The sequence below is a fragment of the Quercus robur genome, chromosome 10, assembly GCF_932294415.1.
Source record: "Quercus robur chromosome 10, dhQueRobu3.1, whole genome shotgun sequence".
Classification (NCBI taxonomy): Eukaryota; Viridiplantae; Streptophyta; class Magnoliopsida; order Fagales; family Fagaceae; genus Quercus; species Quercus robur.
The window spans coordinates 10,238,657-10,304,330 of NC_065543.1; the positions used below are offsets into that span (position 1 = coordinate 10,238,657).

The 65,674-nt window shown below is 33.5% G+C and overlaps 3 protein-coding genes, 1 long non-coding RNA gene and 1 pseudogene across 4 annotated transcripts; 2 read left to right on the forward strand and 3 right to left on the reverse strand.

Moving 5' to 3' along the window:
• Positions 1 to 8,729: 8,729 nt before the first annotated feature.
• LOC126703821 (thaumatin-like protein 1) lies at positions 8,730 to 17,735 on the forward strand (annotated as a pseudogene).
• A 3,129-nt stretch (positions 17,736 to 20,864) lies between these two features.
• Positions 20,865 to 21,895, reverse strand: LOC126703822 (uncharacterized protein At2g29880-like). The gene is made up of 2 exons (XM_050402892.1): positions 21,551 to 21,895; positions 20,865 to 21,386 (listed from the first exon to the last, which is right to left on the reverse strand). The coding sequence occupies exons 1-2, from the start codon at positions 21,893 to 21,895 to the stop codon at positions 20,865 to 20,867; spliced, it is 867 nt and encodes a 288-aa protein (XP_050258849.1).
• A 190-nt stretch (positions 21,896 to 22,085) lies between these two features.
• Positions 22,086 to 23,436, reverse strand: LOC126703823 (protein ALP1-like). The gene is made up of 3 exons (XM_050402893.1): positions 22,942 to 23,436; positions 22,629 to 22,854; positions 22,086 to 22,546 (listed from the first exon to the last, which is right to left on the reverse strand). The coding sequence occupies exons 1-3, from the start codon at positions 23,434 to 23,436 to the stop codon at positions 22,086 to 22,088; spliced, it is 1,182 nt and encodes a 393-aa protein (XP_050258850.1).
• Positions 23,437 to 30,081: 6,645 nt separating this feature from the next.
• Positions 30,082 to 30,749, forward strand: LOC126702501 (uncharacterized). The gene has a single exon (XM_050401205.1). It carries the CDS (start codon positions 30,199 to 30,201, stop codon positions 30,721 to 30,723), a length of 525 nt encoding a protein of 174 aa, XP_050257162.1. The 5' UTR covers positions 30,082 to 30,198; the 3' UTR covers positions 30,724 to 30,749.
• Positions 30,750 to 41,153: 10,404 nt separating this feature from the next.
• Positions 41,154 to 44,047, reverse strand: LOC126702679 (uncharacterized). Its single transcript, XR_007647816.1, has 3 exons — positions 43,714 to 44,047; positions 42,607 to 42,668; positions 41,154 to 41,364 (listed from the first exon to the last, which is right to left on the reverse strand). It is a non-coding gene; the product is annotated as an uncharacterized LOC126702679 (long non-coding RNA).
• Between the last annotated feature and the right edge of the window lie 21,627 nt (positions 44,048 to 65,674).

The following is a 65,674-nucleotide window of genomic DNA, read 5'->3' on the forward strand; positions in this document are numbered from 1 at the left end:
AATTGCATAAACATACATTTTTTATGTCTTTAAAAATGTCTACTAATTGTTTGGGTAAAGAACAGTGGAAAAAGAATATTTAATTGAAGGTGGATTCGTTAAAGAAGGAGAACATCAACTTAGCAGTTATTTAATTTTCAATGTAAACTTCTATTAAGTAAAGAAATTCAACCCTTTAATAATACAATATTTCTGATAAAATTTATGTACAGAAAGAAAAAACATTATTGTTTACACATTTACAAACAAAAATATTCGTACAAAGCACAGGTCAATTACTAGTATAATAATAAAGTTTGTAATTTTTATAATTACTCGTCATGTATTTAGTTCTTATAAAAAAATATATATATATAAGTAGTTGTGATCCTAACATTGTTTTCAAGCTTATACTAAGCAATGTAGTCAAGCAAAAGGGCCATTAACATTGCCAAATCACGTGTTGGTTGAAATGGCATGTGGGGTGTCTGAATTAGGCTTGTTCAAATTCTGCCCGCAACCGACAAAACCAGCTTGCACTGATCTAAACTGCACCCTACAGAGCTCCACTAGAGGTGTATGGTGTGGTGGTCGGAGGCAATTTCCAAGTATCGACGACAGACGGTGCGGCGAGTGGTTGTGAATTTCGCATTCCGATGAGTAACCGAACCAACCGCCCCATATATATATAATATTTAACATATACATATATGATAATTAAGTTTCAGTTTTAAGAAATTTCCAAAGAGAGAGAGAGAGAGAGAGAGAGAGAGAGAGAGAGAGAGAGAGAGAGAGAGAGAGAGAGAGAGAGAGAGAGAGAGAGAGAGAGAGAGAGAGAGAGAGAGAACATGTGCAATGTGATTGAGAAGGGAGGCATGAAAACAGAAACTCTGAAAGGGAGAGTGAGAGAGGTGTGAAAGGTGAAGGAAGAAGAAGAGGAGAAAATAGGGTTAAGTTAAGTGAGTCATAAAACGATGTAGTTTCTTTAATTTTTTAATTTTTTTTTCAAATTTGATACAAAACAAAAACGACGTCATTTTGGACATAATATTAATTTTGATTTCAACTTCAAAACGACGTCGTTTTAGTTGGAGACTAGGTTAAATTCTGAAATTTCTGTTATAGATTAATTGATTTCTCTCTCTCTCTCTCTGTCATTTGCCTCTCTCTCTCTCTCTCGCCGCCACCACTGTCTGTAGCTCACCGCCATTGCCGTTTGCAGCTCCCCACCACCGCCGTCAATTGCAACTTGATTCCATTGTTTTCTAAGTTTCCCTCTTTCCTATCTACTCTCTATCATGGTTATTATCTAGAAATTTTTAGAGAATGTTTTGATGCTTAATTGTCAATACCTGGTTACTATGCTTTCTACAAGTATGTGGAGTTATATAATGCTCAAGACCTAGGCTACTTATCTTCTCCTTGCTATGGTTTCTAGGAAGATTATAAATTTGTTTGAAAATTTTGTGTGGGTATTATGGAAATATTTTGAACATGTTTGTTTGTTAATATTTGAGTTTTTTATTTTTATTTTTTATATATATATTTCTGTGTGGGTTGTTTGATGATTCTGATGTGATTTGGTTTTTTTTTTTTTTTTTTTTTGGAACTGAACTAACCACACCACACTACTATGGTGAACTGAACCTGGTGTAGACCGATTACTACCATCCACATGTGAGGTGTAGTGAAGCATGAGGGGAAACCGCACCTTATAGGTGTGGTGCAAAAATTCTCCACATAACCGACCGCACTGCATTGTGTACAGGTCTAGTCTAAATTAAGCCCCTCGAAATCAGCACCAATGCCCATCTACATTGGCAACAAAATCTCAAGGCCCAAATTAATTAAGTTGTCCAATCAAGGCACACAAAAATTAGCAACAATCAGTGAAAATATATACAATTGGCTTGAAAAAACAAAACGAGTATAAAGAGAATGATCAATAAATTTATAAACAAGGGTAATTAAGTAAATTTAACTTCTTCTTAAACAATCAAATGAGATAAGTCAAAAGGGAAGAAACTCCATCGAGACTTCTTAAGGAAAAGAATTTCTTGCTCTCCTAACTAAAGCATGAGCTACAAAATTACCATGTCTCCTAGTTTAAGAAAAAGAGTGAGTTTGAAAGAAACTTAAAGTAGACTGAATGTCTTTTATGATATGCCCAATAGATGCAAGAGAATGATTCTAATTATTAAGAGCTTTGACCAATATCTCTGAATCCCCCTTAAAGATGGTTGACTGAAACCAAGATCTGCTACAAAAAGGATTGCCCTTCGAGCTACCAATGTTTCTAGCAAAACCATTGAATAAGGTAGAGGAATTTTTTCAGCTAAAGTTGCCATGACCTCTCCTTTGTCATTTCGGATTACAACTACCAACCCGACCTCATTTGAATCCCCAAACACTGCCCCGATCATAATTTATTTTAAACTCAGCACAATCTGGAGACTTCCACCTTATCTGCCTAGGACAATGAAGTGAGGGAGGAGTTGAAGTTCTTCTATGAAATTTTGTGAATTACGTGTTGCACCGAGGATGGCCTAGGGCAACAGTTTGGGCTCTTTGTGTCGGAGCTTATTCCTTCGAGTCTAGATGTACCAGGCTACTATTGCAAACAGCTCCAAATTCTGTGCTGCAATCCCACCAGATTAACTAGGTCTGTGAAACTACTGAAGCTTTGATAGTCTAGACGAATTCCATTGAATAGTGGACTCCAAATCTCATGAACTATCTCACATCCCAAAGAGCATGCAGCGTAGCTTCTTGATCTTTACCACACTGTGAACATTAGGAAACTTCTAAAAATTTTTTGCCCTAGAGATTTACAAGAGTTGGTAGCGACTCTAAGTAAGCACGCCAAAAGAAATTCTTTATTTTGTTTGGAATTCGAAGCTTCCATACACGGTTCCAGAAATTCCTTGTGGTAGATACATTAGAAACTGAAGTTTTCTCTATTTTCCTTCTCGCAAACTAGCTGATATCCTGATTTCACTAAGTAATTCTCATCATTTGTTCTTGACCAAATTAAGAAATCTTCTTGGTTTGTCCAGCGTAGTGGTATAGCTTTTAATCTTCTATGCTTCAAAGGGTAAGAAAAACTGATCAATTCTGGAATTGTGCCTGCCACCTGTATTAAAATCAAATAAGAAAGAAACAATTTTGTTAGTTAGAAAATTGTTTCTGGGAGATACTATTTAGCTGGGAAATTCCCTGGAATCCAATTCTCATCAAATATACGGACATATTTCTCATCAGCAATTCACCACATCATGCCATCAGCTATCATTGATCTCACCTTAAGAATGCTTTGCCACGCATATGATCCTGTTGAAACTTTAGGATCAAATACCAAACCAGTGGGAAAGAATTTTGTTTGAAGACTAGATAAAACATAGAGGACTAATCATGAACAAGTCTCCACACTTGTTTTGCTAGCATCACCTTGTTAAATATATGCAAATCCTTAAATCCTTTCCCTTCAGCATTTTTTGGTTGACACAATAAATCTCAGGTCTTCCAATTGATTTGCCACTGTTCACCCCGTTGCCCTCACCAAATTTCTAGATTAGCATTTCGATCTCATGACAAAGGCCAATGGGGAGTATGAAACAACTCATATCAAATGTTGGGATAGTTTGCACCATAGCTTTTAGCAAATATTCTCTACCTACTTGGGACAATAACTTTTCCTTCCAACTTTGCAATTTATTCCAAATTCGCTCCTTGATGTAGTTTCGGCTTGCTTTTCTATTTCTCCGTACTACTGCTGGTAAACCCAAGTATTTTTCATGTTCTATAATTTCTAGAACTCCCAACAGATTTTTTATTCCCTCCTTCCTTCCATTCGAGACACACTTGCTAAAGAATAATGTAGTCTTCTCTCTATTTATTTGTTGTTCTGAAGCTTTTTCGTACAAAGACAACAACCCCTGAAAAATATTCAATTCATCCAAGTTTGCACGACAAAATAATAAGCTATCATCAGCAAAAAAGAAATGAGTAATGCGAGGACCATTCTTACAAAGAGAGAACCTCTAATTGTTTCATCACCTACTACCTTTTGAATCAACCTGTTCAAGCCTTCAGAACAAAGAAAAAAAAAGATATGGAGATAAAGGATCCCTCTGTATCCCACAAGTTGGTTTAGAGTTTGTTTGGGATGTGATAAAAAGTTTAGCTTATTTTAGTTTTTAACTTACTTTTGATACTATTCATGGGTCTTATTGCATTTTTTGGTACTATTTATGGGTCTCATTGTATTATTCAACCAGCTTTTAACTTTTTTTCTACACTTTCAGGAAATTTTTTTTTTCAATTTCAGCTAAATAAGTTGTTCCCAAACAAACGCTTAATATCCCTTTTTGGCTCCCTGTTTACCAAAATTGAATAAGACACTGAACTAATACATTCAAAATATGGGACACCCACTTCTCACAAAAACTCATCTTCTCCATAGTTGTAATAAAAATTTCCACTCCACCCTATCATTTAAATTTCCACTTCTCATAAAAATCCATCTTCTCCAATCTCCATAATTGAATAAGACACTAAACTGATACATTCAAAAATAAGGGACACTGAACATAAATATGAATTCATTTAAATTTCTATCTATGTGTTGTCACCATGTTTAGCAGGCAAGAGCAAGAGAGTCAATTTCGTACTTGAAGCCGTTTTGATTTTGTCAAGGGAACGATATATTTCGGTATTGGTCAATACCAATGTACCTTTTAGAATTACCGTTATATATATATATATATATATAAAAATTAGACTAATTTGTAATCCTAAACCCAACCAAAGCCAAGCCCAAGCGATCTATATCTATGAAAAGAATTAAAAATCAATTTAAATTTAAAATACAAGACTACCTTTCACACGTGAACTAACTGATCGAGGGCTAAAATATATAAAAAAGTAGAGACATTTGAGAGGATTTTTGACCGTTTGTAGGGGCTAGAAACTAATAAAAATATGCAAAACACTAACATATAAAAGTTTCTTTTGACTTTAACCAAAACTTTTGCAAGCTGTAATATTTATTGGGTTTTTGAAAGAAGCTGAAATCCAGCTTCAAAGCTGTACGCAATCGATAAAGAGAGGAAAGAGAAAGTAAGTCTTAAAGAAAGAAAGAGAAAGTCTTTGGTTCTGCGTATTGTTCTGTCATGATCTGCAATTTGGGGAGGAGAGACCATGCAATATGAGGTTGAGAAAGTGAGAGTGACCCCGGTGAGTGGAGAGACCGAGAGGATGAGAACATTTTTTTTTCCTTTATTTTTCTTGTTTTAGACTGTATTCATTTATCAGCCGAAATACGGTATTTTATCCGGTATAGCCGAAACGATTCGGTATGGGCCAGTATTTAAATTGGAACGAAACAACCACGTTTCTGTATGGACGAAGGTGTCGGAATGGTAAATATCGGTTGTACTGACCGGTACGGTACGAAATCAACTTCCTTAGTCAAGAGTCTTGCAATTTAATTGGCACCTTTCGATATACAAAATGCTTTGGAATTTAGGAGGAAAGAGTTCTTAGAGAAGCCATTGTATTTTCTTATGGCGTTAGTGTAAGGGGGCAAATTGCCAAAATTGACAAATCCTTGACCATCTAAAGTACGTAGGGACTTCATAATTAAAAACAATAATAATAATAATACATAGGGGAAAACTTAATTAGAGAAGGGGGAAAAAATCAAATAGCTTCAATATATCTTGGCATGGGTCTTCTCAAAAAATAAACTAAAAAATCTTGGCATGGGAAATGCTACTCCTAGCCATATGATTGGAAATTAGGCCAACTATATGCGTGTCTGATTTATAGGATTGGATAAATTTAGTGTCTCTTCAAGATCCAAAAAAAGTAATATTTATCTCTTTAAATCTCATGGCCCAGATATATTGGCATAAATTATGAATAATAGTGGTGTGTCCTAAATCATCCATTATGACCAGAGGAGTCAATGTTTAACGTAATCAGCAGACCTGGCACGGGTTTTTATAGGTTAGGGTTGAGTCTTAGCAGGTTTGGATCATAAACGGGTCAACTTGAAAGCGACACAATAAGAAATGTGTCATAAGTGGGCCAACCCATGTGACCCGCAATATACACATTTGTTATGTCAATTTATTTGTGTCAACTTGAAATGACCCATTTAACACAACCCGTTTAACTCGTGTAATAAATAAAAATTCATTTTATTTTAGATTTGTCAAAGGTCAAAGTTTAGCTACAAAATTAGTTGTAGCCTAAGGCTACAACCTTACTCAGTATCTTTTTATTGGAGGTGAATTTTTACAAATTCATCATTGTATTACATTTTCTTTTTATATTCTCCATTCTTGCAAAATTTTTAAAAAATTAAAGAACAATAGTTGTCATCAATAAATTGTGCAAATTGCAAGTTTTTGTAGTTTAAAATTATGTATAAAATATAATCTTATAGATCATATAGTAAATAATATCCAATTAGCACAAAATTTAACATGTGTATTAAGAACATAAAGAACATGCAATCCAACGGTTAGATTTTCGAAATATATAGTAATGTTAATGATATTAAGTAAGGTTGTAGCCATAGGTTATAACTAATTTTGTAACTGAATTTTACTACAACAAAAGTGGGTTATAGTGACGAAATTTAGTGAGGATAAATAATTTCATCACCAAATGATAACATTTAGTGAGGAAAAGAAGAATTCGTCACCAAATATTATAAAAATTTTAAAATTGGTGATGAAATCAATATTTCGTCACCAAAGCTATACCAATTGGTGACGAAATCAATATTTCGTCACCAAAGATGTACAAATTGGTGACAAAATATTTATTTTGTCACTATAGGTCATGAAAAAAAGGCAAACCTAGGGTGACGAAATATTCGCGTCACCAAAGACTTACCAGAGGTGACAAAATTCTAAATTTGTCACCCAATATTAGGATGTATGTGTTTTTGGTGACGAAATAAATTTTCGTCACCTAGTGCTTAACCAATGACTAATCGGAGGTGATGAAATTCCAAATTCATCATCCAATATTAAGATGGAGGTGTTTTTGGTGACGAAATAAGTGTGCGTCACCTATTGTTTACAAATAATTAAGGATGGCCATGGGCAGGGTATACCCATATATACCCAACCCAATTAATTTATCCATGGATATCTGGTTATCTTACCCAATTAGTATCCATACCCAATTGTTACCTGGTCTGTTTATCCATAGATATCCATACCCTACCCAAAGCCGATTTTTATAAAATCACCAAATATGCTCAAAAACCACTAAAATGACCAATATATCCTCAAAATCTCTAAAATAAGCAAAATACCCATGAAAGCTTTAAAATGACCAAAATACTTCTACAATCTCTAAAATCACCAATTATGCTAGAAACCCACTAAAATGACCAAAATATTCCAAAATCTCTAAAATGAGCAAAATACCCATGAAAGAACCTCAAAAATGACCAAAATACCCCCAAAATCACCAAATATGCTCAAAAACCACTAAAAATTACCAAAATATCCCCTAAACCTAAAAAATGACCGAAACCCCCAAATCCTAAAAAATGACCAAAGTACACACGAACCTAAATAATGACCAAAATAACTCCTAAACCTAAAAAATAACCAAAATACCTCTGAAACCTAAAGACTTACCGAAATAGCCTTGATGCTTGAAAATTACCAAACTACCCCTAATCGTAAAAAAATGACCAAAATACTCCCCTAAAATCTAAAAAAATGACTAAAATACCCCTGAAACCTATAAAATGACAAAAATGACCCTAAAACCTATATGATGATAAAAATACACCCTAAACCTAAAAGATGATCGAAATACTCTCAAACCTAAAAATGACGAGGATACCCCTAAATGACCAAAATACTCATTTTTATAATTTATGGCTATTTTGGTCATTTTTTAGTTTTAGGGGGTATTTTGGTTTTTTTATAAGTTTCAAGGGTATTTTGGTCATTTTTTAGGTTTTGAGGGTATTTTCGGTTATTTTTTAGGTTTAGGGGGGTATTTTGGTAATTATCATATTTCGAGGGTATTTTGGTCATTTTTAGGTTTCATGGGTATTTTGGTAATTTTCAAGTTTTGGGGAGTTTTTCGGTCATTTCTTAGGTTTATGACGTATTTTTGTCATTTTTAAGTTTCGGTGGGTATTTTGAAGGTTCCGGGAGTATTTCGTTATTTTTTAGGTTTAAGGGGTATTTTGGTTTTTTTAAATTTTAGGGGTATTTTGGTAATTTTATGATTTTAAAGGTATTTCGGTCATTTTTTAGGTTTAGGGTGCATTTCGGCAATTTTAGAGGATTTTAGGAGTACTTTGGTTATTAGCAAGTTTTAGAGGCAATTTGGTAATTTTGATTATTGGGTAATTGGGTGGCATGCATGTTAAGAAAATATAGAACATGTAATCCAACGGTTGAATTTTCAAAATATGAATTCAATAATAAGTTATTGGGTGGCATAACATTTTTTAGAGTTATATCAGGTGTAACTTGAACCAAGCCCTTTTTTCTTAAGTCGATGTGAATTTTGAAAAATCTACCGTAAGATTACATTATCTTCATATGTTTTTCATGCTTACAAAATTTCAAGGTGATCAAAGATTAATAGGCATGTCATCAATCAATTGTCTAAATTCAAGTTTTTGTAGTTTAAAATAACTTATAAAAGATGAGTTTAAAGATCAAATGGTAAATTACACCCGACTGGCATGAAAATTGGCCTGCATGTTAAGAACATGTAGAACAAGTAATCCAACGGTTGGATTTTGAAAATATGAATTCAATAATAAGTTATTGGGTCTTGTAACATTTTTTAGAGTTACATCAGGTGTAACTTGAATCCAACCCTATATTTCTTAATTCGATGTGAATTTTGAAAAATTTAACGTTAGATTACATTATCTTCATATATTTTTCATGCTTACAAAATTTCAAGGTGATCAAAGATTAATAGGCATGTCATCAATCAATTGTTTACATTTAGGTTTTTGTAGTTAAAAATAACGCATAAAAGATGAGTTTAAAGATCAAATAGTAAATTACACCTGATTGGCATGAAAATTGGCATGCATGTTAATAACATATAGAACATGTAATCTAACGGTTGGATTTTTAAAATATGAATTCAATAATAAGTTATTCGGTCTTGTAACATTTTTTAGAGTTACATCAGATATAACTTGAATCCAGCCTTATATTTCTTAATTCGATTTGAATTTTGACAAATCTACCGCAAGATTACATTATCTTCATATGTTTTTCATGCTTACGAAATTTCAAGGTGATCAAAGATTAATAGGCATGTCATCAATCAATTGTTTAAATTCAAGTTTTTGTAGTTTAAAATAACGCATAAAAGATGAGTTTAAATATCAAATGGTAAATTACACCCGATTAGCATGCATGTTAATAACATATAGAACATGTAATCCAACGGTTGGATTTTTAAAATATGAATTCAATAATAAGTTATTAGGTCTTGTAACAATTTTTAGAGTTACATCAGGTGTAACTTGAACCCAGCCCTATATTTCTTAATTCGATGTGAATTTTGACAAATCTACCGTAAGATTACATTATCTTCACATGTTTTTCATGGTTACAAAATTTCAAGGTAATCAAAGATTAATAGGCATGTCATCAATCAATTGTTTAAATTCAAGTTTTTGTAGTTTAAAAGAATGGATAAAAGATGAGTTTAAAGATCTAATGGTAAATTACACCTAATTAGCATGAAAATTGGCATGCACATTAAGAACATATAGAGCATGTAATTCAACGGTTGGATTTTCAAAATATGAATTTAATAATAAGTTATTGGGTGGTGTAACATTTTTGAGAACCATGATAGTGCCTACCGTGGTTTTAAAAACCGATACAAACAAAGAACCAAAAAAGTGACTGGTTATCAGTTTTTTGATCTGGTTGGTGATGTCATAAATATTTATTTTATAATTATAAAATTAAAAATATAATGAGTTTTTTACTAATAATATTGAGGTAAAAATTTGCAAAAGATTTATGTGGGTTTTCACATCTTATATTTAGAAAATAAAAATAGCAAAATGTAAAAATGTAACATTTAGTGATACTTTCATTTAGATTTAATTATTTTTCTTCAAAATGGACCATCACATATGTTGAATTGTAATCTTAAAAATAAAATGTTTATTATTTGTTTATATGTGGCTCTCATTCATTCTATATTAAAAACTAAAAAACAAAGGTGTGGCTCTCTTTGATTTGTTTTGTATACAAATAGCACTACCAGACTAGCAAAGAAGTGAAGCACACACTCTGTAAACTAAAAGTAGAGGTTCAGTTTTTTCTTTTGAGTAGTGAACAGCACGTAGTGAATTTTTTTGATTTCTTTTTGCACGGTGACTAATTTTCAGGCGGGTTCTAAATTTTTTAGGTTTTTTTTTTCATTATTTTTTATTGGATAAAATTTATGTATAGTATTTTAGGTGCTGTTACTTAAATTTCTCTCTTAAGATGCTTCCATGTGGCTACTTAATTTTAAAAATACACTTCCATCATGAGAAAAAAGCCACGTTATAAAATCTTAAGAAAGAGATCTAAGTAATAGCATCTGAGTATTGTAGTTGAGTCTTACTTTTTTTGTTTTTTATTTTTTATTTTTTATTTATTTGTGTAAACAAAACACTGTTACTCTCTCTTTCTCCTCTCATAGAGAAACCTATGCGTAAACATAGGTTACATACTAGTATTAATTAATTTAAACTATAATTTGAATTTACTATTTTTGATATCATAACTATCAATTTTTGGAAAGCATATTAAAAAAAATGTGTTTGTGTGTTTTTTTTCTTTTTTTGCTTTTTAAAACTTATCTACCAGTGTTAGAATAGATTAATTTAGTTTCCACATACAAATAACATGTTGTTTAGTAGTCTACTGGTAGCACGTCTTCATGGAATAACACTCCCTCAAGGGTTCAATTCCCAGCGCCAACACAATTTTAGTCTAATTTTAATTTTCAGTACCATGCCCAATTTTCAGGGCCAATAATTTTAGCTTAAATTTTTTTTTTCAGCGCCTTGCCCAATTTTCAGCGCTAATAATTTTAGCTTTGAGGGTTCAATTCCCAGCGCCAACACAATTTTAGCCTTATTTTAATTTTCAGCGCCATGCCCAATTTTCAGTGCTAATTTTTTTTCATTTATTTTTTATTTGAAAAAACAAAACCCTAACTATCTTTCTCGCTCCTCTACTCACGCGTTTCTGCCTCCCACAGATTGGTAAGCTCTCTTCCATTGATCCTCTCTCTCTTACATTCACATTCACTTCTCATGTCTTACTGTATCTTTTCTGCGAATAGTGACTCTGGAGTTATTGTTTTGTGTTTCCATCTGATGCTCACTTAACCAAAAAAAAAAAAAAACTGAATATTTCTTACTGTTTGCTGCCAGAGTGGTTAAATGATGGACATAGACAATCCAAGAATTTTGTAATGCCAGGGTTTTGATTTGATTCCTATCTTGTTGAAGTTCATTAAAATTTGTGAGTTTCCTCCAATCTCATGTTCTTCCCTTCTTAACCTTCAGATTTCTCTATTTTGTGTGCTTGCTAGATTTCTTGAATTTATAAAAACTGTGATTACAATGCAATAGAACAAAATGACTGTGTTCTTGAAGATTATTGAATTTAATAAGTCAGACACCATCTTTTATCTTCTAATATTTCATTCTTCTTTGTTAGGTTCAAAATTTGTGGCAAATTGATGTCAGTCAGAGCTTGAGGACCTTGCACATGTTATGATTGTCATGAAGTTGGATTCTTGAAGGTTTTATTAATCTATCTTTTTCTATGCTGCTCATTTTTTTTTTCTTATGCATCTTTAATGCATTGGAATGAAATCATGCATCCTGGAGATTTTCTCTTTCACACATTTAAGACTATAGATGAGTTCAATGATAGATATTTGGAAAACTATAATGAATGTTTTATTATATCTACTTTTGGTTTATGTGCAGTTGTATTGTTGCTTTCATTAGGACTAAAGATCATTTCTGTTGAACAAGGCTAAATGCTTAGGGGTTTTAATTTTTAGCTTTTATATACAACTTTTTAAAATTTTACATTTTCAAAGTTTTTCAAAATATAAATATATTTTAACACAATTTCAATAAAAAATTTTGTACAAAAGGTTAGATAAACAGTTGAAACCAACACGCAGTTAGTTTTATTTTATCTAACTCTAATTGATAACTCTAATTTCACTTTTTAAAATTGTTCATGCAAGGGTAATATATTTTTGCCAATAAAAAAAAAAAAGTAAAGTAGTATGGCAATAAATAATAATCCTATGTTTTTGCCAATAAAAAAGAGTAAGTAGTTTGGGCGTAGTCCGTCAAAGATTATTTTTGCTAACTTATTTTACTATTCAGTTTATTTTTGTTACTATTTATAAGATTCATTGTATTTTTTGGTACTGTTCATGGGTCCTACTATACTATTTCAGCTAACATTTACCTTTATCTATCATACTTCAATAAAAAGTTTGCAGTTTTAGTAAAATAAACGGATTTTAAACGTAGCACCAAAACTTTTTTTTTATTTTAAAAATCCAATTTATTCCCTAACCACCCCTTTCTTTCTCCATCTTTTGATATAGAGTCAAAACAAGTTGGTGGAAGAAATTAAAAGAGTTAAAGAGAAGCAGGGAACTTTCAAGCAGTGTTAAGTGTTGTTTGTGCTTAGGGAGCAAATTAGATATTTTTGAGAAGTCTTAGCAGTACTTGGTATTAGCCCAAACTAAACTTACGGAAGTGTGAATATGCATTTTGAGATTTCGTCAAAGGAAATATATATAGTTTGGGACATGACAGAAGGAGTGTCAAGTTTCCTTAAGGAACTAATCTGGACTACATTTTACTTTGTATAGTATACATGTTTATTAATTTTCCATTTTCTATATTAGTTTATTATCACCCTCATCAAGTGTCCTTTTCTAGACTTTTTTAACGATAAATCCAATTATACTATAAATTAAAGTTGTTAGTGTTTATATATTATATATTCACAGAGTAGTTAAGGGTGTACCAAATACAGTGTACAGTGGCGTGTGTGATTGATTGACCGACGGGAATCCAGGAAATGTCTTTTTGTGGGGAGTTATGTTACAATTTATGCCACAACTTACTCATATGACGAATTATAATTGGTGAAGAAGTGTTCTCATATAAATCTACTATCACCTCTTCACATTGTAGGTCTATATGGAGACATTCTTTCACCAATCATAACTTACTACACGAGTAAATTATAGCACAAGTTGTGACACCTTCATTAATCAAAACTAGAAGTTGTCTTGGGAGTAAATTTTAACGATAAAGGTCAAAAGGAGGTTTAAAAAAATTACAAGAAAAAAGTGGCAATTTTGTTTGATTCCAAAATCTGATGAATTATCGTGTAATCTTATTGGGTTATAAAATCAATCAATCATTGGTGGTGAGTTTTTTTGTTTATTGTGATGGTTGAGTTTTTGGTTTATAGCAGTGGCTGAGTTTTTGAGTTAATGGTGGTGGCTGTATTTTTTGTTTAATGGTGATGGTGAGTTTTTTGTTTATGGTAGTGGCTAGGTTTTTGTGTTAATGGTGGTGGTTGTGTTTTTTGTTTAATGGTGATGGTTGGGTTTTTTGTTTATGATAGTGGCTGGGTTTTTGTGTTAATGGTGTTGGTTGTGTTTTTTGTTTAATAGTGGTGGTGGGTTTTTTGTTTATGGTGGTGGCTGAGTTTTTTGTTTATTGTGATGACTGAGTTTTTTGTTTAATGGTGGTGATGGGTTTTTTGTTTATAGTAGTGACTGTGGTTTTTGTTTAATGGTGGTGGCTAGTTTTATTTATTTATTTATTTTTAAATAGTGTTGGCTAGATTTTTTATTCTTTGTGGTGGTTGGGTTTGTGTTTATGATGGTGGCTGGGTTATTGTTTTGGATTTTACTTTATTTGTTTTGTTTTAAATTGGGATTTTTCTGCATTCTTTATGATTTCTCCATGGTTTGTAATGTGGGTTTGGTTTTTATTTGATGAGAATGTTGTGGGTTTCTTTCTTTGATAGTTTGGCTTCATATGATATCGCATTATGATTATTTTGTCTAGTTTATTATTGGGTATTCTGTGGACATTTTTTGCATTGCCTTACTAATAATAAATTTTTTTTTTGTTTTTGTTTGTAGTACATCTTATCAGCATTATAGGTTTGCAGTCTAGTTTGTTATTGATGTATTTTCCTTTATACTTGTGCAGATATGGGATTGGTGGCAAAAAGATAGCTTTTGTGGGACTACTTGAACTCAAATAATTTTCTGTAAAGTTTGGAAGCTAAGACATCATTTGTATATAAATGGTTGTAATTACTTTGTGAACATCTTTATTGCATTTTTAGATTGTATGGATGTTTTTTTATGGATTTGGTTAGAAATGAATGGATGTGTTTTTATTATTATTATTTTTTTTTATTTTATGCATTTGGTTAGAAATGAACAGGTTAATGTAATGGCAAGTAAATGTAAAGAATATTAATAAAAAAATAAAATTGGTAATGATAATTTTCTTCGTCATATCTGACTATAAGCAAAAATTGGTGACGAAATAATTTGTCACCTGATCTATTGAAATTAAAAAAAAAAAAAAAAAACAAAAAAAACAATCGGTGACACAAAACTTCATCACCTAATCTATTGAAATTGGAAAAAAAAAAAACATTTGGTGACGAAATATTCCGTCACTGAAAATAAGGTTTAGTGACGAAAATATTAGGTGACGAAAAACTTTCGTCACCTATCATTTTTTATTGGTGATGAAAAAATTTCGTCACCTATCATTTTTTTATTGGTGACGAAACATTTTCGTCACCAATACATTCTGTGACGGAGCTTAGGTGACGAATGCTGTTTCGTCACCATATGTATTTGGTGACGAAATAAGGATATATTGTGACGAAATGTTTCGTCATCATAGTCCACTTTTGTTGTAGTTTTGTCCTTTGTCAAATACCTTTGGATAAATTTAATGTTGGATTTATTGGATTAGATAAATTTAATGGCTCTTGAAGATCCAAAAAAAGTAATATTTATCTCTTCAAATCTCATAGCCAGGATAATTGGCATAAATTATGAATAATAGTGGCGTGTCCTAGATCATCCATTATGACTAGCTATTTAGAAAATATACGAAAATTATGACTAAATATTTAGAATATAGGGTAAATTGTAAATTGCACCCCTAAAGTTTGGGGTTATTTGGATTTTATATCTTGAAATTTCAGAATTTAGATTTTATCCTCTAAAGTTTAAGGCGTTTGGATTTTACACCCTAACATTTCAAAATTTGGATTTTAACCTCTAAAGTTTAGAAGTGCTAGAATTTTACACCCTCAAATTATGAAACTTTAGGTTGTAAAATCCAAACACCCTTAAATTTTAGAGAGTAAAATCCAAACACCCATAAAATATAGGGGGTAAAATCCAAATTTTGAAACATCAAGGTGTAAAATCCAAACACTCCCAAACGATAGAGGGTAAAATCCAAATTCTGAAACTTCATCCAAAATCAAATGAGAAGAAATCTTTTTTTTTTTTTTTTTTGAGAAACAAATGGGAAGAAATCTAAACAAGATTTGCTACTCTCTTTTTGTCCTGTGATCAGGGTCTATATAATCTTAGTTCCCTCATTTTAAATCTTGCATTCACCAAACATAAAAATTATTATCAAATCAAAGCAAATGGAAATCCAAGCACTTCTCGGCCATACCTTGGCATTCCTCTTCTTTTCTTGTCAAAATTCTCTCTCTCTCTCTCTCTCTCTCTCTCTCTCTGAGTTTTCTTTTTTCTATTTATTTATGCTCATCCAAATTTTCTTTGTGAAGTATTATTGTATTCCTTTTTGTAATTAACCACTGTATAAGTAAACAATAACAACATTTTTTTTAGCAAAAATATGATAACAATAAAAAAGTTTTGTTTGTTTTTAGACTCCTTAAAATACAACTAGATTAATCTAGTTAATTACCCAAGTGATTCCTTAGTCAAATGATCAAATCTAGGTTAACACAAATACCATATTATTGTAAAGTGTGGAAAATAAAGAACACAATAATATGATAATCCAGGAAAATCAAATCGGTAAAAAAGTTAGGAAGGATTTAACCTATCTATCCTCAAGGTAAAACTAAATCCACTATGAAAGAATTGAAGTTTACACAATAGCGACTTAGACCACTAACATCCTATTGCTACCTCGAGTAGGAAACTTATTACCACGACCACGTGATAGCTCTGAATCCATAGACTACTTCTTTATTGGATTCCTAGCTAGTACAAGCACTCCCGCTTATGTATCTTTAAACTCTTAATGCAGCAAATGAATTGATCATCAAGTTCTTGACATAATCTTGATTCTTGATAACCCTAAGTATGTGTGAAGGCAAACACCTCTAGATCTCGCAAAAAATTCACACACACACACACACAGCATAAGGAGCAACTCTAAAATGTGGTTAGGATTTTCCCTTTTATACTTAAGGTAAAACATAAAACCCTACACATCAAACGGGCTTGGGTTGAGTTGGAAATTCTGCAGAAAAAATATTTTGCATGACTTTCGATCGATCGAGTCTAATTCTTGATCGATTGAGTCTTGATCGATCGAGCTAGGCAAATTTACACAGTAAATCCTGCAGTAACTCGATTATAACTTTACATAAAAGCACATATTTTGAGCAAGTTTAAACAAGACTAAAACGTTTTGATCATGATTTGCCAACATTACAAAATAAAGTTCTAATACATTAGTTCTTAATTCCTTAGAACTTAACAAGTTTCATTTGCCTTTCTTTTTTTGTTTTTTGTTTTTTTGGATTGCATGAATATTATGATCTTAGTGTCATACATAAATTAAGTATACGCTTAATTATGTGTTTATAAGCTCTTGAGCACTCTCCCCTTATAAGTCAATTTTCAAGAGTAAGTTCTATCTATAAGTTTGTAAAAATAAAGGTTATTTAACCCTCTTTACTTATATGTGTAGGGGCTCACTCCGTAATATTCACATTAACAAACAAGTGCTCCTACATAGTATGGCCAGGAACCCTAACTGGTAGTGGAGGGGCACAATTAACATCAACCGGTTTCGAGCTAGACACCGGAGCCTTGACAACCCTTGATGTTCCCGCTACGTGGTCAGGCCGAATGTTTGCTCGAACCCAATGCTCCACTGACAGTACCGGTAAGTTCTCTTGTTTAACAGCCGACTGTGCCTCTGGACAGGTTGCATGCAAAATGGCGCAGGTGCCATCCCACCAGCATCACTCATAGAATTCACTTTATATGGCTCTGGAGGAAACGATTTCTATGATGTTAGCCTCGTAGACGGGTTCAACTTGCCTTTATCGATAACCCTACAAGGTGCAGCTAGTTGCCAAAGCACGAGTTGCCCGGGGAATGTTAACAGTGTATGCCTGCCAGAGCTAGCCGTGAAAGGACCTGATGGCAGCGTGATTGCTTGCAAGAGCGCATGTTTGGCTTTGAATCAGCCACAATATTGTTGCACTGGTGCTTTTCGTACCCCGGCTACATGTCCACCTACCAACTATTCCATGATTTTCAAGAACCAATGCCCTCAAGCTTATAGTTATGCCTATGATGATAAAACTAGCACATTTACGTGCCCTACTGGAGCTGATTATCTTATCACATTCTGTCCTTAAGGCTCCGTTTGGTTGGAAGGGTGGAAGATTGAGAGAATAGAAAATGGGGAGGAGATAAAAAAGTGGGTGGATAGAAAATATTTATTTATTTTTATATATGTTTGGTTAGAATGATAGAAAAGAGGAGATATGAAAAACTTATTTGTTTGGTTGAGAAGAAAAATGAGAGGATAGAAATTGAAATTGATATAAATTTACAGTTATGTTTCTATTAAATAAAACAAAAAGTAACAAATTTTTTTAATTAAAAATTTGTGTTCGTACTTCACTTCTAAATTTTTTTAAAAAAAAAAAAGAAAAAGAAAAGAAGAAGAAGTTCATGCAAGAACCCAAAATGTTTTTATATATATATAAAAAAATAAAAATAAAAATAAACACCAATCTAACTATTTGAGAAAAGAAACATTCTGCCATGATAAAAGAAAAGAAAAAATAAATAAAATAAACTGAAGAAAGGATAAGCACAAAAAAAAAAAAAAAAAAAAGAAAAAGAAAAGAAGAAGAAGAAGAAGAAGAAGAAAGATCAAGCAACAACACAAATGAAGAAAGAAACCGAATGACAAAAGAAATGGAGAAAAAAAGGACTAGAAAAGTTAGAAAACTTTCAACGTTAGCCTGGGCAATTTCGTTCAAAATACTGCACATTTTCACTTGTGTTTCCACTCCGAATTGGGGTGATTCAATTTTGATGGGCCTGAAAAGAAAACTGTCGAGCCCCACCACTTTTCTATCCTCTCTCCCCTTCTAACCAAACACACCCATTACTCATTTCTCTTTTATATTTTTTATCCACCTGTTTTCAACCCAACCAAACACACCCTAAGCTAGAAGCTATAGTTTTATTTCTTATCATGCTAAAGTTTAATTCCTTGTACACTAATTGATAAGAAATAAAACCATGATTTTTTTATTAAAAAAATGAGTAGTACTATGGACACAATACATATCTTTTACAACAATTTCGCAAGAAAGTCTAGGTGACAAGCTGTTATTACTAATTATCACCTAGACTTTGTAGTGAAATTATTGTGAAAAATATTGTATCCGTAGCATTATTCATATAAAATAGATTAAAGTGGCTCAATTTGGAACTCAAATAATATTCTAATTGTACTATAATTTTAGGGTTGTATTTATTACACACAAACTATTTTACATGGTTTTACACACAACTCAAAAAACAACTAAAACTATAATTTGAAATCATGATTTCCAGCCATAGGTAAAACTATGTAAAATTGTTTGTTTGCAACAAGTATTTTCCATAATTTTATGCCAACTTTTCTTTTGACCTTAATTGCTTAAATTCATCTAAATTATGAGAGCACTTGAATTTTACACCCCAACTATGAAAACTTGCAATTACATTATCCCAATCATGACAAAACTTGCAAATTACATCCCTTAGTCTGGTTTTCTGTTAAAGCAAGTCACAAGAAATGGTCCTAAAACAATGACATTTCCCGAACTAAGTTTCACTAATTAATTAAGCGACCAATTTCAAATAAAAAATAAATCACTGATCAAACCAAAACCATTAAATATATAAATAATGACAAAGATCCATTTTGGTTAAGGTCAGAATGAAAATTCACAACCATTTCAATTCCTACCACCTTACAACTGAGGCCACTACAATATGCAATTTATTATTATTTTTTAATGGCGCATGTGTGAGGCGGTAAGCAAACTTAGTTGTGTTATGAAATTTTGTTCTGACCGTAGGAAGACTTGAGCCACATACAATTAGAGAGCTTTTCATTTATCTTTTTGTTTTTGTGGAATTGTAAGTACCTCATAGTTTAGAGTAAATTTGTGCTTTCCTTTTAATTAATTGCACTCTAATTTGATGTTAGATGTCTTTAGATCTAATTTTAAAATGTACTTCAATTTTGTGCCGAGAGTTCTTCCACAATTACATTCTAATTAGTCGATGTTCCATATGATGCAATGGTGTATTTTGAAATATTTTGGAAAAAATTATTGCCTACCTTGAAAACTATTTTTATTAATATAGAGCTAAATTTCTAATAACTGTTACAACCTGAGATTTTGGAGGCAATAGTACCTTGTAAAGACAATAGCTCTATCCTCTCTAATATTTGTAACTCAGGTGACTCAACTTGCTCTCATTTAATCGAAGAAAGAGGATTCTAACTCCTCTTTACTATTGTAAATATTGAATTATCAAAAGAATAATTTTTAAAAATTTAAATTTATAAACAAATTCAATTTATTTCCAAAAATTTATATAATGGAAACTTCCTAAAGGCAATTTGCTAAATCTGTTGATAGAATGAAAATCGTTTGTCCAAACTTATCTACTTCTCTTTATGTTGTATATATATGGATAGGTTGTAATAATGATGTTTGAGTTTAGAGAATATTGTTTTATAAAGTGAAAATTCAAGTTCTGGAATTTTTTAAGTGAAAATTCGAAATTCAGTATTTTCAATGCACACACTTCGGTCAAGGACTCAAAAGTGCAAAAGACAAAACTAATAACTCAAAGACTCAAAACTCAAAAATAAAGTATCAAAACACTATAAACACACACACACACACCCACCCACCATGATTTACGCTCTGTTTGTTTCAGCATTAATGTTTTCTAGAAAATAGGTCATTTTCCAGAAAACATTTTTTGGAAAACTATCTCATTTTCCAGTGTTTGGTAACGACCTTGAAAATGGACTTGAGAATGTTTTCTAATGTTTGGTAGGTACAAACATTTTTTGGAAAACTATCTTATTTTTTTGAAAAACTATCTTATTTTTTTAGAAAACTTTTACCATCCCACACCTTTGTAGCAGATAGCTTTCTTAGCTTCTTGTCATGATTGAGCATGGCACTTACACTATTAACCACCAAAATTATGCAATCAATATCCACTAGTAACAATAGCAAACCAATCATTCCATATTAAAATAATTTTTAGCCAACAAAAGGACTAAAAGTTGCTTCCAAATCCACATGCCCATGAAACAAAAGGACTAAAAGTTGCAAACCAATACCCATTATAATGATCTCAAAACCTACAAACTAGACGCCAAATAGTCTGATAAATACCAAAATGCCAAATTGTCCAAATAGAAAAGCATAAATTCTAACAAAAATGCACCTACATAATCAAAATTGGTTTAAATAGTTGTCAAAGAAGTTCTGCAGCCATTGTCTACGGAGCTTGTCATTTTTCAACATGAATGACCTTGCTTGTTTTTCATCCCCATTCAAATGGTCAAATGCAGATGCAAGCATATTTTCTTCAAATCCATCCATCTTCATAACTTCTTCATAAAGACTACCAAAATTTAGCTGATTTTCAGAAATCTTTTCTATTGCAGAAGCAACCTTACCAAGTTGTATGGACAAATCTTGGTAAACAGCATCTTCAATCATAGTAGCATGACTTCGTTTCCTGTGAGACCTTGTTTCATTTGAGGCCACATGTGAGGGATCAACTTGCTTCTTTTTGGATATGTCATCAACATCAGCATCAACAAGCGGAGGTGAGTCATCCAATGCTTCTACACCTATATCACCTACTCCCTTGGAAAAACCTCCTGTAGCCATATCCTTACCCACAACCAAAGCCATCTCATCAAACATCTCAATTTTCTTGTTTAGAAATTGTGCATGATTTGGATGTGCCTGTGTAAAGAAAGGAAAAGAAACAATTAAAAAGAAAAGAAAAGAAAGGAATAGAGCCAAAAACTAATATGAGAGCAATAAGAATAATGAAAAATTTTAAACTTTACAATGATACAGACTAAAAAGTTTCTACCTATAAAATAAAAATAATAAAATTTTCTTACCTTGACTTCTTCATCATACACTGTCCTATCACAGGTGATCATTTTCAAATCATCATTCCATCCAAACCCACTTTTCTTATTACGAAGTAATGCAATTGTATTCCAATTGGTTTTAAGTGTTTTAAAGCGATGTTCCACATGCTTTGGAGTACATTCAGTCATAAATTTCTCAGTAATTGCTTCAGCTACTTTAGCATATGATGCATGTTTAAATGTGTTGGATTGCTTGTTTCCATGAAGAGCCTCATCTGCAAGTATCTCAAGTAATAAATTCTGCATTGGTTGTGACCACCTGAAGTTGGTCTTGGTGTCCTTGACCTTCTGAGTATCCTTTTTATTTCCCATTGCAATTCTATTACAATGATATTCACAAGAAAAATGAGACAAAATGAAAGAAGAATATAAATAATATTCAATACAAAATATGAACTAGGGTTGTGCATGCCAAACAAAAATAATTGTAACATAAAAGTCTTGATAATATGAAATCAAAAAAAAATCCAATACACAACCAACTAATATAAAGAGTATGAAATCACTCCATAGCATTATAATCCTCCCACATATTACGACAGATATCATCTCGTATTTGAACCCATTCTCTATTTTCTTCTTGGACTTCCCTTTGTGATTGTTGGACTCTTCTACTTGTACTGTCATTTGCAAGTGGACTACCACGAAGCCCATTGTTCATAATTGAGTCTAAAGGGTCAACTCCTATGATATGATTGTGAATTATGCAACAAGCTAAGACTACATCCACTTGTGTTGGGAATGACCAAAAAGGTTCTGCATCTAACACACGAAAACGTTTCTTCAAAACCCCAAAACAACGCTCAATGCTAGTGCGTAAAGAAGAATGGCGAAGATTGAATAATTCTTTGTCATTTCTTGGCGGGTTATCACTAAACTCTTTCAAATGGTAACGAACACCACGATAAGGGGATATAATTCCTTTCCGAACTCCATAACCAGCATCACCAAGATAATATTTACCTACACGTTCATAATTAGAAGGAAAAAAAATCACTCCAAAAGCTATTATCCATAATAAAATCACTTTCTATTCCTATAATACCTTCAGAAATTTTTAATCCTCTTGGCCTAGAGAGTGCATCATTTAAGACACGTGAATCATGGGCACTTCCTTCCCAACCAGCTAATACATAAGTAAATTTTAAGCCAAAGGTAGCAGCAGCGAGGACATTTTGTGTTGTTCCATCCTTTCTGCCGCGAAACCTTCCTTGTATTTGAATTGGAACAGATGCACGAACATGAGTTCCATCAATAGCTCCCACACAATCCTAATTACAACCAATATAAGTTACATTTATCTTATATCTTTATATGTATATAAAAAAAAGAGGAAAATAAAAGCCTATGGAATTTACCTTAAAATAGGAGTTAAACCTGCTGCTATTTCTTATCTCCAAGGGTGTATCTTTGTCAGGCTCTCTAATCATGTATTTGTATAATTGCAAAATAGCTCTAAGGACATGCCTAAAGTATCGGTGCACTGTCTCAACTGATCTATAAAACCTCCCACCAACAACTCGAAACCTTACATCATGTCCAATAGTGTGTAAAAAAATTAACACTTGTTCTTTAATGGACATATGAATGGTCTCTTGAAGTAGATTATTCTCACTCAAAATTTTGCATAGCGCATAAAAAGCAATAGGTCTCATCCTTATATGATGGAGACAACGCATATCACCTCTACAAAGAATATCATTCATATATGTCTCTCTTTCATACTCTCGATTAACATGAGGTTCTCTAGGCATAATTCTTTTAGATCTTAGTCCTTTCAAAAGAACAACACCCAAAGCAATAACAGATGTAGCTGCCCCCATTATGGCAGCAGGAAGTGATGGGTTATCCATCTATATTTCCCCAAAAAAAAAAAAATGATGAGTATGAATTAAATGTGTACTTAAAGAAAGCATTCATATATATAGGTACATCGAGAAATCACTTCATAAAAAAAATTAACACTTTAAGTTTGATGAGACAAAACTATAAGGTAACAACATCATCACTCCATAAATACTAGAAACCAATGGCGGCTCTAGGAAGCCACAGTTACAAGACTTTTGGCTGTCAAATTTGTAATTTACTAATATAATTAGCCAAACTATTAATCTATTAACCAAACTACTAATATATAAGATATTCTATTCATCCCTAGCACAGAGTTGAAACTATTAATAACATTACATGTATTATATTTATATACATTCAAAGGCCTTCAAAAAGTAACGTTTATTTCATTAAAATATATATATATATATATATATATATATTAAGGTTTGAAATGGTAGCAGACATTCAACTTTTTTTTGAGAAAGTAGCCGGTATTAAACTAGTCTAAAACACCTTTTTCAAAACTAAAATACATGTCAAAGTAACATGAAAACAGGTGTGTGGCTGTGGAATTTTTTTGTTTAAAAAAATATAAAATATCTCATCTCTATCTCATCCCCACACAATGACACAATAAGTAACACAAATACGTTGATCTCTTCGAAGCTGTCTTTCTCCGTCCTCTTTGTCTCTGTTTCTGTTTTTTTTTTTTTTTTTTGAGGATCTCACCTCTTAGTCTCTCATACAACAAGTAGATTAGAGCACACATCTCTTCCTCTATAACCTTTCTTCCTAAGCAAACTGATCTATCAATGGTAGATCTAACATCTATCTAAGGTTTGAGCTTTTGGTGAAGATGAACTAGCCCAGCCACCTTTTTAGTGATGATTTCTGTGTGAGGAACCATGAGAACCGTAAGGTTTGAGTTTTTTTTTAGGGTGTTCTTAATTTTGATTGAGGGCGTCGCCACTGTTTGATTGTGAGATAAATTGATATGGGATTAGAATGTGTAAGATTTAAAACAAAGTGTGCAAAAATAATTTATTTCTGGACCACGTTTTGACTGGCTTACAAACACTCTGTTTCTGGACCGAGAAACAGAGCATTGCTCCTAACAAAAACAACAACAACAACAACAACAACTGGCTTACAAGCACTCTGTTTCTGGACCGAGAAACAGAGCATTGCTCCTAACGAAAACAACAACAACAACAACAACAACAAAATCTTTAATAATTTTAATTCCCTACACATTGAGAGAGGATTCTAATATGACTAACATGAAAATATATATGGACAAAACCTCCTCTTCTATATCTCTATCATGGCTGGACACATAGGCCTGAATATATAGAAAAGATACGTGCCAAGAGCCAAATAGTCATTAAATCACAGGTTTATTTCCAACGTGATTTTTGATGTTTTTGTATACAAAACGTTTGACAATAATCACAGTGACATATAATTGAATAATGGCTACCATTGAAGATCTGGATAGTAAACCGTGTGAGCACAATTGAAACCAAGAACCTTACCGTGGGAATACTGCAAGGAACAGTTGTTGACCGTGGGAGACAGATAGAGAGAGATCTGTGAAAACTGAAAAGAGGAGAGACCAGAGGGGGAGAGACAGTGAGAATATGAGAGGAGAGAAAAAGCAAAGAGAAGGGAGAAAACTGAGAGCTTACCGTGAGACTGTGAGACAGAGGCGCCAAAATAGTTGTTTCCCGCGGCTGCAGAGGGTAAAGAAAAAAATAATATTTATAGGAGATGTGATGCGTGAGAGAGAGAGATTGTTTTCCAAAAAAAAAAATTGGAAAACATCCCATAGAAAATAAGCCTTGTTTTTATTAGGGTTTTCCATTGACTAAAGATAGTTTTCCGTTGACTAATTTTTTTTTATGCTACCAAACACTAGAAAATATGGAAAACTATCTATATAGATAGTTTTCCGGTGAAACAAACAGAGCGTTAGTGAAAGAAGTCTATCAAAACTGTAACACACACACACACAACACACACACACACACACCATGATTCAGTGAAAGAAGTCTATCAAAACTGTAATACCCCGACCCAATTTTTATAATTAAACTATGTGTTTAAGTGGTTAAGTATTAGTAGTATTTTAAGCCACTTACTTGCAAAAATTAATATAAAAGCATTTAATAAACATATTATTTTATAATGTCATTGAATAAGAAATTGTAAAGATTATAAATAATTGAAATGACTATTTGTACTATATTTAGTATGTGCAAAACTATATTAAGTGGTTAAGTTATGAGATATATATATATATATATATATATTTATAGTTGTTGGTGTTTTAACTATATATGATGCATGAGATATTATAGAACATATATGCTCTTTTAATGTGATGGATATAACTTTATAAAGGTAAAGATATATATGTGTGTGTGTAGAGTGATATTATTATTTGTAAATGAGTGTGAATGCAAAGAAAAAACTAAGTGTGAATGCAAAAAAGTTGTGTACCTTAAAGTATTAAGAGATGTATTATGTGAAAGTGTGGAAATTAAATGATTGGTGGATTATGTTACATTTTGAGTACAGTATAGATGCTCTGACTATGAAGTGAAAAGTGATATCAAGAAGTAAAGAAACAACAAAATTATTCTGAAAAATAAAAAAGAGAAGTTTTTGGAAAAGTTTTGTAAAAGTTAAGTTGGTTCTTGTTAATATCAAGTTTAAACTTGATATTAGCATGCCGGTCATGGTCACAAATCCAGGTATCGGGTTTGGGACGTGACAAAAACACTGTAAACGCACACTCTCACAGTGAATGAAAGAGAGATGAAAATACCAGATCAAGCAGTGGCGATGGCGGATCACAGACAGCCTAGGCATTGGCAATGCGGCGGCAAATTTGAGTAAGATCGTGGCAAATTGTTTGTGGGTGAAGTGGCTACCTTTTTTCTTTGGGTTTGGAGAGTGAAGAGCAGAAGAGGGATAGTGGGAGAGGACTACGTTTTTCTCTCTTAGGTTTGGTTTGGCCCTTTTTTTATTAATGATTTTTTAAAATTTGATTTATGGGCTTTTTTTTTTTTTTTTTTTTTTTTTTAAGATTAAAGACCAAGTTTTTTTTGATATTTTAGCATATTTCAAGATAATTACGTTGTATTATTAATGAATTTGTCTGGTATTAATTTTGATTTTAGCATATTTCAAGAATAAGTTAATAAATTTGTCTCTTAAAATTTAATTTTCTTAGTTGAAGTTTGACTATTTTTGTTTTTTTCCTTTTTAATTTTCTGCATTTTAGGATACAATGGAGTCTTTTTAATGCATTTTATTGACCAATAAAAGTGCTTAAATTTTTTTTTAATTAAAATATATAGATAAATATATAATTTTTTTTATACAAATAGGGCCTCGACGCTGGCAAACAAAGCATTCGTGCTGCAGTGGAGGAGGGTCTTGCACCCCCATGAAATTAAAATAAGTGACATCATGATCACAGGCATTGTTAGTACCACGGTTGTTTTGTGGGTGAGATGCAGGGAATTCCATAGTCAAACTCAACGATCATGAGCGAAAAAAAAAAAAATATATATATATATATATATATATATTTGGTGAAACGTGTCAGTTTTCAAAGATGCGCACCAATGAGAGATATACGCTGTTTGGGTTCCTACTTCTTTAATTTTCGGCCTTTGTTTTTTTGCTTTTAGGTGGACCAAGTGTATGTTTGGATTCAACCGAACTTGCGTTTGCGGCGTTGTTTTTTTTTTTTTTTTTTTCACGCGTTTTGAGTATTGCGGTTACTGTTCAATAACAGTAACCGCAAAAGTGGACTTTCTGTGTGAACAGTGTATATATGCACTGTTCACGGACCCACAAATTTCATTTTTTATCAATTTTTTCATTAAAAATGGGACCCACAGCACTATTCACATATTTAAAAATTATTTTGCTACAGTGTTTTCAGTTTTCAGTTTCAGCAAAATAAGTTCTATCCAAACACATTAAGCACGTTAAAATGTCATATCTGTGTCAGAATGATGTTATATTTGTATTGTATTGGTTATATCCTATCCGTGCGTCGTAATCTTGTTATATCTTTGTCATGTCTGCCGTTTTATGTAAAAGTGATGCTATAATCCCATAAAAAAAAAAAAAAAAAAGTGATGCTATAATCAGAATGTTTTTACCAATTATAAATAATTAATTGTTATTAATTCAAATTTAAACCAAACATTAAAATTATTATTTTTTTCCTAATAATAACAACCCTTCATATGTGTATGTGTTTGTGTCAGTGCGATTTGAAATTATGACTGGGCTATACAAAATTACACCCTGCCAAAGAATACCACGTGAGAAACGAAACCTGTAGCGTCTTATCATTTCTTTGGGTCCCAGGAGGGCACTCAAGAACACACAATTGCGGAAGAAGTGGCGCACAGACCTGGTTGGGCACACTCTAGATGGATGATTTTATTGGGACTCTCATCTAATCTAATTTTTTTTTCGATAAATTTATAAAAATAATGGGTAGGGAACTTGAATGTATCTAATTCTTTGGTATATTTATTGGTGCTTAAGTTGCCATTAGTGTCATTATTGGAAATTTGGAACCAAAGCAACAGTGCTTCCTTCCATGCTCTAAGTTCAGAATTACATCGAGTAATCCCACAATCAAGTGTTGTAACAATAACAAATTGTTAAAATCAATTCCCCGCAAAAGTGGTACAGCTATTGGCTCTAAAAACTATATAGAAATCGCAATTTTTTAGAAATTCTTCTAACAATGAAATTGGCGCATAGGTTTACTTTCTTTAAAGAGTTGACAAATATAAAAATGACTATCAATAATATTTGAATTTTATATATATAGGAATTATATTAGGCATCTTATTGTATATTTTTAAGTGTATCTATGCATTTGCATGGAGTTACAAACTAGTTACATATTAAAGAATAGACACAACCATATTCAATCAATATAAAACCAATTTGAAAATCCAAGTCAACTATGAGTTTATTGAGGTGTTATTATTTATGGTAGAATATATTGAGTTTTATGTAAAAAGCTGATATGACAATCTTTTATTATTAATTTTTGGAGAGCTTTTTAAACCCATAATATTTTATAATTAATTGTGTCCCAAAAATTTGATATAGTTATAACAATATTATCCTACATAGGCTAAATCTTTTTACATATTTTGTATTGCACATTTTCATACACACTTGTGAAATCATCTTTTCAAAACACGATTTCAATTGATATGGCATTATATCTCGTGCGTGTGTGTGTGTCTAGAAAGCCAAAGAAAGAGCAGAAAACGCTAACTGCACACACACGGAGTGAGAGATTGATGTACCAAAGTAGTATCAAAGGAGAAAAGAAAACCAAATTTTAAATTTTATTCAATATGAATAACAAAAGACATAACAATGAGAGAGAGGTTAAAAGTGGAATGATGTAAATCCTTGATACTTTTACTTGTGTAAAAAAAATATTATTATGATTATTATTAATAATTTCTGGAGATATTTGAAAAAGTCATAATATTTTTATAATAAACTTTTTTGTGAGGGTGGTGTTGAAGTTGAAGTTTAGAAGAGCATTACAGAATATATAAAACGGCCTTAAATTAGTTGACGGTTCCATTTGTTCATCCCGCAGGACGCAGGGACAGTCAAAATCTAAAAAAAATTGAAATGGCATTCTGGTCCACAGAGAGAGAGAGAGAGAGAGAGAGAGAGAGAGAGATGTACATGTGCAGGCCAGGGTGAGAGGGGAGTGAATGATATTTTTGGTTGAGATAGTACACACTACACACAGCTTAGCAAGAAGAGAGCAACACCAACCTGTCCTTTCTTTCTCGAGAGATGCTACGTTTACAATATTTTTATAATAAATCACAAGTGGTTAGTTGTTATTGGTTCAAATTTAAAACTAACACTAAGATTACTTTTTTATCTTAATAATAACAACTAGTAACAATCTGTCACTTAAGATTTGTTGTAAAAATGTTGTAGACATATCATTTCTTTTCTTTCTCTCACTCTTCATGAGAATAGAGATGAGGCTTGTCCAGTACTCTTATTCCTCTACCCAGGCTCAGTACGCTTCTTATTCCCACTATTCTTTTTTCTCATTCTTCCAAACCCAAGCTCTTCTTCAAAAAACCCCGTTGGCCTTGCATGGACTCCACTCCTCATCACCGAAAGACTAACCATAATCACAATCACAATATCAAGAAGAAGTACAAGATTGTTGTTATCATGGGGGCCACTGGGACAGGAAAATCCAAGCTTTCCATTGATTTGGCCACTCGATTCCACGCTGAGATTATCAAATCCGACTAAATCAATACATACATTGTACCATAAATAATAACACCTCAATTCATATTTTATCAAATCCTATATATATAAAATTCAAATATTATTAGTAGTCATTTTTATATTTTGTCATCAAAAGTCATCATTTTTTACTTTCATTCGGTTGATGCATAGATTTAGTCATCGGCCAAATGGCTTGTCGGGTCCATCTTGGTATTAAATATTTGTTTAGCACAACTTGAAAAAACAAACCGTCCACACTCCCCCCACCCACCCTCCATATAAACCCCCCACAACCTAGAAAAACAAAAACCCACATTTTACCAGAAAGAACTATCAGAATCCTTGACTCCTTTCATTCATTCACTGCCTATAGATCATGAGATCCATGACAAAAAAAAGCTCGGGGTGATTCTCCAGCACGAAGCAACCCCAGGGCTCGGAAAGAAAAGTTGACGATGTGGCTTAATCCTGCAGGATATTACTGTAGGGTTTGTGACAAACGGTTCAACAAGTTGAGAGCTTTATGTGGACATATGAGAGCGCATGGCAACCGATCATGGCGGGGACTGCTTCCTACTACTGATCATCATCCTCGTCCTCGTCCTCCAACCTATGAGGCTTCTACTTCTACGGGAACGAGAAGGGAACTAGGGATTAATTTTCAGAGGGAGCCACAAGTGAAAGTCTCTCTTGCTTCTCCCAACTTATTGGATATGCCTACTTCAGAGCCACAAGTGAAAGGCTTTCTTGCTTCTCCGAAATTTGACTTGAATATGTTTCCTGCTACTGAGCCACAAGAGGAAGTGCCTGTCTCTCTGAAATTAGAAATGCAAGCTGCTCCAGAACCAAAAGAGAAATTTGACTTGAATGTTTCTCTGTCTCCTACTCCTGACCCACCAGAGGCCGACCATGATTCTCATGAGAAGTTGAACTTCGATTTAAATGAAGCTCCCGAAGAGGACGAAGCCAATGATTACTGAGGTTTTTTTACGGGATCTGCATTTGTTGCTTTTTCTGTTGGCTTTTTCTGTTTTTGTTTTGTTTTGTTTGTTTTATTTTTTATTTTGTAAAACTTTAACAAAGTATGTGCTATTCCTTAAATTATCTTTTTAATTTAGATTATTAAACAAAGTAAGCCTTTTTCAGTACTTGTCAAGTCCTTGCTATTTCTTAAATTATCTTCTTAATTTAGATTATTAAACAAAGGGTCCGTTTGGATTGAGTTTATTATTACTGAAACTGAAAACTGAAAATATTATAGTAAAATAATTTTAAATGTGTGAAAAGTACCGTGAGACCTATTTTTAATATTTTTAATGCGTGAACAGTACTGCTACAATACATGAACAGTACTGCTATAGTACTAAACAGTAATTTTTGTCTTTATATAATAAATTTACTGTTTATGCACTGAAAAAAAAAAAAAAAAAAAAAAGGACAGAAACGCGGAAATGAAAACGTGATCGTTGGTTTCAGCTGAAACCACACGCTCACGCTCACAAAGTAATCCTTTTTCAGTACTTGTCAAGTCCTTACTTTTCCCAAAAATGATTTGAATGTTTCTCTGTCTCCTACTGCAGATCCACCAGGGGCAGACCTTGATTCTCATGAGAAGTTTAACTTCGATTTAAATGAAGCTCCCGAAGAGGACGAAGCCAATGATTACTGAGGTTTTCATTACGGGATCTGCATTTGTTGCTTTTTCTTTTTCTGTTTTTGTTTTGGTTTGTTTGTTTTGTTTTTTATTTTGTAAAACTTAAGCGCAGTACGGGCTGTTTGTTAAATTCCCTTTTTAATATTCAGTGATGTGGTTTTTTTATTTGGGCTGTTCGTTATTTTCCCTTTTTAATGTTCAATGATGTGGTTTTTTATTTTATTTTATTGAATAATTTAGAAAAAAATATGTTTTGGTTAATTTTATGTTTTTTTATGATTCTCCACGTGATCAATCATCGCTACTAATGGTCACGTCTCGAGTAATACATTATTAATTCCTAACTTTGTTAGAAGTCAAAGAAATAATTAATGTTGATGACATGAATGTTGCGTTTCTTTTTCTTTTTTAGACTTTCCATGATCAATTTTTATTTAAGATAATTGTTCATTGCTTTAAAGTGAAAACTCCCCCTTTCAGAACTGCTAGTACATTTACACTTTGTTTGGTTGCAATTGAGGGAAGAAAAAAGAAATAAAATAAAATAAGAGGAAAAAAAAAGGAAAAGAAAACATTTCTCTTATGTATGTTTGGAAATAAGCAAAAAAGAATAAAAGAAAAGAGAAGAATTATTTTGCTTTCCGTTTGATTGTAAAGGGTAAGAAAATGAAAAAAGAGATGTTTTTTTTTTTTTTTTTTTTTTTTTTTTTACTTTTATGCCCACTTAGAGAGATTATTAATATACAATCTTGGACAAAGTGTCCGCTTTTCTCTTTAAATCCATCCAAAATATTAGTGGCGACTCCAAGATTTTTGTCTAGGGTGTTCCTATTCCACTTTGAAAAAATTTCGAGTTATTTCAGTCTATTTCGGGTGTTTTGGTAAATACCGACCGAAATTCAAGATTTGGCCTTAAAAAAAAAAAATTCTTAAAACCAAAACAAATTTGTATTCTGTACAACGAAAAACCTCAAAAAGAAAAAAAAAATGAAAAGAAAAGAAATGAACAAAGGTACATGTACAATAAATTATAAGTTCATTTGAAATATTAATAAAATTATTAATTATTATTGTTTAGTTGTTTCATAAATTTGTTTGTCTTTTATAAACTATAATTTGTTGTATCGTTGTTTCATTAATTATTAAATTATTAATTATTGTTTAGCCTAATATAATTTAATTTATTTGTCTTTCATAATGTATTAGTTAATTAAATTATTAATTATTGGTTAATACCGGTGAACTGTTTTGGGTTTACCGCTATGTTTTACTATTTTATACAATATACAAAGTTATATTTCTAATAACTCAATATATCACTTTGACAACTTTTTATATTTTTTGGTGGAGTTAAAGTATTAGCAACAGTGAAGAATGCATTTTACAATAGTTGAGCCATAGCTAACATTTTTTAAAATTTTATTTTAAAAATTATAATAAGTTACTAAAACAAATATTAATATTTTTTTTTACTCATTCTTTTTTCAGCTCCACACATCTTGCTTACAGTTGTAGCCCATTAGTCTTTCATTATAAGTTTATTTATTTATTTTTTTTCAATCTTTTTTTCACCTCCACACGTTTTGCTTTGAAGTCTTGTCACTTGGTTCTTGATTGACTACTTTTCCACTTTCAAGTGAGTGTACCAAAACTAAAGGGAGAGACAGACACGTTGAGAAATAAATGAAGAAGATGAAGGGGCTGTAAAAACAGAGGCCGGCGAAACAAAGAAAACTAAGAAGAAATGCGTAGCAGAGACAAATACGAAGAAGAGGATGAAAAACCGACGTAAGAGTGAGGAAACACAGAATATTTTTTCAATCTTTTTTTTCTTTTTCAGATTCTCTGTTACAATTTTTTCTTTTTTAGATTTTAGTTCAAAATTTGTTTGGCATAAAAATTTTAAGGGTGCTCCTGATAGGGCTTGAGGGTGTTCCTATTTTTTCTTTAAGGGTAAACAAATAAAAAAATTTAAGGGTGTTCCAGGAACACCCTGCACTCTGAGTGGCGCCGCCACTGTCTGTCTCCTACTGCAGATCCACCAGGGGCAGACCTTGATTCTCATGAGAAGTTTAACTTCAATTTAAATGAAGCTCCCGAAGAGGACGAAGCCAATGATTACTGAGGTTTTCATTACGGGATCTGCATTTGTTGCTTTTTCTTTTTCTGTTTTTGTTTTGGTTTGTTTGTTTTGTTTTTTATTTTGTAAAACTTAAGCGCAGTACGGGCTGTTTGTTAAATTCCCTTTTTAATATTCAGTGATGTGGTTTTTTTATTTGGGCTGTTCGTTATTTTCCCTTTTTAATGTTCAGTGATGTGGTTTTTTATTTTATTTTATTGAATAATTTAGAAAAAAATATGTTTTGGTTAATTTTATGTTTTTTTTATGATTCTCCACGTGACCAATCATCTCTAATAATGGTCACGTCTCGAGTAATATATTATTAATTCCTAACTTTGTTAGAAGTCAAAGAAATAATTAATGTTGATGACATGAATGTTAAAATGTCCAATGTATCCTAGTTTCTAAGTTCAAACTAACATCGTGACAGAAACTGAAAGTGCTTATTGCGTTTCTCTCCTTTGTCCACCTAAAAGCAAAAAAGGTGGGAAAATTGCACGTAAAGTCGGAAACACAAACAGCGTAATTTTTTTTATTGATGATTAAACAATCAAGGACTTGTTTGATTGTGTTGTTTAAATAATAGTTTTTATTGTTTAAACAACACAATAAGTATTTTCACAATACTTTTTTACTTACAGGTATTTTCATAACACTTAAATAATATTACTAAAATAACATTACCAAACATATCCTAAATCTTTGGAAATTAATCGACACATTTCACCAAAAATAAAAATAAGTTTTTTTTTTTTTTTTTTTTTTTTTATTTTTTTTTATTTTTTATTTTTTTTATTTTTTATTTTTTTCAGTCATGACCAGTGAGTTTGGCTGTACATCAGTACAGGGGACTTCGGCCTCGGCTACTATAAATACAAGATCACTGGCCCAGTCTTAGTACACTTTAAAATCCTTTCTTTCATTTACAAACAATCATATACATACTAAGGTTATATTTAAATTAGGTTGAAAACTCACGTCTGTGTCTGCGTTTTTTCTTTTTTTTTTACGCGTTTGTGAGACTTATGGCTACTGTTCTCACTTTTTCAACCAATCAGTGCACATTATGTACTGTTTATGGACCCACAAATTTCACTTTTTAACAATTTTTTCATTAAAAATGGTTCCTACAGTACTATTTACACATTTAAAAATTATTTTACTACAATATTTTTCAATTTTCAATTTTAATTTTTAATTTTTAGTTGCCTAACACCATGAACAACCCTAAGAAATTCCCAGCATCCCACCCACAACACAAACGTGGGCCTAACAATGCCTGTGATCATGATGTCCCTTATCTTAATGTCATCTGCTGTACGCATGTGTTGTTTGCCAGAGTCCGTACTCATCGGTAAGAGCCCTAAGTGGCCACATGAAACGGCATCCTCAAAAAAATCAAACTATTTATTTATCTTTAACATTTAAAAAAAAAAAAAAAATTTGTTTTACAGTTCTTACTTTTTGCAAAAGAGTACGTAGTCTTTCTGTTCTAGCTTTAGCGGGAACAAAAGGGCAGTTCTTTTATTAGTGGTTTGACAAAAGGGATGTTACATATATATTCTCTATCTACATCGTCATATCTACATCGTCATATCAATCTAATAATAATAATTAATAATTTTTTTTTTGAGGAAATATAATAATTAATGACTGATGTGTCCTCTGTGTCATGTGAAATTTTCATGCGATTGAATTATTGTCAGCTTTCTGTCTCTGCTTTTGCCATACACGCACTACGTGACAACATTGATCGCCGCCGCTGATGTTTTTGTGGACACCACCAAATAACGACCCATGAGAGGTTGTGATTTTTTATGGCAAAAACAAAAATGGTAGAAAATCCCTAACAAAGTGTTAAATCTCTTGAAAGGGAAATTTATTTAGAAGACAATAGTAAAAATTTTGGGTAAACTGGCTGGACTCTTTTTGAGTGTTGTGTTTGCAAGTGTTTCTCAACTTCCTAAAACCAGTGACGGAACTATATGTATAGACGAGGAGGTTTGAAATTTTTTTACTTTCATATGATATTGTAGTATTATATGATAGATTGGTACAAAAATTTCATAGCTCTCCCCTAAAACAAATTATAGAGAGAGAATATTGGTACACAAATTTCATCAACATCAAAATTTGTTGATTCATATTAGCCCCTTAAAATAAATTCTTATCTCTATCCCTGCCTACAACCGTTCATAATCATTAAGTGGTTATCAAAGTGTTACAATTTCTCCTTTCAAGGGAAAAGCCTATTTACACCAAGGATTTATATAGCACTATGGGAATAACTACACATTAGGGTACGATCACTTTCACCCTCAATCTCATTTTGTTGTTGTTGTTGTTGTTGTTGTTTTTTTTTTTTTTTTTTTTTTTTTTTTTTTTTTGGTTATTTTATTTATTTATTTATTTTTTATTTTGAAAGAGAGAGAGGTCTACAACTCTATATAGAATAAAGCTATCGACATAATATATTCATAACAAAACCTAGGCAGTAGATTTCAGTGGTAAAACCAAAATAAGATTTCAAAAATGGGAAGTCTATATAGAATATAGACCTCCCATTTTAATGTTTATGATTATCTTATTGTCATGATTTCAGTGGTGAAACCAAAATGAGATTTCAAAAATGGGAGGTCTATATAGAATATAGACCTCCCATTTTAATGTTTATGATTATCTTATTGTCATGATTCTCTTTATATATATATATATATATATATATATACCCCTTTTTGTTTTATTTCTAGTACGGCATGACTCCTTTTGGCTATGGCATAATGTCAAATAAATGAATATAAAAATAATTCTAAAATGCTCATTTATTTTATAATATAGTTGCGCATGACTTCTAATAGTGAACTTCAAAACCATGATGCCAGTATGACACACACTAGCATGATGATAAAACAAAAGGCTAATCTTCAATAATATGAAGACATTACCTAGAAGTCAAGAGTCAAGACTAATATTTAGAAAGCTCTCTTATTTTCTCCCTCCTTTCAAAATAGAGTCATTTATATATTTTATTCATCAGGTTCAAAATGAAATCTAGATAACAACAATAAAACAGAAAATCAGAATCTAGTGAGAACCTGAGAGATTTTTTAGCCTTGGGAATGGAACCTGCAAGCATCAACTGTTAGAATAGGCTGTTCATATTTTTCAGCAGTTCTGGTTGCAACTGTAGAATATTTTTAGCAATTTTTTGCCAACCATCTCAGTACAGTAATTAAAATTAAGAGATAGTGGGTTACACTAATGAAATTTAATGTAACCATAGATTGGCCTAACTAACAATGAATGAACAAGTGACTATGAAGTGACAAAATTTGTCAAATAAGTCTTTCAATTTTGTTATCCACATGGCAGAACAAACCCAACATGCACCGCATATTTGGGAATAACCAAATGTCACATCAATTACTTTGTCAAATAAATCTTTCGATTTTGTTATCCACATGGCAGAACAAACCCAACATGCACTGCATATTTAGGAATAACCAAATGTCACGTCAATTACTTTGTCAAATAAGTCTTTCAATTTTGTTCTCCACATGGCAGAAAAAACTCAATTAATATTGATCTTATCTTAGTAAGTAACCAAATGTCACATCAACTATTTGTAAGGAAACCACTTCGATAAGCAATGGCCTTAGGCCCCATAAAAGATTTTTTATTCAGATAAAGAAACAGGGGTAGAGAATAATATTGGCCTAAAATGGTGTCTAGGTGAAGAGGATAGTTCTGTTTCATTTTATGCAACTTATGTTCCAATTTGAAATTACAAATTATAAATACATGGTTAACACCAAATCCTTTATGCCTTAGTGGCTGATTATATTTTTTTATATGCAATGACGGCCCCAAAAAAACTTATTGGTTTTTGTAATTATTTTAATTTAACAATTGAATTTTTGTGTTTTTGTCTGGACTCTATAGCATTAACTATTAAAAAGAGTTTTTGTTGTGTCTATAACATTAGATTATTAAGGATTAACTCAACAATTTAATAGAAAAAAAAATTATATTTATCTTCACTCTCTACTATCCCATGCCCCTACACTGTCATTGCCTTATATAGTGTAATACATACAGAGTAAATTACTGCCCACTGACTGGCCCATGCCGCCCTCATAAATTACAAATTATAAGCAATTAAAAAATTTTGCTTACCTTTTTAAAAAAGAAAAAACTATTACTACATAGTATTATTAAGCTATTAGCCAAATGATATGAATTAAATTAATGAACTTAACATAATGTTTTTTAAAAAATTCATAATAATAATAAAATGATTAAATTAGTTATTCAAAATGGGTTTGGCTTACTTTCAATAATTTTTTAACTGGATATGTCATTTTGTTTTAAATATACAATGACAAGTGGTAATAGGTTTTAATCTCTACCTTTCATTTAGTTAGTAGATGATGTGACTGTTTCCTATTAAAACAAAAGGTGATTTCAGTTAAAAAAGTATTGGGAGTAATCCAAACCTATTCAAAATTAAAATATCAAATTTGGTATTTTTGAAAATAAACAAACATGTAGCCATGTAGGGATATTTGTAAGTTATGAAGCTTCTAGGAAGCTTCCTTTAAACACCACTCTGACAAAGGGCGGCTCTACCTAGAGTTCAAGGTGGTCATAGGACGGACATTGATGATGATGGTGAGGGATTAAGTCCTAAGAAGAATGAGGGTGAAGATGATATGTCTCAAGGTGATGATGCTGAGAAAGAATCACCGGAAAAGGAGTCTACACCTCCTATATCAAGAAGGGAGACTAGATCAACACAAGGATCTTCAAGCCCACTCACACCTCCGGAAGTCGAACCTCCAATCTCTCATGATGAGAAACCTTCCACTTCCAAGAGACCATCGTCAAGAGTAATTCTCAATCATCCCCCAAGCAATATCATTGGTGATGTAAATGAGGGACTTCATTTGAGAAAAGGACCAAGCTATAGTGTGAATCATGTGACGTACAACTGCTATCTTGCCCAATTTAAACCCAAGAAAGTAGAGGAGGCCTTAAAAGATGAGAATTGGATAGAGTCCATGCACCAAGAGTTACATCAATTCGTTAGAAATGATGTATGGGAGTTGGTCCTAAGGCCCAAGGATACACATGTAATAGGTACCAAGTGGATCTTCAAGAACAAGACCGATGAAGATGGTGAAGTTGTCCGAAACAAGTCTAGATTGGTGGCTCAAAGATATACTAAAGTTAAAGGCATAAATTTTGATGAGACCTTTGCCCCGGTAGCTAGACTAGAGTCAATCCGAATTCTTCTCTCCATATCATGTATTATGAACTTCAAGCTATACCAAATGGATGTGAAGAGTGCCTTCTTGAACGGTTTTCTAAATGGAGAAGTATTTGTTGAGCAACCAAAGGGATTTGAAGAAGTATCATGTGCTAAGGTTGAAGAAAGCATTATATGAGTTGAAGTAAGCACCAAAAGCTTGGTATGATTGCCTCACCACATACCTATTGGATTATGGTTTCAAGAGAGGACAAGCCGATTGAACATTGTTTGTTAAAAGAGATGAGGAATCTCTCTTTGTTGCTCAAGTATATGTGGATGATATTGTTTTTGGATCCACAATCGATCACCTAGCTCATGAATTTTTGGAGGAAATGAAAAGGGAATTTGAGATGAGTATGGTGGGAGAGTTAAATTATTTCTTAGGGCTGCAAGTGAAACAACGGAAAGATGGGATATTCATTTCTCAAGAGAAATATGCCAAAAATCTTGTCAAAAGATTTTATCTAGACTCTAAAAAACATACTTCCACTTCCATGAGTTCCTTGGCAAAATTGAGTCTTGATGCAGCCGGTATGGACGTAGACCCAACACTCTATCGAAGCATGATTGTCAGTCTTCTTTATCTCACTGCAAGTAGACCGGACATTGGTTTTAGTGTAGGGGTATGTGCACAATTTCAAGCAGCTCCGAAAGAGTCCCACTTGACGGCAGTCAAGCGAATCATTTGCTACATTAATGGCACATCTGATTATGGAATTCAGTATTCAAGGGACTTAAATGAGTGCTTGGCTGGATATTCAGATGCTAATTGGGCCGAATGCATTGATGATTGGAAATAACCTGGTCTTATGGATGAGCAAAAAGCAAAATTTAGTCTCTCTTTCAACGGCCAAAGCTGAATGTATTGTAGCAAGGAGTTGTTGTGAACAACTATTATGAATGAGGAAGCTCTTACATGACTATGGAATTACTCAAGACACTATGCGTGTGTTCTGTGATAACACGAGTGCCATAAATTTGTCAAAAAATCCAGTTCAACACTCGAAATCAAAGCATATTGAGATCTGGTATCACTTCATTCGAGACTTAGTGGAAGAAAAGATTGTGTGTCTAGAGTTTATCAACGCTAACAACCAAAAGGCAGACATATTCACTAAACCTCTTGATGGGCCGAGGTTTGAATCTTTGCGTAAGACAATTGGTGTCGGTATCATTCCTTGAACTCTATCTCCCATGTGATCTCAGTGTATTCATTGTTGCATATTTACTTTATAAGTCACATATGTTTTGTTGGATGATGTCATGTTTCTTTTACAAGTTTTTTTTTTTGTTCTTGTATGTGTTGATCTTACTTGTTCTGTTTTTTAGTGTGTTCAAAAATTCAAAAACTCATAAAAACTGAAAAATCTTCAAAAAGTTTGATCGCTTGTGTTGTGTATATCACATGTGAGTTTGGCCTAGTACCTTCGTACTAATAGCGTAGTGCATTTATAAGCTTAACTTGTTATGTATACACATATATCTTTGTGGGAGAAATCTTGAAAACTATGTGTGATTGTTGTATATAGATCTTCAAGCTTGTCATGAATGATTGGTCAATAGTCTTGATGGTCTTGATACTTGCATAGACTTGTACCTATATATCTTCTCACCTTTATTTTTTCTGTTTTTGCAATAGAGCTCACCAAATGTAAATCTCAAAATGAAAAAGAGATTATGAGCTGCAAAAGCCTGTCGCACATATCAGTATTTGATTAGGAAAAAGGGAAAGCGACTCTTGTATTGAAATGTATGGTGCTCAAAAAGCCAAAGGCTAACTCTTAATGTTGAAATATCAAAAATTTCAAGCACTTATCTCAAAAAGGAGATGTATTATCAAAAAAGAATTAAATGTTATGATTTATGCAGAAGTCAAATGAAAAACTTCTAAGTTTTGTAATCATTCTCTTGTGGGAGGTCATATATGCTTATTTCTATAATTGAGATAATCCACTGAACTGAGTACCAGTTGTGTATGACTTGATTGAATTGATCATTGAAATTTCACTCTGATCTAAGGACTTTTCCACATTTGATACTTACCCACAACACACAAGACTTTGATTCAATTAATGCTTATCTCATTTGTGTGATTGTACATGTTTAAATGTGATGTGTATTGTCACGCCCCAAACCCGGTACCCGGATTTGTAACCATGACCGGCATGCTAATATCAAGCCTAAACCTGATATTAACAAGAACCAACTTAACTTTTTCAAAACTTTTACAAAAGCTTTCCTCTTTCTTTAAATCCTTGTTTCTTTACTTAAATTATATAACCTTTCACTTGACATTCAGAGCATCTACACTGTACTCGAAATATAACATAACCCACCAATCATTTAATTTCCACACTTTCACATAATACATCTCTTAATACTTTAAGGTATACAACTTTCCTTAGATCCTAAAATACACAATACTACAAAGCTAAACATCAATTTGCTAATTTAGGATCTATACATATAAACTAAAACCAGCTCCTTCCAAAACTCGACTAAGGCTCCCTCTGCTCCAAAATAAAACCTGCTAACTGAAAGAGTGGAAGGGGTGAGCTACACAGCTCAGTAAAGGTAAGATATATGAGAATTCAATAAGGATGCATGTAAATCAGATCATTTCATTCTATGAATATTCGAATAGGAGAACATCTTTTCATGCATAGTATTTAATACTATTCATAATAATAACTTATACGCTCTTCATAGAAAACAATTGTTCTCCTTTTCTTATTAGGTTAACATTACCAAACCTTTCAGATTAAACTTCTTTCATTTTCTACAAAGTCGCCATATATATATTCTCATTACAAAATACTTATTTTAACTTAAATCAGATAATCGACAATTTTGTATTAAACTAGAAACATCTTGACTAATAAGAAAACTTTTCCTTATAAACTTCTTCTCATAGAATACTAAAACTTTCATGATCATAAAACTTAACGTTTCATAAAAACAGATATCTGATAACTTTTAAACGTAAACTTGTATTTTCATCAGAAGCTTTATCATTATAGTACAACAGAACTTCAAAAACTTTTATCTTTAATGAACAGCTTTCTTTTCATCAGAAACTTCTTATTTTCATGAGAGCTTTTAACTTTTCATAATGCATTTAAACAAAATAATTCTCTTATGATTAATAACATAACATAGCTATTCATATCATATTGGTTAGTCCATATCTGATAAGCTGTACAAAGAAGGCCTCATCACATTTGAGTGCCCCCGTGTGTATGATATTGTCCCCTTTGGGAGGCCTGATGGCACATCCCCTCTAGGTTTTGTTCCTCCCCGCCGTCCGTACACATTGAGGAGAAGACCTTATTCAGATTAGAGTTACGGGTAACCCCATTTCCTCTACTTTAAATGGCCTAGAGTTACGGGCAACCCCATTTCCTCTACTTTAAATGGCCAAACAGATAACATTTTTCCATGGAAAGCCAGTAATTAACCCTTACTAGCCGAGTTCAGATTACCAGAGGACATAACCCGAAAACATTTCATACTTAAGATCATACTGAAAATTTCTTGTTTTGCATGACATTTCATGATAATAGCATTTCCATTCTTTTCTTTAAACATCATGTTTGCAGAATTAGTAGTAGCATCAATATGCTGAAATCATATACATAAGGTTTCGAAAGCTCACGAACGTATCTTTGTCAGAATAATGATTACATGCCATATCTCTAATCAAAAACATTTTAATGCATAATATACTTTAAAATAACCTCATGACTTACCAAATACCCATATAACTTATCCCTTACCTGAAAACAGTGGAACCGAGAGCCTACAGTCGAAGGAGCTTAGACTTGGATACTGGTAACACCTAAACCATAAATCGAAGCTTATTACTATCTATAATTTCTTATCATAAACTTCACATTCGTCTCAAAGCCTATCTCTTAGAATGAAGGAAGTCCTAATCCCACCTCAAAGAGGTTCCCACAAATACAAATTACATTCATCAGACAACATGATGTAATAATCATATAGAAACAAATTCATAAAATTTATATACGATTCTAACATACCAAAGGATGAGCATATTAAATTATAGCTCAAAACATTCACCCTAACTTGAGAATTAAATCCACAAAGTTAGGCATGTCCCTTACTGTTCACTGTTCTATTCCAGCAGCATATGCCCCATTTGTAAAATACAAACGGGCTGTCCAAACATATCCAATTGTCATGACATTTTACATAACTACTCCTCTGTATGTCCAGTATATACCATAAAAATTTCGGAGTCAAAGCATAAACTCATGATTTACTAAAAATCACGCAAGACAGCATACTCAAATCTGTCCTGTCAGAAATTCATGCAACTTATAAATTAAACCATTATTTTTATATTAATCCAAATGCTGTGATATCAATTCAATAACAACCACAAGTGTCTTAGGTTTCATAGGAATTATCCCTAGCATCCAAATTCACTATATACAATTTAATACATAATTTAACATGCATGAATACAGAATCTGTCACAGTGACAGCTTTGCAACGTTTTATCGTAAATTCACAAACAATTATCAAACGATGGTATTTTCATATGGGGATTTTTATACACTCATAAGACATGTTATAAAACACTTACACACAGTCATTTAACCATTAATAGCAACATAAGCACAACCAAAAATCCCAGCAGCAGCATCAACAATACTCATCCTAACTTTTTCTTACTTCCTTAATCATACAAAATCATTAATTAATAAAAACCCTAATCTACCTTCAACAAATCATCAACACAATTTCAAGGCTTCTTAAAACAGCATATATATATAAATGTAGACTTACAAATACCATTACTAAAATTATTTAAAAGAGAACATGGATTCTAAGAGGAGAGTAGCTAGAATCCTTACCATGTTTATGGTTCTTGTGGGGAAAATAGACATAGAACCACTCATGAAAGAATGGTAGAGAGCTTGAGAGAGTTTTCTGGTTCCTTTGAGAGAATATGAAGAAGAAATGAGTTTTCTTTTGGTGTGTGAACCGGTGGACTTGAGGGAAGACTCAAGAGAGCTTCCTAGCACTTTCCTTAAGACAAAAGAGAGAAAAGTGAGGTGAGAATTTTCTGATTTAATTGGACCCGTGGGAATAGAGAGGGGGAGCTTCTCGAGTCTTCTTTCTTTGAGAAAGTCAAAGAAGAGATAAAGGTGCAACCAATAGGAACAAAGAAGGAAGAAACAAGAAAGCAAAGCAAGAATGACCAAGGGAATTTCTGGTGCAGCCAAGAAGTCCAACAAAATATCTTGGGTGATTCACGTGTATTGCTAGGAAAGAAAGGATAACTTACCTTTTCAATTTTTAGTATTTATACATTTCACCCTCCCATAGTTCTATATTCTAGAAAGGCCCAAATAACAAAATAACTTTGCATATAAACCCTTACATTTATACACTTAATTAAACACCAACAATTATATATCAAATAACTTATACCACTTAATATAATTTTGTACATACTTAGTATATATTTAAAATACCGATAGCAATTCAGTTATGTATAATCTTTACAATTCTTATTCAATGGCATTATAAAATAATATGTTTATTAAATACTCTTATATTAATTTTTGTAAGTAAGTGGCTTAAAATATTAATAATACTTAACCACTTAAACACATAGTTTAATTATAAAAATTGGGTCGGGGTGTTACATGTATGCTCAATTACTTGTTGATCAAACCCAAAAAGATTTTTGAGTGTTTTATATGTTTTTGAAAGTGATTTTATACTTTCATGTTTTTAGTTTTTGTTCAAAATGCATTTTTGTGTTTTTCTTCAAAAAACTGGTTCAGAGGTAGTTTCGTGAGAAGCTCGCGACTTAGAGCTTCCCACGAAAAGTGCTTAAGGGAAATAAAATTATTTCAACTTCACACAGAGAGTCTCGCTACTGTCTTGCGAGTATTTCGCGACTAAACCCTTCTGGCGAAATGGTTTTAGGCAAAAACTGGAAAATTTTTAATTTCATACAAAGGCTATTGCGACTGTCTCGCGACTGTTTCGCAACTAAAAGCTTCTCGCGAAAGCGTCAGTGTGTCTCGCGACTAATCTCACGATTGCCTAACCTGCGAAAAACGCGTGTTTTCAATTTTTATGTAGTAGATGTGACATTTTTTCAAAATCATTTCATTTCCCTCGTACTGCCTCTCTCGAACCCCTTTCAACCCAAAATAATTTTTCTTTCTAACCCCATCATTTTCATGCAAAAATCTCTACAAAATCACTTCAAGGTATGTTTTCCTAAACATTGTTTTCATTTTTGTCTTAAATTTTGCAGATTTTAGCTTAGGGTTTTAAAAATTGGAGATTTTCGAAAACTGGGTTGAGGTTCTTATTTTGTGATTTTTTTTTCAAAATTTTGATTGGGCTAAGTCCCATTTGCTGTGTTTGTATTTGTGTTGGCCCCTTGAGGCATTCTAATCATGTATTGAGGCAAATTTCATCTTGTTCATGCATTATTCATAGGTGTTGCTTACTGTTGCATGTTAGGTGTTTGACAAAATGTCCTAGTGACATCCTTGTGTTGAATTGGACTCAAATGAGTTCCAATGCTTGGATTTACTCTTAATTGAACATGTTTGACATGTTTTGATCAATGAGTGTGTGTTTTACACACTTTCCCACTTTGTGCCATGCCATGCCATGCACCTCCTAAGCACACACTATGCATCACCTGCTGCACTCACATGCATTAGCACACACACACATGCACGGTTGCTATTTTCTTGCATTTTGCCATTGTTTACATGTCTTAGCACTCATTGCATGTTACCTTTAAAGTTGTTGTGTTCTGTTTTAAGTGTTTTTACTTCTGTTTTGGACTAACTTGAATCTAATCAAGTTTTGTGTTCTGTTTTTGTGTTATTGCACTTATTGTTCTCTTGCTTGGTAATTATGTGTGCAGGTGTATCCATTTAAGACTTCAGCAGTGAAAGGGGGTAGCAACAAAGGAAAGGAGCCTGTGATTGATGTTGATAACCTCACTCCAAGGCCAAAGAGGACTCGATCACCGATAGGAATTTTTGATCTGGACTATTTCAGATCCTATGCTACATCTCAGAACTTTGAGAACTACTTTATGGAAGCTCCATTGTTGGTTGAAAGGGCTGTTGATTAGCCATATCTTCTTGACACTAATATTCCAAAATGGTTTGCCACCAAGGATTGGAACTTTCTCCTCTCCAATCTTGATGACACATATGAGAACTTGGTGAAAGAGTTCTATGTCAATGCCATTGTTAATGGAGAGGAGCTAAAATGTTGGGTTAGAGGAAAGAGTTTCTCAGTAACACCGGTTTATTTGACAAAGATCCTACACATTAACTGGCCAATACTCCCTACACCATCGGTATATAATGAGTTGAATATGGATGAGGACGTTCTTAAGGAAGCTTTAGGAGACAATTTGGAGTTCCCATCAAATGGAAAGTCAGTAAGTGTGGCATCTTTATCTCCCGAATTGAGGCTACTCACGATGATCATGTTTAGCAACCTCTATCCTTTGTCAAGCATCGAGTACATGAATCTTGGTCGAGCACTATTCTTGCATGATCTGATCACTGACGAGGAGATTAATGTGTGTTCTTATATTTTTCACATCTTGGCAAAAACGGCTGAATGGACTACTTCAAGGAACTGTCTTCCTTCATGCCGCCTTATCTCAAAGATTTTGAAGCTCAAAGGCGTGCATCCCTCCAAAGATGAGCATCCATATCCTCAACCAAGTCCAATTAACATTCACACACTCCATGCTAGTATAAGTCACACCAAAAAGAGTACCAAGCAAGAAAGTCATGCTACTCCAGGAAGTTCAAGCTCTTCCTCCCATGCCTATGATGAACAACTAGACAACATCATGGCTGCACTTTAAGAGATTAATACCAAAATATCTGGACTAGCTACCGTCATGCACTCCCAGCACATTCGCTTCGACACAAATTTCACATTTCTCCAAACCCAAATGGACCAAATTCAAAGGAAGTTAGAAGAACATGGAGACTAGCTATTTCATGACAAAAAGGGGGAGATGGTGTCATTGATAGGGGGAGTGTAGTGATAGGGGGAGGAGAAGCTAGAAGTTGATGTTTGTTTACAACTTTTTACTGCTTTTATTTAAAGCTTTAGTACTTTGTTCTTAATTTCAGTCTTATATTTTGTATTTGTGTTTATCTCAATGCTTTGTAGCATTTTTTTGTACTTTTAAGATATTGCTACTATGTCTTAAGTACCTCACACTTGTACCCTAGTAGGATCTTGTATCCTAAATGCTTATACTTCTTGTATTTTGCATTGGTTGTGTGTTGGACATGCAATTGATCATTGTGGTTGGTCTTCATTGCATTGCATGTCCGGATGGGCATTTACTAGTTAAATGTTCATTGTAGTCATTCTTTAATGACTGTTCTTGTATGATCAAGATATGCTTACATGTTTTATAGTGTTTACAAACTTGATCACACTTTACTTGCTCATGTACATACCATGTATTCAACTTGTCATAAGTTTAATGAAAGTTTTGTTTGTGTGCAAGTGTTTCAGGTTACAAGTACATACGTGCAAGTGCTTCACAGCTTTTAGATTAGGTGTGAGTAAGTTTTGCCACTATTCCCAAACTCACGTTTAAGTCTAGAGTCTGTTTTAGGAGTTTTGTCATGGAATAGCCTAAGGGGGAGATTGTAAAGTTGCAATTTACAACTATTTGTTTTGTTTGCTTTAATTCCATGCCAAATTTGATTATAATTATGTTCAATCTTTTGTACCCTGTATTTATTATGGGATTTAATTGTAAGGGTTGTGTGATAGAGAGAGAGTGTGTGAAGACTTAAGCAATTGAAGATAGAAGAGTTTTCGCGGGTAGCTCACGACAAAGCATCACGCGAAATGATGCATGTGCCCTACACATGACTGGAATGCGAAGAGTCAGGAAAGATGGAGACAGCTGTGTTTCGCGAGTAGCTTGCGGGTAAGGCTTTCCCACGAGACACTCGCGAAACATTCTGTTTTGCCAGATTGTCCTATCTGATACACACTTTCTGTACTCATACTATATATACTCATTACCTACAGATGTTGACAAGTGCTTCAAAGAGAAAACCCTAGCCACAAACCTTGAGAGTTAGAGATTGTTATACCTACATTTCTCTACACAATTGCTTGTGGATTTTCCTCAACTCCTACCTCTCAATTTCCATACCATTGAAAGGTTGATAGCTTAAACACTTACCACATCCTTTCAGAGTGTCAAGTGAGATTTTTGTGCTGCTGGGAAGCATTGGAAGAAGCCAGGCCTTGGCGGATGCAATCGAGCGTATTGCGGGATCCGAAGAGCTAAACAAGACATGGTTCCAAGAAGCCTTGTTGGAGTAAGAGCTTGGAGGGTCTCTTGCTAACCCATGTATCCTAACTGATTGTCTAATGGATCGATTATCGCTTGGAGGGCGGCAGAGAGGTTTTTCGCCAAGTTCTTTGATTTTCTCTTGGATAACACATCGGCGTGTTATCTTGTGTTTGCATTCTTCTTCCCTACTCTTTTACCTTTCATTTTATTGCTTTGTTATAATGATTATGGGATAGAGTAGCTTGTTTGTTTATCCGCTCACATTTATTCTATTCCGCACTTAGTATTAAGTTAGAGTAAAATCAATCGAGCCGTAACTTTAATTTGGGGGTCTAAATAGCTCTTGTGTTTTCACACATTTTCGAGCATTCAATTATATATTTTGAAAATCTAATCGATGAATTGCATGTTCTCTATGTTCTTAAAACATGTCAAAATTTTATGTCAATCAGACGTTATTTACCATTCGATCCTTAAACTTATTTTTATGTATAATTTTAGATTATAAAAACTTGAAATTTAAATATTCTTGAAATTTTGCAAGTATGGAGGATTTAAGAAGAAAATGTAATTAAATGGTAGATTTGTTAAAATTTACATTCAATAAAAAAAATATTGAATAGAGCTATAGTCTTAGTCTACAACCAAGCTTGTTGCCAAATTTTGTTCAAAGTTTAATTATGTTGAGCCTAAAATAAATTTAGGGTGATCACAAAGTTTTTTTAAGAATAAAAAAAAAAATCATAAATTTTTAAAATTTAAGATGGTGTCACCACATTTATTGATTCCATCACCATCTTAGTGCACTTATTGTACACTCTATATGCTCGGCTGTTTGTGGAGTATCCTAGGAATATCCCTTTATCACTCTTAGCATCAAATTTTCCAAGATTCTCCCTATCATTGAGAATGTAACACTTACTTCCAAATATTCTAAAGTATTTCACCTTTGGCTTCTTTTCTCTCCAAATTTCATATGATGTCTTCTTTCTTCCTGCTCGGAAGTAAATTCTATTCCCAATGTGATAAGCCGTATTCACTGCTTCAGCCTAAAACTTTTGTGGAATGTTTTTGTTGAGTAACATGACTCTCACCATCTCTTGAATCACCCAGTTCTTCCTTTCAACCGCCCCATTCTGTTGTGGAGTCTTTGGAGCTGAAAATTCCTTCTTGATGCCATGCTCATTGCAAAAAGTTTCAAATTTTGCATTTTCAAATTCATTCCCATGATCATTTCTTATTTTGACTATGGGAACTCCCTTTTCATTTTGTAGCTTCTTGCATAACCTTTCCATCTTGTCACATGCTTCCGACTTTTCTCTAAGGAATTCTACCCAAGAGTACCTTGAGAAATCATCAACTACCACCATAATGTATTGCTTTCCGCCCATGCTTTCAGTTCTAGTTGGACCCATTAGATCCACATGAAGTAACTCTAAAGGACGTGAAGTAGCAACTACATTTACTTTGGGATGGGCTGACTTTTTTTGTTTTCCCATTTGACATGGACCACAAACATTCTTCTCAACTTTTTCAAACTTTGGTAAACCAACCACTGCTTCAAGCTTTGAGACTTTTGCCACTTGCTTGTAATTTGCATGCCCAAGTTGTTGATGCCATAGCTCCAAAAGGTTCACTTGAGCACTTCGACATGCTGTGCTTGGTTTGGGAATAACCCCATAACAATTGTCGATGGTCCTAAGTCCCTTCAAAACTTGAACACCTTCTTCATTTAGATTAGACATCCTTTCTTTGAGAATTGGACTAAAAAGTCTTCATCGCATATTTGAGTGATGCTCAGCAAGTTCACTTTCAGTCCTTTAATGTACAACACATCAGTCAATAAGGGCAATCCCGGAATATCAACAGTTCCCTTTCCAAGAACTTGTGAGTGGCTACCATCTCCAAATGTTACAAAGCCATCTTCCTTCTCTTTAGGGGTTTTGGACAAAGATTTATCTCCTGTCATATGCCTTGAACAACCACTGTCAAGATACCAAAAACATGAATTAAACACTTTCAATGCAGTATGAACAAAAAGACAAGTATGAGATAGGCATTCTTGACCATCAAAGCAAGACTCATCTTTCTTTACTTCAATCATTGATGAGTGAAGCTTTCTTTTTAAACCATCAAGTTTATCACACAAATGCTTATTCCTTCTCTTATATTTATCAATCAAGGAATTCAACTCACACAAGCTACTATGAATATCATGATTTCTATGAACTAATGATTTCAACATGTGTATAAAAATTCTAGCATGTTTCTTTGATTTGAATAACTCTAAAAACTCATTACTGGGACAATCTCCAAATATGCTCATAGAGTCATTATCACAAACACCTTTACTACACTTCATATTGGCCTTTGCCATAGCACTATCCATAGCAAGCCAAGGGGTCTAGGATCACACTCAGGTAATAAAACCATAGCGAGTGTACCTGCTCTGATACCAATTGAATGCTCGAAAATGTGTGAAAACACAAGAGCTATTTAGACCCCCAAATTAAAGTTATGGCTCGTTTGATTTTACTCTAACTTAATACTAAGTGCGAAATAGAGTAAATGCGAGCGAATAAACAAACAAGCTACTCTAACCCATAATCATTATAACATAGTAGTAAAATGAAAGGTAAAAGAGTAGGGAAGAAGAATGCAAATACAAGATAACATGCCAATGTATTATCGAAGAGGAAACCGAAGAACTCGGTGAAAAACCTCTCCGCCGCCCTCCAAGCGATAATCGATCCATTAGACAATCAGTTGGGATACATGGGTTAGCAAGAGACCCTCCAAGCCTAATCTACTCGATGTACCTAAGCCCTCCAAGCTCCTACTCCAACAAGGCTTCTCGGAACCATGTCTTGTTTAACTCTTCGGATCCCACAATACGCCCGATTGTATCCGCCAAAGCCTGGCTTCTTCCAATACTTCCCAGCAGCACCAAAACCTCACTTGACACTCTAAAAGGGTGTGGTAAGTGTTTAGGCTATCAACCTCTCAATGGTATGGAAGTGGAGAGGTAAGAGTTGAGGAAAATCCACAAGCAATTTTGTAGAGAAATGTGGGTATAACAATTTCTAACTCTCAAGATTTGTGGCTAGAGTTTTCTCTCTAAAGCACTCCTTAACATCTGTGGATAATGTGGGTATATATAGTGTGGGTACAGAAAATGTGTATCAAATAGGACAATTTGGCAAAACAGAATTTTTTGCAAGTGTCTCGCAGGAAAGCCTTACCCACGAGCTAGTCGCAAAACACAGCTGTCTCCATCTGTCCTAACTCTTCACATTCCAGTCATGTGCAGGGCACATGTATCATTTCGCAGGATGCTTAGTCACGAGCTACTCGCGAAAACTCTTTTGTCTTTAATTGCTTGAGTCTTCACACACTCTCTCTCTATCACACAACCCTTACAATTAAATCCCACAATAAATACATGGTACAAAAGACTGAACATAATTACAATCAAATTTAGCATGGAATTAGAGCCAACAAAACAAATAGTTGTAAATTACAACTTTACAATAATAATGTTAATTTGTTTAGTGAGAGTGGCTACAACTAAGTTTGTAGCCAAATTTTGTGTTTTAAACTTTGGTCTCCTCAACAATATATTAGGTCCTTACAAATAAAAAGAAAAAAGTCTAAGAAAAATTTTATTTAACTAAACTTTTGAAGAAATGTAACTTGCAACATTGATAATGAGATTATCATGTAACAATTTCAAAATAAAAAATTTTATAGAAGGAAATTGTAAGATTTTATGTGTTTGCATGTGTGTGTGTGTGTGTGTGTATGTGTGTGTGTTTGTCAATGTATAAAATTCTCTTTTTATTAGATTTTGTATAACTTAAGTTTCTTAATTGCTTTCAAAAAAATTCCTAAAGCTGCCACTGACTCCGACCACCTACCCAAGGAATATCACATTTACTATTTCAGACTTGATTTTCCTCTACAACACCTATGAATTTATGTTCTCTTCTTCTTTTGTTACAAATCTTCATCTTTTTTTTTTTCTTCCTCTCTTTACTGTGCAACTATGCATCTTTTAATTTCTTGTTGGATCCTCCTATCATTTTTCATCAAATTTTAGGGTTAGTGTGTTCAAATTTTTATTTTAGGGGTTCAAAACAAAAAATTTTAAAAAATATTATATATTTTTTTCTTTTTCTTCATGCCAGAGAGTTCATTTGAACTCTTTACCTTCAACATGGCGCCGCCACTGCTCATTCATGTGTTATAATGAACTATTAAGAACATAGGATTATGTGCTAATTTTTACACATTAGTGGCACCCTATATAGTCAACTGATTTTTACCACTATACATGACTCTTGAATTCAAGAAACAGTTACGAACTTATTACAAAGTTTATATCAAAGAGAAAATCAGGTTGAGCTTGATGATCTCAGTAAATCATTTTCGATGAACTCAACAACATGACTTTTATAGTGTTCTTCTCAAAAAAAAAAAAAAAAGGACATTTATAGTGCCTTGTCTACTTTATATGAATCTTTAATCGGTCGAAACTTTGGCTCAATCGATCGAAATGGTAAGAAAATAATCCTAGAGTCTCTGGATGATTCGATTGCTATTCAATTCCTATTCGATCGATCAAAAAGAGCTCTCGATCGATCGAAACTCAAAAAAATTGAATTTTCTGCAAAATTTTCTAGTGACTATTCAGAGAGTTTGAGAAGATTTCAAGCCTTGTGAACAGTTTTATGAAACATTTTAACTCTCCATACGTGTCTTTTAATGAAATATAGCCCTATGGGTATAAGTAGAGTCATATGTCCACAAAATAGTAAGTGATGAGTCTAGAAAAATCATTAAGGTCGTCTATTAATATGGATGACCTTGCATCATTAGTAGGCCATCAAAGATAACCACTCAATACATTCAATAACGACCATCAAAGGTATTAAACTCTCATCAAGACAAAAAACGTTACAATCAAGATAATAATCACCCTAATTTATGTACAACAGCTACCTAAGTCACCTATAAAAGGAACAATTTGTCTCACTAGCTAAGGTATGTCAAAAACTAGTACAAAATACTACAAAACACTTCCTATATACATAATATATGGGCTGATACTAACTTAAGCATCGAAGGCTCCCCCATCGGGCACAACCCGGTGGTCTTTTCAATCTATCTCTCTTTCATCTTGCAGGTTTTACAAGATTGTCTAATGCTTCAGATTGGATGAGTGACCCAATTAATGATTTTGGCATCATCAGTAAGTTTGTGAGAAACACAAAAAATTCTGTGGTCATTCTCCAGAATTGCAATCTATAAAACTTAACATCTTGATTGTATCCTAGGGAAAAATTTGCATAACCCTTTAGTAACAATAGTGTGGGGGCAAATATTGTCTAAGGAAAATAATATTGTGCCTCCAAGTTATCTATTTTTCTATTTGTCTTTTGTTATAATTTTGTTCTTCCATTATTATTTTGTGTAAGACTCCCGACACTTTATACTTCATGTTAATCGATGTGGGCTAGGTTCTTGGTGAGTTTAGTTTTTCTTTTTGGCCAAGGAGTGGTTTTAACCACAACAAACCGTGGGTAGACGGGTTGTTCAAGGATCTGTGCAATGGACTGGGGGGGTTATTTTGTGTGTGGCACCAATTGAAGAGTAAACCGTCACCTTCTCATCTGTAAAACCTTTTGGAGTCAAAAATGACAGGCCAAATTTTGGCATTAATCACTCTTTATTTTTTACTAAAAGAATCAATCACTTAATACATGCTTAGCAACTACATGCTAAAATAAGGAGAAGCTGTTATCTTACTTCCACTGAAACAATACAAACTATGAGTTTTTATTTAATTTAATATCCGTTTTGATAATGGTTCTTGCTATTTACATGTGTCATTCATGGCTATCCACTGTTGCTATTTACATGACCAATAAGAGAGATGGGAATTTCTTAAATAGTTTGCCTTGTATAAAATGGCTTGTGTATTGGAGGGGTCGTGATAATTACAAAAATGAGTGTCTAGCTGGGAGCTAAGCTGCCTATATATATCCATGTTAATTCCATTGCAGTTTCAAAAAGAGGCAAACAACCAGTGACTTTCACCTTTTCATTTACACTTGGAATTTTTTCCAAGAATGCATAATTTGGGTATCAAAAATGGAACAACATTTGTTACCTTGTTTCCATTTCTTGTGTCTGCAATAATTAGTTACATAAATATCATGTTTGAGGACTCTCTTGTAGGTGAGAAGTGAGATTTTTTTTTGAGAAGCGAGATTGCTTAATTAATAATACTTTTCTCAATAGCGTATATATATAATAGAAAATTATTGTAAGATAGCATCAAGAATTATAGCACAATCTTCGAGAAATAAATAAAAATCCATCCGTATATATTATAAAGAGTAATGCTAATGAGTGCCCTAAGAGCACTGGTTAAGAATCCATTTAGGAAAGTTTTGACATCATTTTTATGGGAAATGAAAAAAGCTGTCAAAACATTTTTTTTTTCTTTTCCCTTAAAAACTTTCTTTAACTGAATTCTTAACCAGTGCCCTAAGGACACTCGTTTTGCTCATCCAAAAAATAAAACCAAAGTGTTTAACACTTTTTTTTTTTTTTTTTTTTTTTTTTGCTTTTTATAAAATTGAAGCATTTAACCTTTTTTTTTTTTTTTTAATCTTATGAGAGTTTTCCATATAAGCTCTGGACTCCTCACGAATTTCCACAGTATAGTTAATTTATAGTAATTTCTTTTGAATTTAATTTATCTATTTAATGTTAACGGAACAATCCAACTATATGCGAACGATGGTCTTGGAACCCCTAAAATGAATACTCCAAACTCCCAACACCCATACGCAAATAAATCCTACTTGAATAATACAATACAATTGATTCCCAAATTCAATTTAATTCAATTCATCTCTCTCTCTCTCTCACAAATTCAATTCAATTCCTTCTTCTTCTTTTTTTCTTTTTTTTTTTTCAATTCATGAAGTCTCTATTGAAAGCCAAAAACAGGGATTAAAATAAAATAAAATAAAATATTTAAAAAATTAACAGTTTAATTGAGTCTAAAATTTTGTTTGGTCTCCAAAAAAAAAAAAGTTTTTAGTTGAGGTGTGACTTAACAACAATTTCGAGTAAGGGGGGCAAAATATTCTAAATAAGCATCTATTAAGTATTAGCAAATATGGACTGCTATGCGGTATTCGAATTTTTTTAAAAAAAAAAATTCATTTATGAGTTAAAATATTGGATGAAATGTGGTGTTTTGGTTGATTTGTGATGTTTGCTTTGATCTAAAGGAGGGGACCAAGTTTTATTTTCCTTAGGCCCGATACAAATTAAGCCCTTATATATCTATATATAAAAAATAAAAATTATGCAACTCAGGGCACCAAAACCCCCGTGGGCCTTAATGTGGCTCCGTCCTTGTGGCCAGCTAGGACCTTTTTTTAAAAAAAAAAAAAAAACGGAGAGTACCAATCAAAACAAACCTCTAACTAATGGAAAAAATCAAAATGACTCAAAATTTTAGAGGTTTGATTTGCAATTTACTTCCTCAATCTGCCATGTGGGCTAGTTCGTCCAATTAAATCATGTAGTGTGGACCATGTAATTAAATAACCAACAAAATCACGAAAACAAATGAAATAAACCTCTAAAACAAAATAATTGAACTAACTTTTTCTTTTCTTCAATATTTCATTGTTCTTCTCCAAAGTTTCTGCTCAAGTTCAATAACATCTCTTTCTCTCTCTAAATCACATTACTTTTTGGTGATGAAGCTAATTATTTGTGCTTTGTGAAACCAGTGACTTCCATTTGATATAACTTTAATGACTACACGAGTTCCCAATACTGACTATGATGAAAGCAAGAATTTCCAACATCGCCATAGTTTCAAATCAAAAGGCAAGAAAGTTGGGACTTAGACCAAATGCTCTCTCAAATCCTACTTTGACATAGTTACGGTAAGCGAGCGGACGATTATCGCAACGGTAGCACATGCATGTATCATGAGGTTTTCGTGTCAGCCACGTACTCAGTCAATGGGTCACGGCAGTTCAAGGTAGCGATGGATATCTGGGTTTTTATAATTTGATAGGCCAGGGAAATAGACGTTTCTACACTACACACAAAAAAAAAAAAAAAACAAAAAAAAAAAAAAAAAAAAAGAAGTTCTATAGCCACGTTTTTAAAATGTGGCTATAGGTCAAAAAATCTTGGCTATAGGATAATTTGGCCTATAGCCACGTTTTTTTAGGCCGCGTTTTCAAATGTGACCTAAGACCTGTGTGTTTTGTAGTGTTCTAACATTAAGCGGGTGAATATAAATTTTGAAAAATTAAGAGTTAGAATCAAAATTACCCTAATTTTAGGAGTGTGATTTGCAATTTACTCTTTTGAAATTTTTGAAACCTCATATTCCAAATTACTTATACAAATATTAACAAAAATTATAACAAATTACCAAATTTAATTACTATCACATTGAAATATCATTTTATTTTATCCATTTTTTTAATTCAAGTGGTGTGTATATACTGAGAAATAATTGGAGGGATATTTCCATAGTCTGGCCAAACATTATCACTACCACAAAAGACTTTATTTCTCACAAATTGGGGTTTCCCAATAGTAAAAGGAAATTAATACTAACAAGTAATTGACAAAGACAACTGCCCACAAAATCAGAAAAAAGAAAAACATGGAAACAACATATTGCCTGAAATTAAATTAAATTTCTGAAACCAAATCTCTAGGCTTAACTTCTAGAGTTAAATTTGGATCCCCATCATAAAAGAAAATTAAAAATTAAAAGCTAAAAACTAAAAGGTATGTATCAAACTATCACAAAAGAAATAAAAACACTAAAAGTTAGAGATAAAATTACAATAAATTGCTTCATGAAAAATCAATCCATGGCCAAAACCTTCTAATTATGTTGTGGTTGTCACTGGCTGCACCGAGATAGGCTCATCTTGGCCAAATTTAACCTTCTAATAGTACTCATTATTCATTAATTTGTAAGCACGAGCAACCTTAGCTCTACTACTACCGCTACTACTTCCAACCTCATAATAATTGTTATTATTGGGTATGCCCGTAGTACTGTTGTTATTATTATTATTACACCACTTCCTTTTCTTATTCTCAAGTAATTGTATCCTATTTTTCATAACACAAAGCTTAGTCTTCAACGAATTCAACCTCATCTCAAACAACTTCTCATCATCTGTATCATAAAGCCAACCATACTCCCACGCTAACAAAACCCTCTCAAACTCTTCTACCTTGTTTCTTTCCTCATGTTCCTCTGATTCATCAACATCCTCCTCATCATCTTCTTCTTCTTCATCATCTTCTTCTTCTTCTTCTTCTTCATCTTCTTCTTTTTCTTCCTTGTTATTGTTCTTTTCTTTGTTCACAAAAGGATATTTCTTATGAATTCCACTGTGTTCTTTGTACTTGTTGAGTAATTCCACCACGTCATCTCGACTTTCAGGCCACGTGTCGACATTACCATCAGGCCCATAGGAAATCACACAGACTGGGATATTGCACAATTGAGAAAGTTCATTGGCTTTCTTCATCACAGTCGGGTTTCTCTTCTTGTATGATGTTTCTCTGGCCCTTTGATCATCGTTTTGCAGTTCATGTTGTTCTTGTTCAGCCTCCATTGAATCACTGTTTTGCGGTTCGTGTTGTTCTTGTTCAGCCTCCATTGAATCAGCACTAACTAGAACTAGAAGAAAAACTAGAACTAGAATATTGAAAAGAAAAAACTAGAACTAGACGATTGACGTTGAATATTGAGAAGCTTTACTATTAAATACTTTGAGAATCAATAGTATTGTTGGTAAGTAATTTGTGGTTTTTCTTCTCTTAATATATACTATAATATATATATAGTAGCCAATGAGATTAATCCTAATCCCGCTTTAACTGTGTTCACCGACTCGCAATTGAAATAGAATCCCGACTCTGCATTTACGTTCTAACCGACTTACTCTTTTTTTTTTTTTTTTTTTTTTTTTGATGGGAAGACATATCTGCTCTTATTAATCAGAATTTGAGACGTTTACATCCTGAGAACAAGCAGCCTCAATGAGGCTGGGAGTTTCCTCCAACCAAACTTGAAAGTCACCAATCTGTTTCGCAAATTGCGCTAAAATATGGGCAGGCCTATTGCCTTGCCTTTTTACATGAGAGAAACTGAAAAAACTGAAATAATGAACTAAAAATAAAATACTAGAAATAATGGTTTCAATGGAAGATGGAGGTTCTGATGTGCCTAAGAGAGACCTGTAGAGAAGCAGAGAATCCGTCTCAAAAGTCACCTCTCTGAAACCCATTTCCCAAGCAAAAATAGCTGCTGCCTCCATAGTCCTTGCTTCGGCCTCCAATGCTGCCAAGGGCGCTGGGAATCTTCTGCTCATAGCTGCCATGACTCTGCCTTCTGAGTCCCTCACCAACATGCCCATACCTGATGCTTTCAGCCCTATGAACACGGCTCCATCTAAATTCAACTTGTACTTATGACTTTCGGGTGGGTGCCATTTGATTGCTTCAGAGGGATTAATGGGGCTTACCACCTCATTTGTAGATCGGTACTCCTCAACCAGCGCCATAGCACTATGGACAATTGCTCTACCCGGTTTTCTTGTGCCATCCTCAAGGCATTCCTGTTTTTCCAGATTTCCCAACACACAGTCACGGTTTTCTCCAACAAAGTGGAGTTTGTGGGCCTTTGCCTAATAATCTGCCATATCACATCAATGAAGTTCCACCTTTTCTCGATTTGGAAAGGAAAGACTAGTTTACAATTGCTCCATACCTTAGCAACCTTATCACAAAACCAGAATAAGTGGCTGTAGTTTTCTGGCTCCTTTCCACAGGTCTCACAAAGATCATCAACTATGACGTGTCTCCTTTTCAGATTTTCTTTGGTTGGTAGGATGCCTCAGCAGGCTTCCAAGCAAAGCTTCTGATTTTGTTTGGAGTCTTCATACCCCATATGGACCTCCATATTTGTTTCATCACTGTTCCATCAGAGCTCTCCCCTTCACTGCCGTTATCAAGTCCCTCCATCAGACTTTTATGGGCGCTTCTAACTGTAAATTTGCCCTTTGGATTGACATCCCATATGCATCGATCTGGAGGTAGATGCATGCTCAAAGGTATTCCAAGTACCAAATCTGCCTCCTCCGCTCCTAACACCTGTCTGACCAGTTGCTCATTCCATTCTTTTTTCTCCAAATCAATGAGTGCACTAACTTTAGCATCATTAGGCAGGATGTGGTTCGTGGGAGACAAGACTTTTTGAGAGGCTAGTGAAGGTAACCATTTGTCCGACCATAAGAGGATGCTTTCCCCATTCCCTACACGCCATTTCATACCCTTCTTCACAACTTCCTGGGTTGTCATGATACTCCTCCAAGCATAGGATGGGTTTCGGCCTAGTGAGGCTTGGACAAAATTGCATTCCGAAAAATACTTTGCCTTAAAAAACCCTATAGAACAGAGAGTCGGGATGGGTTTGTAACTGCCAACCTTGTTAGGCTAGGAGGGCTTTATTAAAAGTTTTGAGGTCGCGAAAACCCATCCCCCCTTTTTCCTTAGGAAGGCACATCTTGTCTCAACTCAACCAAACCATCTTTCTCTCCTCTTTTTTCTGCCCCCACCAGAATTGACTCACCATGCTTGTAAGCTCATCACATATGGAGTTGGGTATTTTAAAACAGCTTATTGTAAAGGTTGGCACCGCTTAAGCAACTGCTTTTATAAGGACCTCCTTTCCAGCGAGTGAGAGAAGCTTCTCCTTCCAACCAGCCAATTTTTTCGCCACCTTCTCCTTTAATTGGGCAAAGGAGTTGGTTTTTGATCTACCTATTAGGGAAGGAAGTCTAAGGTAAGTCTCGTGCTGTTTGATCACCTGTGCCCCAAACAAAGTCTTGATAGCTTCCTACACCCCTTTGTCCATGTTCCGGCTGAAGTACAGAGAGGTTTTTTGCTTATTTAGCTGCTGCCCCAATGAATCCTCATATGCTTTTAGGATTCTCATAATTTCAACACTTTCTTCATGGGTGGCTCGGCCAAAGATAAGGCTGTCATCGGCAAAAAATAAATGGGAAAGCTTTGGTCCACTTCTACTTGTCAAAATCCCTCTTAACCTTTGATTTTGGACAGCTTAGTGGAACATGGCAGAAAGTCCTTCCACACAAAATAGGAAGAGATACGGCGATAGTGGGTCTCCTTAGCGAAGACCTCTTGAAGGGGTGATGTGACCTTGTGGAATGCCATTGATGCAGACAGAATAAGTGACAGAACTAACACATTGCATGATGAGTGCTACCCACCTTTCTGAGAAGTCCAATTTAAGCATGATTTGTTGAAGACATCTCCATTCAACCCGATCATATACTTTGCTCATGTCTAACCTGAGTGCCATCTCCCCTATCTTCCCCTTCCTTTTCTGATTGATGTGGTGCATGGTTTCTGACGCAACCGGGACATTATCAATGATTAGCCACTCTGCCACAAACGCACTCTGATTTTCACAAACTAGTTTTGGCAAAAACTGCTTGAGTCTGCTTGTAATGGTCTTAGATGCAATCTTGTAGGCCATGTTACAAAGACTAATGGGGCGAAATCTGTCACTGGTTTTGGATCTTTCACTTTTGGGATCAGCACTATATGTGTCTCATTGAAGTTTTGAGGAATTAAGCCACAATTCAAAAAATCCAATACAGATTTAGAGACAATAGAGCTTACCGTGGGCCAGTAGTACTGGTAGAAAATTGCAAGCATTCCATCTGGGCCGGGTGCTGTGGTTGGGAACATTTGCTTCAATGCTCTCTCTACCTCACTGACTTGGAATTCCCTCAGCAGTGAGCTATTCATTAGGCCTGTGACTTTGCAGTGGATAGCATTGAGAAGCTCCTCACTCACCACCGGGTTTGAGGTAGTGAAAAGAGAATCAAAGTACTCCACAAATATCTTACCTATTACTTCCCATCCTCCTGCCATTCTCCATTTGAGTCCTGGATTCTATCAATGGTGTTTCGTTGAAACCTGTTGGATGCTTTAATATGAAAAAAGGAGGTGTTTTTATCACCTGACTTTAGCCAATTAATCCAAGACCGTTGGTGCCACATGAGTTCCTCTAAGTCTAGCATTTTGTTTAGCTCTCTCCGAGTGCAATGGATTTCCTCCAATATTAATGGGCTACCCTTCTGACATTCTAACATCTCCAATTTTGTCTGCAATGAAGCTATTTTTTTCCCCACGTGGCCAAAGCAACTTTTGTTCCAAGAACTTAATGAGAGATGACATTCTTCAAGGCAATGATAAAGGGGTGAACCTAAATCTCTACACATACCTTTGAGCCAAGCAGAGGTTACAACATCAGCACATGACTCCTCTTTAAGCCACATCGTCTCAAAGCGGAAGGGCTTAGGACCACGTTTTCTCTAAGACGTTGACAGGCTGTCTTTTAGCAAGAGCATACAATGATCTGAAGAGGAGTTGGCTTTGTGATATAGACGCCTCTTTGGGAATCTAGCTGCCTAATCTGAGGAAACCAATGCTCTATCCAGGCGCTCCCTCACCCATCCTTTGTTTCCTAGGCGCCTACTCCAAGTAAAATCCTGACCAATGTAGCCTAAATCACGCAACTGACATGAATTTATCACCTCACAAAAGTTAGCCATTTGCTGCACTAGCCGCTTGCTTCCACCTTCTTTCTCACCACTGTGCATTAGTTCATTGAAATCTCCAGCACACACCCACGGCAAACTGTTGATACTAAATAAACTTTTAAGCGATACCCATGACTTTTCCCTTCTACTAATGTCCGAGTTGCCATAGAAACCCGTGAATCTCCAGTTCTGAGACCCATCATTTTGGTTGATGATCGCATCAATGTGGCTCTTCGAAAAAGATTGGACCGAAACAGACAATTCTTTCTTCCATAATAGCGCTAGACCCCCACTCCTCCGTATGCTAGACACCACCAAACCTTGGGATCTCTTCAAACCTTCCTTAATTGAATCAAACTCTGCAACAACAAGTTTAGTTTCCATTAAAAAAATTAAAATGGGATCTTCAGAAGACACTACCTCCTCAAGGGCTCGAACTGTGTGGCGGTTCCCAAGCCCCCGACAGTTCCAGACTAATGCACTCATTGCTCCCGGCGGGGTTGCTTAGCAACCTCCGCCGCTCCCAAGTGTTTTGCCATCAACTGACCCATAGTCGACGTACTCTATCGATCCTATGCATGGCAGATTATGTACAAATAAGAAAATATTCGAATTTTCAAATTTTCATTGAACTATTCATTAAAACAGGGATTGAAATAATTTTTTTTTTAAATCAACAATTTAATTGAGTCTGAAACTTTGTTTGGTCTAAAAAAAAAATTTAGTTGATGTGTCACTTAACAACAATTTCATTCCCCCTCCAAAAGAAAAAAAAAATCGATTAAAAGGGCCAAAATATTAAAAAAAATTCATAAAAATCCAAATAAGCATTTATTTTGTATTAGTAAATTTGATTTGTTATGTGGTGTTTGGTTTGATTTTTTTTTTTTTTTTGGTCATCTTTGAGTTAAAATATGGGTTGATATGTGATATTTGAGTTAATTTGTGATGTTTGGTTTGATTTGAGGAGAGGGGCCAAGTTTTATTTTTCTTGAGTCCAATTTGAATTAGGCCCGAATCTACAGAGAAAAAAAAAAAAAAAAAATTATGCAACTCAAGGGCCTAGGGTCCTAATGTAGCTCCGTCTTTGCCGCTAGCTAGATTTTTTTTTTTTTAATGGAGAGTACCAATCAAAACGAGCCACTAAGTTCTAACTAATTGAGCAAATCAAAATTAAATTATGAAATGTTAAAGGGGCAAAATCAAAATGGCTCCAAACTTTAGAGTTGTGATTTACTATTTACTCCCTAAACCTGCCACATGGGCTAGTACATCCAATTAAATCATGTAGCATGAACCATGTGATTAAATAACCAATAAAATTTTAAAACAAACGAAATAAATTTCTAAAATAAAATAATTTAACTAACTTTTTCTTTTCTTAAATATTTCATTGTTCTTCTCCAAAGCTTCTAGTCAAGTTCAACAAAAATCTCTCTCTCTCTCTCTCTCTCTCTCTCTCTCTTTACTTGTTGGTAATGCAACTAATTATTGGTACTTTGTGAAATCAACAAGTTCCATTTGAGCTGACTTTAATGACCGCACAAGTTTCTAGCACTGACTATGATGAAAGCAAGAATTTCCAACACCAGCATGGTTTAAAACCAAATGATTTTTTTCCCTCTCTTATAACTAGTATAAATATATTTAGGCAAAAATCTAAAAATGACTTTCTAACTTTCAGTGTTTTTCATTTCAGTCCTTTAACTTTTAATTTTGTCATTTTAATCCTCAAACTTTCAATTGCTATCAATTTGATACTCCATTAGACCTCAGTTATCTGTTGTCGTTAATTTAACTAAAACGACGTCGTTTTGACTCTTTTATTATTTTTTTTAATAAATTTCAGAATTAAAAGAAAATAAAAAACTGTTTTTTTTTTTTAAAAGGAAAAAGAAAAACATTTAGGGGTTTGAGACGTTCCAGCGTACGGTCACGTGACAAGCCAGTAGTACTTCCACAAGGTCTTCAAGGCGTACACCAAGCTCTAGAAGTACCAGCAGGATCACCGGTCAGAGCTCGTCGATTCCGGTCTCCATCGCTGGGAAATCGGCGAGATCACCAGCCGTATCGGCCAGTTCTACTTCGACTAGTACATGCTGACCAACAAGGCCAGGTATCATTGGGAACCCAAATTGCATAAACCTAGTCATCATCAAAGTCCAAGTAACCGCATTCTTCTCAAGCATTTTCTCAAACACCTTATTGCTAAATCCACATCACCACCACCCTTCACAAACATATCAATCAACGCACACCCAACACACACATCAGACTCAAAATATCCACTTTTTATAACAAACCCAAAAATCATTTTCCCAATAGGAACATTTTCCACATTCGAACACGCCTGAATCACTGCGGAAAAGCAATACTCATTTGGGCAGAGCCCATTTTCAAGCATTTCAAGAAACGTGACAATGGATTCAGTTCCCATATCATTATTTGCAAAACAAGAAACCATAGCAGTCCATGAAACCAAGTCTCTCAAATCCCCCATATCATCAAAAATGGATTTTGCTTTAGCCTAATCCCCACTTTTTAAGTACAAGCTGATGAGAGAATTGAGAACAAGAGAGTTGAGGTGGAGTTGGGAGTGAGTCAAGTAGTGGGTGTGAAGACGCCTCCCCTTAGTTCCCCTAAATGTTTTTTTTTTTTTTTTTAATAACAAATTTTTTATTTTCTTTTAATTCCAAAACAAAAAAAAAAAAAAAAATTGGTATTTCCTACCCAATAAAATAGTGACTCCTATTTCAAAAAAGCATCAGACTACTCCAATAAATTAATCACAATCTTTTATTGGAAGAGTCTGATGTGATTTTTTGAAACATGTGTCATTCATTTATTGGATAGAAAATACAAAAACAGATATTGAGTTAATATTACCGAAACATGGTATGCTTTCTCGGCATGTGAAGTATTTAAATTAAGGCCCCATTCGGTTAAAGATTTCTAGCAATATTGTTTAAATATTATGAAAATACGTATGAATAAAAAGTATTGTAAAAATATATGTAAGTGTATTTAAACACCCCTATCCAACGGCCCTAAGCCTCTCGAATTCAGCACCAATGCCCATCTATATTGGCAACAGAATCTTAAGGCCCAAATTAAATAATTTATCCAATCAAGGCCCACAAAAATTAGCAACAATCGGTGAAGATTTATACAGTTGGTTCATGACTGAAGATTTATAAGCTCGAATTGTGGATTATAAAAATAAATAATAATAAAAAGGAGAATAAAGAGAATGATATATTGAAATTGACCAAAATCAATAACAACTTGAACTTCACACCAACAATTTGTTTTCTTTTTAGGATGGGACACAAAAACCAGCACTTCAATACTCAAATCATCCAATGTTTAAAGTCAAAATAACACTTCATTCCAAACATACAAGGTTATAAAAAGTGCAATATAAATTTATAAACAAAAGTAATTTAGTAAATTGAACTTAAATATAATTTCATTTAAAGTTTTATTTATTATGTGTTGTCACCAAAAGATAAATAGTAATAATTATTCCATTACAACTTCTTGTATTTCTTGTAACACTAATTTCTAATACACTATTTGTAAATATCATTACATTATATCAAATGTGTCATTAGTGTTTTTAATAAAAATATTTAATATTCAAATATCCCTCTCTCAACCAAGAGCCTTGTAGTTTAATTGGCACATTTCAATATACAAAGTACTTTAGAGTCTAGGGAACTAGGAAGGAATTTCAAGTTGTGGAGTTAGCAACATATTGTAACTATAAAAAAA

Excerpts from the sequence above, each read along its gene's own strand:
- LOC126703822 (XM_050402892.1), bottom strand. The coding sequence starts at position 21,895 with ATGGGAAATAAAAAGGATACTCAGAAGGTCAAGGACACCAAGACCAAC. Across the intron at positions 21,387-21,550 it reads TGTATGATGAAGAAGTCAAG|GCACATCCAAATCATGCACA; the intron begins GTAAGAAAATTT and ends TTCTTTACACAG.
- LOC126703823 (XM_050402893.1), bottom strand. The coding sequence starts at position 23,436 with ATGGATAACCCATCACTTCCTGCTGCCATAATGGGGGCAGCTACATCT. Across the intron at positions 22,855-22,941 it reads GGTTTAACTCCTATTTTAAG|GATTGTGTGGGAGCTATTGA; the intron begins GTAAATTCCATA and ends GGTTGTAATTAG. Across the intron at positions 22,547-22,628 it reads AGGATTAAAAATTTCTGAAG|GTAAATATTATCTTGGTGAT; the intron begins GTATTATAGGAA and ends ATGAACGTGTAG.
- LOC126702501 (XM_050401205.1), top strand. The coding sequence starts at position 30,199 with ATGTGGCTTAATCCTGCAGGATATTACTGTAGGGTTTGTGACAAACGG.